This window comes from Xenopus laevis, chromosome 8L (assembly GCF_017654675.1).
Source record: "Xenopus laevis strain J_2021 chromosome 8L, Xenopus_laevis_v10.1, whole genome shotgun sequence".
NCBI lineage: Eukaryota > Metazoa > Chordata > Amphibia > Anura > Pipidae > Xenopus > Xenopus laevis.
Window position 1 is genome coordinate 56,038,267 of NC_054385.1, and position 72,089 is coordinate 56,110,355.

The 72,089-nt window shown below is 37.0% G+C and overlaps 1 protein-coding gene across 1 annotated transcript; it reads right to left on the reverse strand.

Moving 5' to 3' along the window:
* Positions 1-25,791: 25,791 nt before the first annotated feature.
* Positions 25,792-54,862, reverse strand: tmem182.L (transmembrane protein 182 L homeolog). The gene is made up of 7 exons (XM_018229949.2): positions 54,799-54,862; positions 45,218-45,291; positions 41,512-41,668; positions 40,939-41,050; positions 38,305-38,403; positions 31,583-31,720; positions 25,792-28,021 (listed from the first exon to the last, which is right to left on the reverse strand). Exons 2-7 carry the CDS (start codon positions 45,229-45,231, stop codon positions 27,792-27,794), a joined length of 750 nt encoding a protein of 249 aa, XP_018085438.2. The 5' UTR covers positions 45,232-45,291; positions 54,799-54,862; the 3' UTR covers positions 25,792-27,791.
* Positions 54,863-72,089: the final 17,227 nt, after the last annotated feature.

A 72,089-nucleotide genomic window follows, 5' to 3' on the forward strand; every position in this document is an offset into this window, starting at 1 on the left:
TTCTATATATGAACTATCAGTTTTAGTTAACTTGCAGTATATTTATATAATACACAAAAGCCTTGAATATCCTGTAAATTATATCCTTATAAACGGTGAGTTCTGATGTCATCAGTTATAAACGGTGAGTTCTGATGTCATTTCTGTCACATGACTCACTTAAATTTGTGTATTATAATAAATAAAGTACCCCCAGTTGCAAAATATGAGGATATTATGTTACCTCGGAGTTCCATGACCTGTATAAAAACACTCGGCCTTCGGCCTCGTGTTTTTATATGGTCATGAAACTCCTCGGTAACTTATAATATCCTTATATTTTACAAGAGGGAGTACTTTATTCACTATATATTATTTCAGTATATTTATATTTTAGATGTATAAATAAGCTTGGATGGAGATCCTTCCCAAAACAGTATTTGTGCATCTTAGACCGGAGCTTACTAGTCAATGTAATTTATTGTAAAAAACAAATTTAGCATACATTGGGCCAGATTCAGTTCAGTGAGAAAAAGTTATCACGTGAAAATGGCTTATCACTTGAAAACTCATGGATGAGATTCAATTCGAGGAGAAAAAACTTTTCTCCCAATTCAGTTCCAATTTTTTCCCATAGACTTCAATAGAGTTTTCACATTATAAACCATGAGATAAGTTTTTCTTAACTGAATTGCATCTCAAACTGAATCTCGTCGATGGGTTTTCATGTGATAACATTTTTTCTTCAGCCATTAACATCTTTTTTCAATGAATTTAATATGGGCCATTGTTTGCTATTAGTAAACATGAACATGCTTGCATCTTCCAATAACTAGCTTCTAATGTCCTGGTTTTTTAATTGTCCAGTAGCCTGTTTCTAAAACCTTCTGCTTTGTTGAATGTGTTCTGCATCTATACCCCAAAATGATTTTGATACACATAGCTCTATACTTAGCATCTACTTCTTCAAAATAGCTGGGAGCTGTAGAGAAATGTCCTACAAATGTAGCCTTTGCCATAACCATACATATATAAATAACATGTACTTATAACAGTGTTATAACAATAAATATCAACAGTGATTTAACAATAGGCAATACTTAGCACCTGCAAGATCCCTGGCAATGGTCCCAAATTGGGTGCATGTCAATCACCAGCCAGTCTTGTCTTCCATGGTGGGTACACCAGATTTTATGCTTCAACAACCTCCCAAAGACCAACTATCTTAGAAAGGAAAACAACTAACCAAGTCCCCCTTCAAACTCAGGACTTGGTGACTTAACCTTTATCCCACTAACACCGGCCACAATTGTGACAACTAGTACAAAGGGTTGATCCAGGGGAGGACGGGTGCGATGTCTTTTACACTTTTCAAAATGGATGCCCTCCATAACTGCTGCTGCTTCAAATTAACTAAGCTCCACCCCCCAGAACTACATAACTAAGCCCACTACTAACCCCCTACTTGATAGTATTGTCCTGCCCAGTTATGAGCCATTATTCAGCAATTCGCTGTTCCCTTTCTTGCTAGAAAGACATTGTAATGCATCCAAGAAACTTCCTATAACCACCACAATTTAATTAACTACCAAAATTCTGATTGTAAAACCTACTTTCTCCAGCCCTAATGGCCATTATACACTTATGTTAATGTCTTGTGATTGCTTGTGTGATTACCTTCTAAAGTACGTTTATCTCTAATATGAGTAGTGAGCAAATTTACTGGATGTTTCCTGCTAAATAAAACTGAAAATTGTTGATAATACTAATTATTTTTTACCTTGGACACCTTGCCATACTCTCTGATAGATTCTTATTATAGCCCTGGAGGAAAGCTAGGGGTTGTGATAAATTATAGACAAAAGCAGGCAGAGAAAGAGAGCTTCCGCTGCCCATACATGCTGAGATCTGTTCATTTGGTGACATCTCTCCCTAATTTGGTTACCCATGTACTTGGACAAATTTGGCTTATCAAATCTTTAGCCCAGGGGACAGTGATAGACTTATGCAGTGAGACCCATTGGATAAGAATAGAATCAACACACCAATACAATCTTCCCTAATGGAATTTTGATAGCTACCTGATAGATATGTGAGTCATTCATACCTTTAAACAAGTGGGTCCAGTAACTCTGACTACTCTACTATATACAGTGAGTAAAAAAAATAACGATTTCCTCCTTGCTTTTAGATGTCTTTCCAAGTAAATTAAATTTCGAACAGTAATGGTTTAATATTATTTTAAAACAATCATTTCTGTAACAATGTCCTGTTTAAGCTGAAAACCTAGTCTACACACATGTCCCAGTCTACACACTGAAGTAATATTTTTTTTAAGGTTTTAAGGTATATTTTCCGGAAATTTTTTGGTAACCCAATGTCACTAATGGTCACTATTACACAGGTATTTATAATATGTTCTAGGTTGTTAGAGATGACTAGATCCATAATATCATAATTTCTGGTACGGTCACCAACAATCTGTGAAATAACATTGTCATGTAGCAAATTTATTACACAGTTCGTCCTCTTCACTTACATGAGGGGGTCTATAGCATACTCCTACAATTAACTTGCACATTACAATCTGTGAAAAACTGTAGGGCTTTAGCTCTTTCATCTTCCTCCACAGTTTCTTCTTATAAACTGGGTTTCAACTTCAAGTTATTTTTCCATTAACCTTACCCCCCCCCCAGAAACAAGTAATAGCTCTCGTTATTGCCCAGTTGTGTCACATTCAGCCATGTTTCAGCAGTTCCAATTAAATCATATTTCTCATTGTGTGCATTAACTCCCATTTTAGCAGCTTAGCTACCTCCCACAAAATTTCTCACCACTACCTGCCTAGTCTCCACTAACATTCTAGCCATCCTCTTTGTCAGTACAGCCATGAATCTGTGACTGGCAGGTAGGAACAATGTGCTGGATACCTCCTGCAAACATGTTAAAATGCTTTTTAAATAACCAGAAGACAGTATCTGTGCAGTGAGAAAACAAATAAACAGCAAAAGTAATAACAGGCTGCAGGCAAGTCCATATAATAGAATTAAGGTCAAGACTGGCAACAAGCTGGGAATAGGTCAGGTCAGGCATCAAACAAGTCTGTATAAACAGGCCAGGGCTCAAAAAAAGGTCGAGAATGCAGGAAAAGGATAAGGAACACAAGAATCATGGAACTCAGGAGCAAAGGACCAGACCAAGGAATTGACTCAATGATACAGGAATGAACAGGAGGAGAAGGAGTCTGGCATAAATAGGCCCTTGATAATGGGATAACAGGCATCTGGCCTTAACTCGTTTAAAGATGGAAGTTGTGGAGATGGAGGAGGTTGGATATGGTTGTCAGGATGAACATCAGTTATAATGTCAAAAAGCCTCCATCATCACTGAAGTGAAGGCCATCCTTGGCAAAGAGTCTGTTGCCATCAAAAGCATCAGCTCAGTTTTGTAAAAACCGAAAGCTCTCCTTTATCCTGTTTTCAAGGTTTTCAGTTTTCCCTTTCTTCCCTTCCCATTTCCTTCCTTCCCTCCATCTTTCCTTCCTAATTGCTTGTTTTTTTGTATTTATAAAAAAATGATTTTAGGTTTTGAATATTAATAGTATTTTTTAAATAAAAAAAGGTAGTACACTGATAAACAAGCAACACACTTAGTTAAAGTTAAATCAATGATGCACAATTTTTACCTGATTTACTTTGCTTTTATTTTAATACAATAACATTAAGTAAGAAGATGTTTGTGTTTTTGGGATGAGCTTTTAGCTATGGGTAAAGAATAAAGCCAAGGAGATGCATTCATCATTATATCATGAAAATTGCCTTGGTGGGAATCATATTGTAAATTCTTTTTCGATTGACTCAATCAAAGATAATAGTGGTCGTTTAATAAAAAAGTAAAATTTTAAACCATTTCTTTGGATTTTGCTTTTAAAGAAACCATGTTGTGCTGACTTTGTTATTCTGCATGTAATGTAATATTGCAGGTATGGCTTGTTATTTAAGTTACAATGAACCCTTTGAAAGGCTTCTAGCTGAGCGAAGTCAGTGTGTGCTGTAAATATCCCTGCTATAATTCTAATAATTGCAGCCCAGTATTAGAGCCAGGCCAATCACAACAGAGCATACAATAGAGGAGGTGAGATTAAAAAGAGATAACACAGACTACAGTTTACCTCCCTCTCTAGGGAGCAGACAGCTCTGTTCTTGATAGAAGTTGTATGCAGTGAAAGGTTATATTAATTGAAATCATGGTCACAATGTCCTTGAGGAAAAAAATGTGATAAAAACTGGCATATTATTTTAACTAATGGTCTAACCTCCAAGGTCTTGATTGCAAAAGTACTATTGGAAAAGAGGAAATGCTGATTATTACAATTTTGTTCACTGTGTCAGCTTTTGAATTCTAAACTTGGACACGTTTTCTGATTTACTTTAATCAATATGTATTATGTTTAATAGCCTGCAAACTATTTTATTGTGTTATGGTTCTGTTTTCCAAATTGATTTTGGGCTTGACAATTATAAAATGCAATGTAACTAAAACGCCATACATTCATATTTATGGTTATGTCTTTATCATAACCATTCCAAGTTAAGCAATAGTTCACATGAAAGCAACCTCTAGAACACACGGGCTAGATTTTCCACAAACACTTTGAATTAGTATCTGAATATCTCTGAAGAAAAGCCAATTTGTACTAGGTTCAGTCCACATAGGGATTCAGTATAAAATGTTTTTATCTCCATACTGGAGTTTTAATGCAATCTTATCACAAACTAATCTCTATCGAAATAATATTGTTGTATAATAATATAATAATAAGTTGTTACGGATATCCAACAAGTTCTGCACTAAGGAGCTGATTTATTAAGCCTTGACTTTTTCAGATCAAGCTTTTTTGATGCCAAAAATTAAAAAATACTGCTGAAAAAACTTTTTCAGGATTTATTATGCAACAAAACTACGACAATTCCGAATAAGAAAATACTCCAGCTAAAACCTTTTGAAAACATGTAGATGTCCCTTTTACAACTGGAAGATCTTTCTTTGATTTGTGGTTTTAGAGGTTTTCGAGCATTTTTGATGCTGACGTTTGTGTTACAATATGAAAAAGTCATAGTTATTGTGTGATAACTTGAAAAAGTCACGGTTTTCTGCAATTTTTCCCATTAATGCTTTTTCAGTTTGGGTTTTTTCAATAAATTTCATGACATTTGTGATTTTAGAGAAAGTGGGGCTCATTTATCAACACTGGGCAAATTTGCCCATGGGCAATAACCCATGACAACCAATCAGATTGCTGCATTCATTGTTCTACTTGCAGATGGTTTCAAATAGCTTATCATTGATTGGTTGCTATAGGTAACTATGCTCAGTATTGATAAATGAACCCCAGTGAGTTTAGTCATATGTTCAAAAACCTCTAAAACGAGGCAGTTAATAAATAGGTATCCACGATCATGTGTTTTCCACTTTTGACCCAGAAGTATTCTTTGGCACAACCACATTGACAACACCATAATTTGTAGTCAAGTAAAGTGGGCACAGGTTTTGCTCCTGTGTTGACTAATCAGATATATATTGCATGAAATGCAGCAAGTGTGATTATGCTGGAACGCTGTGAAGAACATTGCATTGTGGGAAATAGCACTGATATTTTGCATACACCACCAGCTTAATTGATAAGTCCTCCTATCTTGTGTTACATACTGCTGGGTATTTGTTAATATTGCATTTTTTAATATTAAAACCAATAACATTTCTAGTAATGAACACAGTTTAATAATTAGCTCTGGCTTGTTCTTGGACTGTTTTAAAGCAAAGCTTACTGATTGTTCCAGTTTAAATCGTAAACTGGCAAGAACAACAAGGCAAGGCTGTAAAATAGAAGTTCTCAGAGGACCAAATGCAATATACTCATCACGGGATCTAATTAAATGTTCTAGGTAAAGAGCATTATATTCTAAGTCGTATATTTTCTGTAAATTAAATAAAGCCCCCTAAAGGAAAACTATATTATTTATTATTGTAATGCTATTTATTTTGTAAGAATTGAAAACAGGCAATGGTCAATTCATTTTAATTTCATATAACTAAAAATGCTAAAGGAGATATCTACCTTCACAATTAGAAGACTAGCATATTGCCTGCAAGGAAAATCTACTGTGCAGTTAATTATTTATCCCCAGTACAAGACATATATTACAAACCAAGTTCAAGGAGATATCTGCAATAACAATTATGAAGAAGAGATCCACAAGTGCCCTCTCCTGGCTACAGCTTACAAAATGAATATTACAGTTTTTTGGCACTTCTTTTTATGTATATGTTTTGTGCCCAAAAAATGTTAGCCTTTGAATTTATACTAATAATTATGCAACTGTAATACTATACAGTGCGCTAATCATTTATATTTAGGAAGTTGTGATGATGAATTGCAATTTATAAAGCACACTTGACAAGGATAGTCCCTTGCGAAGGTTATTTAAGCTTGCAGATGAGAACATTCCTTCTATAAATGTAAAGCATTGTGGGTAGTGTCAATTTAGTGTGACAAATACTTGCTATACATTTTACATTTACAGGTTCATTTCAGCCTATGGGGAAAGCTCAATAGTTTTGGCTGTGACCTCTGCTGCCAAATAAACATTCAGTGTAATGCATTTCCCACTAGTCCCCAAACAACTACTACACTCCAAAAGCAGGGTTGAATACAAATTGGACAGGTGTGCTATAGAACAACTCACTGGATTGCTATAATTATATAATATCACAGAGTTCATTAGCACAGCAAGAGTAAGGAGCTGTATACAATATACCACTGAACAGGTTCTTACCTTTTTGCCAGTACAGGTATAGGATCTGTTATCCAGAAACACATTATCCAGAAAGCTCTGAATTATAGGAAAGCCATCTCTCATAGACGCCTTTATAATCAAATAATTCACATTTTTAAAATGATCTCCTTTTTCTCTGTAATAATAAAATGGTAGCTTGTACTTGATCCTAACTAAGATATAATTGATCCTTATTGGAAGCAAAACAATCCTATTTGGGTTTATTTAATGTTTACAATATTTTTAGTAAATTTAAGATATGAAGATCCAAATTACAGATGGGTGCTTCTAGCAGCTGGTAAGTGCCATTTTTTTTCCATATTTTGTCTACAAAGTGTAGCCTAATATTGCATCTACCTTCAATTCAGCCTTTGGAACAAGGATCTACTTACAGTTGTAGGTAAATTGGCTAGGGCTTAAAAGCTCCCTGCTCTCTCACTAGAGCTGCTGAGTTAAGGGTAAGTGCAACATGGTCCTACTACTACTACTAGTCACACTGTTTTACTGGGGGGCTAATTTTAAATGCACTATAGATTAAAGGAGAAGGAAAGCTACGGAGGCATTTTATTGCCAATAGATTAGCGGCAACATTGCAAGCTAGAATGCTATTTATTCTGTAGAATGTTTTACCATACATGAGTAAAAAGCTCTAGAAACTCTCTGTTTGTTTAGTATAGGAGCTGCAGTATTAATGTGGTGTGACATCACTTCCTGCCTGAGTGTCTCCCTGCTCTGGGCTCAGATTACAGTAGAGAAGTGAGGGGGGTGGGGAAGAGGAGCAAACTGAGCATGCTCTTGCCCAGGGCAAGGAGGTTTAAGCTGAAGGCAGGAAGTCTGATACAGAAGCCCATGTGTACACAATAGAAGGAAAGAAATGCTGTGTTTCTTTTGACAGGGGACTCAGAGCAGCACTACTTTGGGTGTTTACTGGTATATTTAGATGGACCTTTCTGATAAGGCTTACTTAGTTTTAACCTTTCCTTCTCCTTTAAGTATACCAGTGGGCAGTGTAGGACTCCTACACAATGAGGGGCCTTGTTGTGACATGATAGCTTACATATTTTGTGACTTTGGGAAAGTCAGAACTAAGGGAAGGCTACATATAACCTTAGCACCTGTACCAAATCATCTGGTTTTATAGCATGTGTTGTGTAAGAAATAACGGGACTTCTATGTATTTTAGCTTAGAGTTAAGGTTTCTTTATTTCATTAGAGAAAAGTGTATGAAAAGATAGGTCTACTTGATATGTTGATCCCATAGTTGAGCGAGAAGGTTGTTTGAGGCCTTTATTATTGTCTCTAGAAGTAATATTCCAGTTTAATAATTTAATTAATTTATATAATATAATAGATTTATGTTTACACGCGATAATTGCACCTACATTACCTAGATTAGTGAGACAACATAGGGCTGGTTTATCATGAATGGGATGATGTGAAAGATATGGGCACAGGTAACACTCTTTTTTTTGTGCTTTATAAATTGTCCCATAGGTTGAAGCCTGGGAGCTCCAAGTCTGATTTACTAAAGAGGTGTGCCGTGTCCTGAAAGCATTTGGAGGTATTCAGAGGAGGCAGGTGTTGTCCGCCAAGTAGCACCCCTCTAGAATGTCCCCAAGCTTGAGATTCCTTTAGTGCAGCCTAGGGAGTGCCAGGAGTCACAAGGTACAGGAGTTCTCTGTGCTTAATGCTTGCTGCCCATGGCAGCCATTAGATGCAGGGATGCATCAGATTTTATGTCCCTTCTTAATTGCATCTTGGGCAGTAGTGAATGAGATCTCAAGTATGTTAAGTAATATACATATTTTATATGATGCACAGCCTCAATAACAATGTTCACTAGTTTTAAGTCAGTTGCGACACTGTAAGTACCATTTCCTCAAGGCAGGTATTACTTTAGGACTCCTGAAGTGTCCATGCACCCTGTACTTTGCACTTTGTACTTGCCACTTGCTCGTTCTTGCATGCAATTTATCAGTAGTGATGGGCGAAATGGCGCCGATGCCCGTTTTTTGACGCCGGCGCCCGAATTTTTGCCGCGAATTTTCACGGGCGTTTTGCGAATTTATTCGCTAGCGGCGAATCGCGCAAATTCGCCGCAAATTCGTGCCTGGCGAATAAATTCGCCCATCACTATTTATCAAAACAGGTGAAACTGGTAGAACTTTTAAGATACATGTTCAGTACCTTGCACTTGTGTTAATAAATACTTTAAAACTATAAATATAAATATATAGCATTCTATTCTGTCTGTCAGTAAATTGCATTGTGACAGATTCCCTAAAGTAAGGGGGGGACTGGCTTTAAACTTATTATTATTATTTACCCTATAGAGTCACATGTCCTATTATTAATTATCTAAACATAGAAAGGCTTCATGCATCGACATTGAATATGAACTATAACTGGGCTGTTGGGGCAATGAATGAATTATATACGTATATATGTCCAATTACTTCATTTTTATCAAAACAGTCAAACCCATTTCTCACTCTATCCTGTTTTTCCCAAGGTCTTAATTGACGCAATTTCTTCTAGTTAGGTTCTTAGGAATACCAGCATTGGGATATACAGGCTACGGGGTAGTACTGTAATGTACCATTATAAAGTTGGTGAAGCTTGTGATGTTCAGCTTTGTGGTGGGCACCTGTCAGTCAGCGAGTAAAGATTTTGGCACACTATGTTAGAGTTTCTTATTCTGTATTTGTTACTGTTGAAAGATGTGCATGTTATTTGGACTATGAGTGCTGAGCTATGCACTACTATTTTTGTCTAAATCTACTACTTTTGTGCATAGCAAAGTACTGTGCATTTGGGTGGTGTGTACCACATTACAATATTTTTGTATGTGTCTGGAAAAAAGTGAATGCAGGCTGGCACCTCAACAAGCAAATGACAACATATGGGATTACAGTCCAGCTAGTATGGATATGTGCCACCCAACAATGTACAGGTATGAAGAACTGCAGCAGCTGTCGGGGCTGGGTTTAAAAATGGTGCACTCCTAGGCCATTTGCACCCACTGACCCACTAGCATCCCCCTGCACACCCTGACCCCTACGCTCACACAGCATTCAAATGTCAACATCTCCTGCCCAGTCTCCAGCCAACTGCACCCCAGCTCTTTAACATCATTTGTGGCCTGCCCACAAATCCGGGCCTGGCAACTGTGATACAATGTATTGCACACCATTATTTATCTGCATGACAATGTTTATATGAATTCACTAGAGTCTTATTGGTTTTCACAGTATTCTTACTTCATATTACGTGTAACATGTGGCTAGCTGTAATCTTTGCTACTGACTCACAGACTTTTATGTTTTGGCCATCTCCTTGACATTTATGGGCATTTGCTTGTGTGCCAGGTAACCTAGACTGACACCTGCCTGCGGCCGGCACTGAAACATAACAATGGCTGGATTACAGATGGTTTATAAGAAATGTGTCATATTTGCTTGATGGAGTGAAATATTCTTATAAGTCCCCTGTATACTCTGCATGCTTTTTTATTGACAATATATGCTCTGAATGACTATAGCCATACGTGGTACTTATTTGTGTGTTTATATACAGACACGCATACACATATATATGCCAGTTACATAAACCAAATAACTACATTTTAAGATGGCTATGGAACATGTGGCAAAATCTGCCGGTGAGAGGAACCACTTCTATGTATTTTCTTGAAGAATCCTCTTTTGCTGTTTTGTTAGTTTTTATGGATTAGAATAGCTGTCAAGAATTTAACAACAGTTATCAAACCTTCCCCCGCAGCAGACTGACTGTCAAGGATATGATGGTCAAATGTTTCACATATTGCAATCAAATCATTTGTGTTTGGTTTGAAGAATTCCAAAAAAATCTGTCAGCTGAGAAATGAAGTAGAGGTAGCCTGCAGCCTTCAGAGCATGTTGATTCAATTACGATGATCCGCTCATATCCTTCAGCTTTTTTTTTTTTTCAAAATCAATTTTCATTCTAGCTCAAGGGATGTTTTTGGGTAATGTACAGAAACATCTGTAAGGGTGTTTCAGGAGTGTTGTTGAGGAAATTTCTTTCTTTTGTTTTTGTTTCCTTTTTTTTTTATTGCAAACATTTAAATGATGTACATATTTTCCAACTGTCTGCTTTGTATGCTCGCTGCAAACACGCAGAGAATGCACAATAGCATGATACACTCAAGCTAAGCCATGAGAGACATTTAAATTGCTTTGCTCATGGATATCCATATGGAAAATGATGACCTCCTTTTAGGGATATATTTGTATTTGATTATTTTCTCCTTGTTAATAAAATGTGCCTCATTTTTTAACATAGGTGCCAAGAAAAGACACAACCTTTGCCGTTGACCTGGTCACACATTAAGGGGCCGATTCACTAAGGGTCGAATATCGAGGGTTAATTAACCCTCGATATTCGATTAGGAATTAAAATCCTTCGACTTCGAATATCGAAGTCGAAGGATTTAGCGCAGATAGTTCGATCGAAGGATAATTCCTTCGATCGAACGATAAAATCCTTCGAATCGAACGATTCGAAGGATTTTAATCCAACGATCGAAGGAATATCCTTCGATCAAAAAAAATTAGCCAAGCCTATGGGGACCTTCCCCATAGGCTAACATTGACTTCGGTAGCTTTTAGATGGCGAACTAGGGGGTCGAAGTTTTTTATAAAGAGACAGTACTTCGACTATTGAATGGTCGAATAATCAAACGATTTTTACTACGAATCCTTCGATTCAAAGTCGAAGGTCGAAGTAGCCCAAAAAAAACTTCGAAATTCGAAGTTTTTTACCTTCGAATCCTTCACTCGAAGTTAGTGAATCGGCCCCAAATAGTTGCTGCAAAAAGACTCTCAGTCAATGATGCCACATTTTACATTTTTTTAACCAATTAACCATACCAGAAGTAAATGGTATACAATATGCAGTGCCATGACATAGTGTGGCTCATGCACTGTACCATGCCCAAAATATAATTACTATGTCATCTCTATCAGTGTACTGCAAATATCAGTATATGTTGTGTTGCAAGGGAACATTTTCTGCACTGGAACAGGTGGAATGTAAAAATTAATTTGTATTTGGTATTAGTGACTGCAAAATTAATATTAGAAGCTCTGTTCTATCTGTAGTAGGGATGTACCTAATCCAAACACCAAATCAGATTAATTCTGAATAGACTTGAAAATATATTCTATGGGGAATAATAATAATATGGTGCAGAATATCCAGATACATAAGTGCTCAATAAAAAGTATAAAAGCACATCCTCCTTGTCAGTATGGTAACCCCACTAATAAAGATAATAAGAAACCTCTCTGTAGAGATTGCCTAATCACCAGAATTAAGAGGTGTATAGGCCAAACACAGTTAGTTCAATCTTCACAATCTTGGATAAAACAAATATAAGAACGCCATATAGTGAAGTATAGCTTTTCAATTGTTAATAAAATAGCCCCCAACTGAGTATAATGACAACATACTAAATTAAAACAGCATTGAACAAATGTTCCGTCCAATTCCACAACATTAATCCCTCTAAGCGTTTGGTGCACCACGTGTCCTCAGAAGGCTATCAGGAGGAAGCATGACGCACCACGTGAAACATGTAGAGGGATTAATGTTGTGGACTTGGACTGAACATTTGTTCAATGCTGTTTTAATTTAGAATCTTGTGAGTATACTCGGTTGGGGGCTTTTTTATTAACAATTGAAAAGCTATACTTCAATATATGGCGTTCCTATCTTTGTTTTATGCAAGGTTGTGAATATTGAATTACCTGCTGAAGACACGAAAGCTTTATACACATAGGGGCTGATTCACTAACTTCGAGTGAAGGATTCGAAGTAAAAAAACGTCGAATTTCGAAGTGTTTTTTGGGCTACTTCGACCATCGAATGGGCTTCTACGACCTTCGACTACGACTTCGAAACAAAGGATTCGTACTAAAAATCGTTCGACTATTCGACCATTCGATAGTTGAAGTACTGTCTCTTTAAGAAAAAACTTCGACCCCCTAGTTCGCCATCTAAAAGCTACCGAACTCAATGTTAGCCTATGGGGACCTTCCCCATAGGCTTTCCTAATTTTTTTTGATCGAAGGATATTCCTTCGATCGTTGGATTAAAATCCTTCGAATCGTTCGATTCGAAGGATTTTATCGTTTGATCGAAGGAGTAATCCTTCGAACTATTTTCGCTAAAATCATTCGACTTCGATATTCGAAGTCGAAGGATTTTAATTCCCAGTCGAATATCGAGGGTTAATTAACCCTCGATATTCGACCCTTTGTGAATCGGCCCCTTAATTTACATCTAAACTCTGCTTTCTAGAACTACAACTTCATTGTCATGCATTGTCAAAATTCCAGTGCCCCCAAAACCATGTATACTCACAAGGCGCAAACAATAAAATTCACAATTTTTCTTCCACTGTTGGAAGAGGGCGCTAAACAGTTTCTGGGTTTGCAAAAGCTATATGAAATTTGGCAAAGGTAAATTTGTTCGCTCAAAGGCATAACTTTTCACATTGTGAATGTTTTTTCTGTTACCGATTTTTATTACATTCCCCCATATGTGAATTAATATGCCCAGTAAATATTCCTGAAAGCTGAATTGCTGAAATATTTTTCAGCAGTTTATTTGACTGAAATTGCATTCAAACCAAAATCCTTTATTAAACAACGCCTTGTATCTGTGAGGACAGATGCATTGTTATGCTGACAATGTTATGCAAATATTTTTTCATGGTTTGAATGACAATGTCTGTCTACATATTTAAAGAGGAATGTTTTAAAATGTTATAAAATTATCTTTAAAAAATAAATTGGTTTCCCTCAACTCTAGCTAGCTTTATTTCTTCTAAGAAAAGTTGCCCTACAAAAAAAAGTAATGGTTTCTTTACAGCAGTCCCAATTAAGATGGTTTATTTTAAAAGTTGTAAAAAAAAAACCATCATGTGGTGGTGGTATCACTACGTTGCTTTTGTAAAAGGAAGCAAATTGGATAAACTGCATAGTACCATGTGGCCTAAATGATGCATGAAGTATTACATGTTTTATTTATTTCTGCCCCCCTCCACAGATATAGATAAATCTGCCCTAGAGAACAATTGATAAGAATTTTTCCCTAGTAGTTATATCAGTAAGTAATGGACAGTGCATATGTCTATGTATATGAATGGGTCTTTGTAGGGCAGAACCCTTGTGGAAAACTCAATATGGGTAATTCCAGGGTCTTAAGTATTCAGTGTTGGTATAAGACATGTTGGGTCAATCTCTAAATGAGCCCTGAGTAGTGATGGGCGAAGTTTTTTGCCAGGTTTTGCCTCTAAAAAAACGCCCATAGACCAATAAATGAAAAAATTGTCAGGCGCCAAAAAAAATTGGTCGTTGTCATAAGTGAATGTCAGGTTCACATAAACCAGTGATTCTGTGACATCCTCTGTCCCCAAACATAACAAAGTACCCAAAATGAATTGGTGAAGATTAGAAAGAATGTACAAAGAGCTATATTGCACGTCCACTGCTGTTTGAAAAATGGACTGAAGCTTACAAAAAATTAGCCAGGCCCCTTCCTTACCACATCTAATTGCATCAGATAGGGCAAAACTTATATGTCTAGCCTAGAGAAAATGTGTTAGTGGACACAAAGTCATATTTCCCTGTGTTGGTTTGATTTACAGAAGGTACAGGAAACAACAAAAGTTTGTGTAAATGTAAATGGGTACCATGCCAATATACAAGTTCAGTATTAAATATTTCAGTGGAACAATTTGCCATTTTGTATCTAAAGCACAGTAGCTTTAATGGCAGTATTTTTAACTCAATCATACCGTCAGGGCTGGTCCTATCAAATGTGGGGCCCAATTGGGACCATGTTGGCGGGGCCCCTAGACAAAGTGTTGCTGGCTACTGACACACCAAGTATTTAGGAAAATAAGGGCATACAGGCACAAAATAGAAAGGAAAGGGGCAGACAAGGTAACATAATAGGGGCACACAGGGTAAGAGAGAGAGGGAGGAAATAGGAGAGTGGACTGGGCCAATTAGTTTGGGGCTGGGCCGATTCAGCTTGGGAGCAGGCTTGGTTGGATTGGGGGCAGGCAGGGCCTATCAAGGTTGGAGGAAAGCTGGGCCTATGAGAGTTGGGGGCAGGCTAGACCTATGGATTTGGGGATGGGCTGGACTCTCAAAGTTGGGGGCAGGCCAGGCAGCATCATGTGCTGAGGGAAATATTATCTGTGCTGCCCTGTGGTGCGGGGCCCCCCAGAGGTGCGGGGCCCAATTGGGCCCAATTGGTCCAATTGGCCTAAGGCCGGCCCTGCATACCGTGGATCCTTAGGTACTTCAAAATTTAAACTGAATCCATAGATTCACTGCTGACCCCTCCCACAAAGCCCAAGAATATTTGTTATGACATATATAAAAGTCAAGTTTTCTCATCAGATTATCGATAGTATTCGCACTTTAATTTTGCCAACGCATGACAATGAAGTTGTAGCCATAGAAAGCAGAGTTTTGATGTAAATTATTTGTATAAAGCTCTGTGTCTTCAGCAGTGGCGTAACTACTAGGGGTGCACCTGGGCCTGCACCCCTTTGGAGCCTGGCAGGGCCAAGTTGTGATATCGCAGGAGACAGGGCAGAGGGTTTATTTTGGTGCATGCTGGGAGCATACTGGCATTCTTTAGGCGGGGGCCCGGTTGCACATCCTGCCCTGTATAGAGAGGGAAGGATCCTGTGCATATTAGGTAGAGTTCAGATAAGCAGGTGTTAATTTTCTGTTTCCATTAGTGTAGGTGGGCACTTTCCAATGACAGATGGAAAAATCATGCGTATGCTGTTTAAAAAATAAATACATGCATGAACCTGGTACAGTATGTTAAGTAAATTGGGACTTTGAGTCCATGTCTCAGGACCTGTGGTGCAAACATGATTCCACCATACATACATACATACATACATGGGCGGTATCCTACTTTGTATAATAACTGGAGAGTCTTGTCAAAGAATGTGATTAGTCTTACAACTGAGAAATGGTACACTAGTCTTTTAAGCCAAAGCTAAATAGAAAATACATCCTACTCCTATTAGGAGGCTCACTAAACACTGGTTTCCATTTCCAGCACACTCAGTAGCTATTCTTTTTTCACTTTACAACAGCAATAAGAAAAAGATCTTTAACACATTAGCAACAACACCTTTTCACCTTTGTTCAGAGCAGTCAGATCCTCTCTCTAAGAGTACACAATGACCTGAGGGCAGGAATTATAACACAGCATTTTGCTAAATTAGCAGCAGTTTCACCTACCTGCCTTTCATTAACCTTAGTGACACTGTCAGAAAATTATGTATAATATACATATACACGTACATCTAATAGAGTTCTCCGTGCCTGGGTGCAGTGTCCAGAAATCAAAACGTAGCAGAGAAGAAGGGTCTGCACACACATGACTTAAAAAAAAAAATAAAAAAAATAAAATATATATATATATATATATATATATATATACTGTGTATATGTATATATGTATATATATGTATGTATGTGTATGTATGTGTATATATATATATATATATATATATATATATATATATATATATATATATATATATATATATATATATATATATATAATCCGAGACCCAAGGTGCACTCCGTATACTAGGAAAAGGGTTTATATTCTGGGGCATTATGGGTTTTCTGGATTTTTTTTGTACACTTCTGATGAAGATCCCTGTGGGGGGGATATATATATAGATATATATAGATATATATAGATATATATAAATAATAAGATAGCCACAAGATAGTGTGAGAGGAAATTTTAATTCTCTTTTGGATTCATAAAGGAGCCATTGGGGGGGGGGTGTTAACTGGAAGTGATTTCAGATATTTTAAAGCCACATTTTAGTTTGAAAAAACCAGGGTGGGCAAAACACCAAGAAACACTCCATGTGCTTAGCTGCCATATGCTGATATTTACCTGCCAGACATCTCAGATATTATCTCATGTAGAAGGAAAATACTGTGATTTCCAGCATCTTGTATGTGTGAGATGTATCTCAAAATGCCAGAGCAGGGAAAGAAGGCTGTTATATTACAGTATCACAACTTTTTTTACTATGAAACTCTATACTACCCAAATCTGTGATTTGAGCATACAGTATACCACCAGATAGGAGACCAGTTTATGGTGCTCCATGTGATTTAGAAGAACATCAGAACATATGACATAAAACAGTGTCGTTGTGTGAGTTTCTCTGGAAAATATTATGCATTTTCAACTCTTGTTTTTCCATTTGTGGAGTTGAATTGCTAACAATCACTTGTCAGGAGAAAAAGCGGAGTAAAGTCACTAATCAATGGCATTTCATTCTGTGACTCCATTCTGGAAGCAAAAGCCTTGATGATGTTCAAATGACCTGACGATATAATTAGCCCATGTTCCATTCGGTCTTGCAGCCCAATTCAAGCCGTAGCATTAAGACTTGTTGACCTTATGTTTTCTGGTTTATGCTTAACCAAGTTTTGAATTTTCTGTGTTTATGTAGTAATCAGTCCACATTGTGAGCTGAAACATTTGCTTGCCATTCAAGGACTTTGCCAATCAGTTCATTACCACTTACTTCAAGTGCTAATCAGAGCAGAGAAAAAAAAATCTTACTTAGAATTTTGTCTTGAAGAAACAAAAAAAAATTGTAGTTTCTTCCCCCCATTTTTTTAAAGACCCATCCAAAAGATCAAGTACAGACAATTTTCTAATCATCTCAAAACCTGCAGTGTCATGTGTGATTATAAATAAAAAGCAAAAGTTGGAAGATATGTAATTGCTTTATTTATAAAGGGATGTGTAAACTGATTTCAACTTCAAACTACAAGAATATTGGATTAAATCAAGAGATATTTAACTGCTACGTACTATTTCTTTAATCTGTTCCTTTATTAGAATGGCTTCTGGGCTTTAAAGGGTCACTATACTTTTTGATGTGTATTCTCATGAAAATGAGGGAACCCAAACCTGCCACCAACAAAGGAAGCCATATCTTTTCATCTCAATGTCTCACATAATAAAATAATCACATTTATTAAAAATCCTGTTTTCAAGCTAAAACAATAATAATAATAATAATAATAATAATAATGCCAACAAGCTGCAGTCGTGTTTTATTTTGATTTTCATAGTTATAATAAATCTCGAATAGTTTAATCACGACTACGTTTTGTTACGGTGCCAAAATATGATCCCAGGAAAAGAAAACTGTATCCAGGATAAAGACAAAACGCCAGCAGAAAAAAAAGAATGAATTTGTTTGAAAGTTGAAAATGCAATTCCCATTGAATTCAATGTCATTGCAACAACTATTCGGTTTCAGAGTTAGAGTATTAGAGTTATACTTTATAATTGCGATTTGATATAATGTGAAAAGTTGAGGCGAAGAAACATGATCATGTTGTATCACAACCAAACCTTTTGATGCTGCTTTTTGAGAAATGTCTCGATCTCTATTTTTTGCCCTGATTTTTCCAAATCTCAAAATAAATCAACCCTGCAATTTATCCACTGTTTGCAATGATATTTTTGCCAGGATGAGCATTTATCCAAATCTAGGATATTTTTGCATGATGGTTTGAGACCCCCAATGTCCCTTGAGCGATGTTTTTATTATATAGTAAGTAATGTACCCCTTACTGTGAAATATAATCACCGGGGAGTTCCATGTCCATATAAGGGCATGAGGCCGCAGGGCAAGCGACTTTATACAGGTGATGGAACTCTGAGTTGACTTTTGATATCCTTATATTTTACAGTAGGGGGTACATTATTTATTACAATACATAAGTTTCACTGAGCCATGTGATATAAATTACATCACACCAATTAGAACTGATGACATTATCACACACCATTTCTAAGGATATCTTTCACTAGTATATTATATAGATATGATAAAAGGGAAGTGATTGTGGAGTTTTTGCAGAAACAAATGTAAAACTAAACCCAAAACTCGCCCTGCATATGCCTAAACATTTAACCAGTGTGGTAAAAAGAATTGGAAAGGTATTCAAACTTTATAGCTTCACTTTATGCTGGGACAGTATAACATATAAACACAGCTTTAAGTGAGACCACTGGTCATTTTAGGAGCAGGATACAAATTATAATTGTCTTAAATTGTTGCTGTAAATCCAGCCATTATGCATACCCTTGCCAAGTTACAGGCACTATAGGGAGATGATTATACAAATGTATACAATGTGCACTTAATTAAGGTGAGGTTTCATTTAGTTCAGTAGAGCAGTGGATGTGCTTTTTTATGAGCAAGTTTATAGGAAATGTACACAAATGGCCATTAAATCGTTGTGTAGTTTACATTGCAATAGTTGTTTCTTAGAGCACTGTTGTTTTATTCCACAAATTAAAATGTACAAGATCTATTAGCAATGCAAATTGTTTTCATAATCCCTAACTGGTCAAATTGGAGAACCATTTATAATCGCAATGACAAGGCAGAAGTATGAATATTGTGTAATTATAAATTTTATTATCTGCATTTAATGACTAAACTATACCGTATAATAGCAACTCATGAGGTCTCATTCATGAATGCACCCACAAGTGGGGGTGCTCTAAATGTACAAAATGGAGAGCACATATTGACACAATTTATTTTGGTACTTGCATCAATATGCATTGCTGCACTTCTACATGGTTGCCAATGGGTCCATCCTGCCTCTTCTGATGAAAGGTGTCTAACTGCGCCTACTGACACTGGGGAACCCAGGAGCCAGGTCCGGACTGAGATTTAAAATAGGCCCTGGCATTTCATGTACACAGAGGCCCAATCAGCCCACATAGAGGCCCAATCAGCCCCCACCAGCCCACTAAATACTGACTTTCTATGGGACCTTATAGCAGCCCCTCTGGCATTGCCAGAACCCACAGATTGCCAGTCCGGGCCTGCCAGGAGCTACTGCTACCCTGGACCTGGCAGTAGCTTCATGGTCCCCACAATAGGTGCATCTTGTGCAAAATGATACAAATGCAAATGCCATTTTGAACACACACTCTGGAAGTGAAGCAATCCACTCTGAAAATGCTAGATGTAGCTTGCCTCCGATTTGTGTCAGAAAAAGCACAATGGCCTCCTTTAGAGACATCCTTCAGGACAATTGCAGGGGATGCAACTCAGAATGAGGCTGTAATTACATTAAAACTCTGGGGAAAAAGCTTCATTATGGGTATAAACCTGGTGGTTGCATATTTTGCACTTTGCAGTTGCACTCGGTGTTCATAGTAGTGCACTCATTTTATATAGTTTGCAATTGCGCACTTTTGACATTTGGGGGCTCATTTTTTTGATTTTTTTCTGGTCAGGGTTTTTAGGGGGAAAACTTAAATTTTTCGTGGAAAAATAAAAACTCCCATTTTTTATCATAATCCAAAACTGGTAAAAATCCAACCCGAAAATACTCCATCTCAAACCTGTTGAGGTCATGCGGAAGTCAATGGCAGATATCCCTGAAGTTGTTTCTTGACATCGTGATCTGCGCTGGATAATCCGATTAATTCAGGGTTTTCGTTTGATAATCTGAAAAAGTTGCGTTTTCACAGAGAAAGTTAAATAAAAATGAGTTTTCCTAGTGTCAATCTTACGATACGAATTGCCGCTTGATTTTGTAGCAGCGTTTTGACTGTCTCTCTCCATTTTTTTGAGAAACATTATTGATAAATTAGTTCAGTTCGTAAAAACTCATAAAAACTGAGATTAATTTGAGTTTTAGTAAATAACCCCCAAACTAATCATCTAGTGATCTATAGCAAAATTCAGAAATATGTAACAGTGCTAAAATACATAAATCACAAAGAGTTTTAAAAGAAAAAATCACCCAATGTATTATTTTCTAAATAGGTGAAACAAGAGAAATAGTACTATTCAAGTAAGAACCTCTCATTTTTTGTGAGTTTACAAACTTTGATAAATACAGCCCTTATTCCTCAGGCACACCGCTTCACAAGAACAGATGAGTCCTACATGTATTAGAATGCATGGTAGGGTATTCTCTTTAGGCACAGAACTGGTTTCATTCAGTAATGTGTTCAACTTTAGTAAAACCGCTGTCTAATCGCTATTGTTTCATGAAAAACCAAATTTCACTCATTTCATCCAAAACTGTCAAAGCTCCTCAGTAAACCTCTCGTTGTTGCTCGCACTTAGACTGCACCCTGCTTTGTACAACCTGCTCGGTGAAAAATGCTAGCAAACATCAGGCCCATTAGTTAAGAGACCTACCATTTTACTTTGACAGTTCACGATAATAGAATTTAATTGTGAAAAAAGCTGAATAATTCCAGCTGAATGTCATTTGGTTCATTCAAACTGGGAATCAGGGACATTTTTAACAAAGGTTTTGAAACTTCTTTTGAAATCTGGAAGCTGCTATGCACAGATAAGGGGAGAGGTTTGAGGATTCTCTATCAGAAATTTCAAGGTTTTTTTTTCCATCTGCTTTTGCACATTAACTGGTAATTATCCAGAAAGGCACATAATAGTGCAGAAATGACAGAAGCTGACAAAGGTTTCCTTAAGATATGTAAATTGTCAGTGATAGGCAAGGTGCAACAGAAAGCCTTTCTACACCACAATTATTTATGCTACTTTCATTCGCTTTTAGGTGGCTACGATGGCATTCTCCGCATATTGCCTTCTTATCATATGTACTGCACATTAGCTGCAGGACCAGTGCCTAACAGAGGATGGAGAATGATGCAGTTCGAGCATGGATTCCGAGCTATTTAACCCCATATTGATCACAATGAGAAACATGCTTCAGGACCACAACCACTTCTAGCTATGCATGTGTGTGTATGCAAAATGGGAAGAACATCTAACACATCCAGGTATGTTTATAATAAACAAGTGCACAAGAAACAATTGCAAACATCTAGCGAAATAGCTATAACCATCTATTTCTCAGGCTCTGATGTCAGATATGTATAACCAGACCATTCCTGATAAATCAAAACATGAATATATTAATGAAAATCAATGAAAAAATGGTTAAAATGTATAAACTATTAAATTATAACTATAACATAAACAGAGGCCTGATCTTATACACATCTACTACTTTGTACACATGAGGTCATGTAGAGTAAATGGAACAGCTGTAGAGGCTCTGCAGTGTTGGGCGAATGGCTCCTAAGTGATCTAGAAGCAGGGGCGTAATTACAGAGGAATTAGACCTTACGGTTGCAGCAGGGCGCTGGAGTGTAGAGGGCCCAGTGAGGCCCAAATTAAGGAGCAATTTTATTATATCTTGGAAAAATAGGCCAACTTAACAATATTTTGGGGCCCTAAATTGAATTTGTTGTGGGGCCCAGTAACATCTAGTTACACCCCACGGTCTAGAATGATTTTAACAAGCAGTTGTGATCTGTCATTTCCTTTCTTCTCTTAACTCAAAAGTAATTGTGCTGCATTTTCAATTATAACCATCTAGTTCATGGCCCTGCAGTATGCATTTGAGCACTTTTTATGAGTACATTAACTGCAGTATAATTTAATCAGCATGTATTCTGTGCTCTGCAACTGCAACTTTTTATGACTACCATAAATTCTAAATTTTGTGGACCAGACAAGCTGCTGTCTCATAGCCTGTTTAATTTATATTTTCTCTTATTCCGTAACCAATCAGGCGTTACTGAAGTTCTGTGTCCAGGAGTATCTATGATCTGTTCTCTATATATCTTATAAGTTCTATAGCAGACTTGTGTAGTGAACCCCTGGGGAGTTGTGAAGGCAGGAGCAAGAGGGTGCAATAATTACAGCTTTCTATGGGGGCAAGGGGCAACACGATCCAAATATAAAGAAGATGCATGTAATCAAACACTAAGCTGCCTCCTGCCATGTGGCAGCAATCCAGAAGTACTGCAGGATCTAGTGATGTGAATTCCACATATTGTTAAGGCTACTGTGTCATACATTGCTGGGGACATTGAAGGGGCCTTCTTTCCCACAAAATATTTCCCGCTACTCCTGTGGCGTGTCCAACACACAAGCTTCCCTTAGGCTGTCTCACTGCAGCTCCTGTAGGTTCCCTCTAACCTTCATTAACCTACATCCCCAACTGGCACACACTTGTCCAGGGGCTCTACCCCAAAATACTCACTCCTCGTTGGGACAAAAGGCTGTGCTTGCAAATTATCCTCTCTATCTATTACTCCTAGAGTGATCTCACACCCACTACTATCTACTTACTAGTTCTAAGGATCAGACCACCTGGTCTGGCCACAACTGCCTTCAATCCTGCCTGCTTAATGTTCCTAGACCAAAGAGGAAGTTCCCTGCTCCTTCACTCTCGTATATAGGCTCCTGAAAGGGAATAACCCTCTAGGCACTGTAAGGTGCCATCTGCTGGCTTAACTGTAATATAGCCCAATACTATAACTATAAACCGCCTCACATAGCTATAAACTAACTTTAACAGCTGTACAATTCAAATTTCAACAATTTGTTGTTCAAACTAGACACTGATAGTTTACTTTCTAAATGCTGTTATTTGGGGATACAGGTATATCAATTTTTCTAATATTTCATTCCTCATTCTTAAATGGAGAACAGAAAAGGCCCACTATAAAATGACAGATACATTCTTTGACTATTACAAGAAAATACGATGCTAACTCTTTTAAAATATAATTAAGACAATTATACTGATCTCAGCCCCTGAAATCAAAGTCCTCAGTTTTGTACAAATCCATTATATTACAATAACACTCTGGTATACTTGGAAATTCTATTTCTTGTACCTAGTTATATTTCTCAAGACTCATTACTTCCACTTTTTATAGCTATGTCAATTAATTGCAAGTATCCTGCAACACGTGTGAGAGTAGGAGAGCAGAGAAGAAATGGCCATATTATGGTAAGATCAGTGGGCCAACTTGAGCTTTAAGGTTTGAGTTGTAATAATAAACATGTAAATATTGACCCTGTTGTACTAGTTGAGGGAAACTACACATGTGTGGTGATGGTTGTATGACAAAAGACCATGTTTTATATGTGTGCTTTGTATATTTGGTCTGTAAGAAGTTTGCACTTTCAACCTCTCCATTTTGTAATAAAAGACACAGCGTTTGCCCAGTTTTAGGAAGCTATAACAACCAATACGATGCTTGCTTTTGAACAGGTGACCAGTAAATACTTTCTGATGATTGGCTACTATAGTTAAATAGACCTGTAGCAACAGAGTACTTTACATGTGTAAATGTTACACTTGCTAGTTTGACAATAACGACACATTGATATAGTGCTACGTGATAATTTACAGTGGGGCCACTATGACTCCCCAAGGATACTTCCTTAAAACCCACCAGAGCCATACTTATATATAAGCAGCCAAATAGCCTATACCTAGGGCAGCAGCTTTTGGGGGTGGCTTTCAGGCACCTATATAATTGAATACATTTTCTAAAGAAAACTCTTTCCCTCCCCATGCAAATGTTGTCACTTTCGTACGTTGGGGGTGCTGTTAAGTCTGGTGCCTAGGGTGGCACCGGATCTAAATACTGCCCTTGGGCCCACCTTGGTTGTTCCTCTGGGGTCCAACTGCTCTATTACCCCTATTGAATTCCCACCAAAGTGGTTTATGATGGTTCCACTATCTGTAGGCTACCACTATGGTTCCTGTGCTAATGGGGCTCCCTGCTAGGGTAAAGCAAGCTATTTAAGATTCTAGCTTGTCAGTAGTTAAGCCCAGTCCTGGGAGATAACATTGTAACCTTTGGGTTCTCCGCATACTGATGCACTTGCCCCAGCCTCCTTCTATCAAGCTTTCCACATCTTCTCACTAACCAAAGGAGCCAATGTGATTTAAATTCTACTATTGTTTTACTTTATAATATGGTAGTAAAAAGGTTTAACTAGGGAAACTCCTCCGTAATGCCCCCTACTGCCCACTCCTTCTTACTGCTGATAACATATCTTTTTATACAGTTCTCATAAATTATAACTACCCCTCTTATAGTGAGATTTGCTCTGTATGCAAAATAAATCAACACTTTGGAATTGGAGAGCTTCTAACAGCAAAAAAATCAGTTGCCCTAAGATCTTCCCTGAAAAAAATGTCCCGAGTAATTACTTTTGATAGGTTGCTATGGGTTACTAGATAAAGGCAATCTCGAGACTTTTAATTACATTACCCCATATAGTTTGTGAACAAATAATGTGCAGCAATAATGGTCAATAAGATATCATGGGTATAAATAAAATAATGCATTTGAATCAGGTCACGACTTACAAAACCTTATATTATTACATTTGCCTGCTAATCAACCAATCAGAACTTCCATTTTTCTTCTGAAGCTTAATATATAACTTTGGATAAGATGCAACCATTTTAAGACAAGTTTTTTTTAATCAGTTCTCATATATGATGTATTTATTGAACAGAAAGTGAGTTTTAAAGTCATAATATTTTACCACTGGGTTATTTAATTCAGTTAGTTGTGACATTGTTTTATAAAAAAAACGTATGTGATTTGATGAGAGATATATCTGGTATAATTAGCTATTATTATGTGATATATTTAATCTAGAACTTGACGTATTCTTTACAGCCGGCAATACATATAACTTCATTTTCTTTTTATGCACTTGGAGGTATATAATTTTCTCAGTAGACCACTTCTCGTATAAGGTACAGGCTGATAGTTACTGTATAGGATCTATTTTCCAGAAAGCTTGGTAGCTGGGGTTTTTCGGATAAGGGGTCAGGACATAAGTTTGTATCTCATACATTAATCCTGCCTAAAAACCATTTAATCATTAAATAAACCTAGTAGGATTGTTTCGCCTCCAACATGGATTCATGCAGCTTAGTTGGGATCAAGTACAATATACTTTTATTATTACAGAGAAAAGGAAATCATATTTAAAAATGAGAATTATTTGATTAAAATGTTTTTATATTTTAGCATTTATTTTATTCCAGCAAGTGACTGGGAAGCACTCTGTCACTCTGAACAGGTAACCACCACCTAAAAATGTCCACCCCATTAATTATCCATATATTATGACCCACACTGATTCACAATCATGCCAATGAATTAATGGGTAGTGGGCATTTGCCCCTTCCCAGCCAAAACAGAAGAGATTATTTATTATTTAGACAGTACATAAAAGAAAGAGCCAAAGCACAGCCCAATTATGAAACCCACCATTTCAAAAAATAACTATTTCACACATGTCAGTGATACTGTATGTTGGTTTTGTAAAACATAAAACTCTTTCCTTAGCCAAATTGAACAGTTTTTCCAACAGAAAGTGTGCAGCTTTTGTTTCCAGCTTTCTAAGGGTGAAGGCATTTACTGACTTTCCATAATATTTAGGATTGTACAAGATACAGATTTTAACTCATATCACGTTTGTGAAAAAAAGGGTTTGAAACACTTAAATCAATTACATATATAAGATGAATTTGAGAAAGATAACAGTATGTAGGGAGCTAAGAGCAGTGATCAGCTTCAAAGTCCTTACTCACAGTGTAGCTCATGAGTGTGCAATAATGTGATAGCACATGAGAATAGACCCATAAAGGAAGTGCTATCATTGCACTGGCTAAAACAGTTCACCCAATCAAATCATGAGAATCGTTGATTTATTGCAAGTGCAATGCATGTGTCTGTAAGTTTATGAAAACAAAATAAGTCCTTATAATAAAGCGCAGCCCCCATATCCCCATGTGGAAAGCTCTCTGCTACTTAGAAAAGTTCTCTCTCTTAGCAAAGACTTACTGTATCTCCATATTAATTCCAGATTTCTCCATAGAACCAGATTTAATTCAATGAGCAAACTGTTTATCACAGGAAAACTCCAATGAAGTCTATGGGGATAAAAAAACTGGAAAAGTTTTTTCTCCTGGGACTGAATAAGTTTTCATGTGATAACCATAAAATTAACTTTACTCATTGTTTTGAAGTTGGCCCAATGGGCCATTGTTATTACAGTGAGTCAGGGTCGGACTGGATTGGCGGGACACTGGGAAAAAAACCCATATCCGCTCTCTGCTCTTCTTCCTGCAGCAACCAGCTGGTTGTGGGAAAAACATAGCACACGTGTGCGTGCTTTTGCGGCAGGGGGCCAGAGGGGGGCCCTGAGGCAGCAGCCTAGATGGGCCCTGGGTCCCCCAGTCGACCCTGCAGTGAGTAAAAGGTTTATCACGTGAAAAGTCATGGATGAGATTCAATTTGAGATGCAATGAATTCAGAAAAATTATCTCACAGGGAAAAACTGGAAGTGAATTAGGAGAATTTTTTTTCCCTCTAATTGAATTTTTTCCATGGCTTTTCATGTGATAAACCATGAGATAACTTTCTTTCAATGAATTGAATCTGGCCCAATATATGATAATAGTTTGAAATTGTAACCTAATCTCTAGTGGTACATTACTTTAACACATTAGCAACTTGATTGACAATCGAGAAATTTCTAGCCTAGGCATTATTTAAATGACCTCTCTGCTCTTCTTAGAAGCCCTTAAAAATATTTTTGCAAAAACCATCATGGTTGTTGAGGAAGCTCAATCCTTTTAGAGCCAGGGATTTTGGCTTTTGTAGTTCAGCATCACCTGAAAAATGTGAAGTGAGAGAAATCTTCTTCTTCTTATGTTGTTTCACTTAAGAAAAAGTACATCTAGAAGGCTGAACGTATCTAAAATATTTATACAGTATGAATACTGAAAAAAGTGCATATATCTCTACACTATTTCAAACATCCGATTGAATGTTTATTTACCGTTGTTATATTGTTCATTGAGAGCAGGATTTTACTTAATATTGTAATTATAAGCTTTGCAGCTGGTTGCTGAAGAATATAAACATAAAAAGTTCTTCAACTGGATTGCTTTGTGCCCACATCTACAATGAGGAATAGTCTTTAATGTGATTGCAGTTCTTTATCATTTATTTCTCTTCTACACATATGCTTCTTCCAATAAAAAGGAACAGCAGACCAGAGAGGAGGACAAGTGGGGTACCAGCAGCAGCAAACATAAAGGACCATCCATAATAAACATGAAAATGGGTTTCAGGCAAACATGCCTGGCTTCTTTCAAGAAGAATGTACCTCTGAAGGTCAGCAGCAAACTCCTTCCACAAGACGAAGAGCACGATCAGTAACACAAGTAATACTCCTGCAAACAAAATTATTTGTGGATTAGTTTACAGCACATGTTCCTATACTGGTCGTGCAGCAGAAAGCTACTGTCAAACAGTACATTTACAACATAAACTGCAACATGAAATCATATTTTAGATCTGTCAGCAGGACCAAACTGTTCATATGGATGACAGAAAAAAGCATAGAGCGAGAAGAAGATATATGGCAATAGTCAGAGACTATTTTTGGGGCACATTTCATACATCATTCTAGTTGCTAAGTGCACACATACCAGTACGTAAACTTTGAGCAAGGTGTTGTTGCTCTGCACAAAGAATTGTGGATGTACTTGATTAACCATTTCTGTGTAAATTGAAATACCATAGATTTATGCTAATATAGGTTTCCCACTCTGCTAAAGCCAGTTCTGACAAAACATGTGTTATAATAGCCTTAACATACAGGATATATCCTAATGATATGCATATGTTCAGTAAATAGAAACTCAGTCTGCTCTTTGGAAAAAATATTAAATAAATAGTACAAGTATGAGAAGCACAACAGACTTCAACAGACCTTTTAGTCCATTTTAAGCAAATAATTTTTTTAAACAATTTTATTTTTCTCCATAATATTAAAACAGTACCTTGTACGTGATTCTATTCACTCATTCACCCATAACCATTTTGGTGACAAAATAAGCCTATTGGGTTTTGTTGTTTAATAGACTTAAGGCAGTGATCCCCAACCAGTAGCTCATGAGCAACATCTTGCTCTCCAACCCCTTGGATGTTGCTCTCCGTGTCCTTAAGGCAGGTGCTTATTTTTGGATTCCAGGCGTGGTGTAAGGGTACCTGTACGGCGGGGTCGTCCGCCGCACCATCCTTCTTCTTAGCCGAGCCAGCGTGTTTTCGCTGGCGCCGGCTCCTCTATAGGGCGTGTGCCACGCGCCTCCTTTCCATTTAAAGGCGCAGGCACGCTGGCGTATGACGTCAGCGCGCAAAGGCGTGAAATTCAAACACTATTTAAGCCCATTCTGTCTGCTGACAAGTTGCCTGTGATAGGATTTGTTCCTGGTGCTTCTGAGCTTAAGATATTTCTGTCTGAACCTTTTTGTGATTCCTGTTGTGACCCCTGCCTGGCTTTTGACTATTCTGACTTCTGGATCCTGACCCTTGCCTGATTACCGACTACCTCTTTTGATTAACCCTCTGATTGACTTCCTGGTTTGACCCTTGCCTGCCTGACTACGTTTATTCTCCGCCTGCCTCGACCCGGCCTGTCTGACCATCCTTCTGCCTAATCCTTTGTACCGTGACCTTCAGCCCAAAAGACTTTGCTACCAGCCGTGCCCCTTTGCCAGCCAGAACATCTCCCCTTGCACCCCTCGTTAAGTCCAGGTGGCACCCAAGTAAGCTGAGGGCTCCTCCCAAAGCCCAATGGTGGTCACACTACTGGTGAAGCCAAGCCGAGACCAGGGTGCTTGGCACTTGTTCTGGTATTAGGTGCCGGTCGTGACATTTGGAAGCATATTTTAATTCCATAAAAACTAAGCATAGTGTTAAGTAGAGCCTCTTGTAGGCTGCCAGTCAACAAAGGAGCTACCAAATGGCCATTCACAGCCCTTATTGCCACCCCAAGGGAATTTTTCATGCTTGTGTTGCTCCCCAACTATTTTTACATTTGAATGTGGCTCATGGGTAAAAAAGGTTGGGGACCCCTGACTTAAGGTTTGATCCAAATGATGGAAATATCCCACATGTTTGAACTGTAAAAATGACTGCAATATAACAAATGCAACAAAAGGTAATAGGTAGCACCTCCCATTGATAGAGAGATAGCAAATTAATGGTGTGCAGGGTCACATGATCTCGGACAAAATAATGGGATGGTGCAATGACATGGGACACACTTTTCCTTCTCCTGCTTCAACTGCAATATAACAAATCCTGCCATTGTCATTTTTACAGTTAAAACTAATGTATATACAAGTATTGGTACTTACTTATTTAGTGCTTACATTTTTCCAAATATGATGGCATCACGCTATTATCTTTTAACTAGAAGGGTTGCCCAGCGTATGTGCATCTATCTTCTTTTAATAAATGCATTGTCTGCTGAGCGGAAAATTAGCAAGTGATCAAGCATGGCCTAAATCCAGCAGGACACTGCCAAATGAAATAATGTCCTTCTGTGTTAAGGGGCGTTTAATACATTAAGATTCTCTGCATTTGGTTTCAGCAGAGAAAGGGTTAATGCCTACACTGCCAAGATTTTACTTCAAGAACATGTTCCAGGCTCCTCTGGGGCTTTTCCTGTTTATCTGCTGCACAAATGAACTGGCCTTTTCTGCGTTGAGCAGATCAAACAGAATACAAACTGAGGGAGGATTACTTTGTATATTGCCATGCACTGGGTACAAATAATTTGGTTATCACTTTGCCAGCCATAAAATTGATCATTGCCTCATTTTCTAACGCTAAATTTGTAAAAAGGTTTGTGATTTTACAGGGAGTGGAGCTTGCTAGAAAGACCTCATTGCTGTGTAAAGCATCACAAGAGGTATAAGCCTTTTAAGCAATAGAGTAGATAGGAGTTCCTCAAAAAAAAGTTGAACATTTTTCTAAGTCCCAAAAAACGCTGGCGTCTTTTCCTTTTTACAGGGTGATAGGCTGAAAAAGATCGAAAAAATTTTTGGGGATACCCTCCTTCCCTTCTACAGTTGATAACATATGGCTCCCTGGCCTTGTGTAGTGTAATGTGTTTGCTGCAACATATACGTCCATTGTACTTTAACTGCACGCCGTAAACAAATTAGCCAACGCTAGCATAACTTCGAACTGCTGAGCGTATTATTGGTAGCACAAATTCGCCAGCGTTTGGTACCCTGTGCGCAACTTCGGATCTTCGTGAATTAGCGTTGTCCAGGCGAATTTACGCCTGGCAAAGTGTTGTGATGTGCGTGAAGCTAGTGATGGTGAATTTTCGCCGGTTAGTGAATTTGCCCCATGGAGTTATGTAATAAAAGAAACTATGGGGCAAATTTGCTTACCTCCGAATATGCGCCAGCACTTCGCCAGGTGTAGATTAGCCAGGGCTGCGCAAATTCACGAAGATCCAAAGTTGCGCACAAGTTACGAATCCAGCGTTTTTTGGCACAAAATTTTCAAACTAAAGTCTGGCTGTAGGTTCTACAGGATCTAAATAGCAATTTGACATGTGTTTTCTTAAAATACTTGTAAAAAAAGAATTTCTCAATGATGATATCTGGTTGATTAAAGGGATGGGCAGTCATTCATTTAACAAAATGTTCTGTTATTGGTTGGAATAAAAAGGTTTTAGTATGAAAGCTCTGATTGCTTGAGGAAAAGCACGTTCCATATTAAATGGAGCCTGATGGTAAAACAAGCAAAAGTAAGCTATAAATAAACAGACACCTATACATAAATAACTCTTTGCTTTACAGAGTATGCTGAAGTGATTTTCATAAATCAGATTTGCTCTTACAAAGCTCTTCCCCTTCAGATACTAACACAAGAACTGGCATTCAGAGCATCCGTGTATCTAATTACTGAGTCTTGGAATCTTATCTTACCAGAAGTGATCAGGAATCCGCCTCCTACTTTATAGAGTCGAGCAGCCACAAAGGGAACGGCACACACCAACAGCAATCCTCCCACAAGACTGGCAGCAACAGCTAGGATGATGAACGCAGTCCAGAATCCTCTGTACACTGGCAATTAAAATAGAAATATACTGAAGAGTTGTTTGAGCAGTGCAAATCTGTGCTTGCGCAGGCTGATGTTTACTTGAGATGTGTCTTCTTCAAGCTAGGCATTTGCTGTCAAACACTTAAAACTCTCATGTCTTATTTTACATATCTTTCAAAATGCCATTTGCTTTTAATTCAGCCGTTAAGAGTTGTGTTTGGTTTTCTGCATAAAGTGACACTGTCATTACATCGTTATGCTTTCTTATATTCACATTACAGGTACTGGGATACTTAGCACTGTGATGGTTTTCATACTTTCTTTTTATTATTTTAAAGGTTTATTATTATTTAAAAAATGTGTATATGCAAAATAGCACCAGGAAGGGTTAAAGAGAACCATGCACTGTTTGTGTGGCAAACATTTGGCCAAATCAGTATCCTGCTAAAAAAGGCCGAATCCTGGCCAAATCCAGAACCAAAGTCTGGATTCTGCATCTCTAACATGTTCACTATACAAGCAGTAATGTTTTAACAGTAATTGAAAACAAAGAAAAAGAAAGCTAACCCCACCTCCCCATCACAGGATCCGATGATTCAAAGAACAAATTAAAACTTAACTTTTACTAATAATTTACATAAAAATCGTAAGTCCAGGAAACCATTAAAATAATTGTTAAGATCAGGGGGATAAACGGACTGCAATTAAGTTATGCGATATATACAGGCCATGAAGCAGAAATTAGACCAACCAATTAGGGGGTAATTAACCAGTTACCTAGAAAAGAGTGGGTATCAAGCCCAATCCTCGCTGGTTTACTTCCTCAATTCAACATCCACACCTTCACCCTCAGTTTAACCCTCCCAGTTGAATGGAAACAAGTGAGTAAAGTGCCAATAAACCACGTATGTACACCAATAAGGGTCACAGACCCACACACACAGTCCACCTGCGGTTGAATTACAACGAGTGTGATCAACTTAATGACTATGTAGACCTCAATCTTTATACTACCTTCTTCCAACTGAGGCCAAAACTAGTGCTTTAACCAGGCTGAAACAGAACTTAATTCATATAATTAGTGATAGGCAAATCTGTCCCATTTTGCTTCGATGAATAATTAGTGAAACAGTGAAAAAAAATTGTGAAACAACAAAAATTTGCGAAACGTATTGAAGTCAATGGGCGTCAAAATAATTAAATTTTTTTTTTTTGGTCGTGGTGGATTTGAATATTTTGTCCAAACGCATTAAAGTCAATTGTCATAATTTTGACAGGCGACAATCTTTATGTGCGCGAGAATTTTGACGCGCAACAACTTTTTTTTGTTGTGGCAGATTTTCTCCGGCGAATTTCATTGAAAAGTTGAAAATATCATAGAAAAGATGTGGAAGTAAACAGTCCATGTGAAAGTATTTATTTGCCATTTAAAAAAAACATTTATCTAGACATCTAACTCTTTATTTTTATTATGAATGTAAAGTCAATATCCCTTCCCCCTAAATATGTTATTGGGACACATTTCTTACATTTACTGCAGCATTGCTATTTTTGAAGTTTATAGACACTGTCTTATATGAAGCAAGCTGCATTGTTTGATTTATATCTGCAAATACAACTTTGTAAGTCACTGAATTAATGCAAACTACCTTAAAAGAGATTTTAAGAAGGTCACAATTTGCACAATTCTCTCATGGCATCAAAATAGGCTAGACTATGAGCCATAGGTGTTTTTGACAAATAATGAAACGTTTTCAGAAATGTGCATTTAAGACATACAGATATATTGTATTAGAAAGCTTATCTCCCCTGTGACGTTTTTCCAAACAACTTCCACATTTGACATATTATATTCTTAGGCCCAAACATACATATCTTCTAATACACTTTAAACATGACAGAGTAAGGTCAAATATCAAAAGTCAGGGTCTGGAAGTGGGCTGCCCCTTGGCTTGTACATGTAGTAATCTTTACAGCCAATGTAAAGAATGTGTTTAGGGAAATTATATTTTCATAAGACATTATTGTAAAAGTAAGATGCACTTGTTTGGCGAGGTGGTCAAAATCCAATCAGTTGGGCCTGGGGCCATTGATCAGATCATAACTGAGACCTACAGAGACCTGTTAAGTGAGGACTGCATCAATGGGCTTATGTGGTCCCCACCCAATGGCAAAGCTACTATATTAATAGCTGGCAATATCAATATTGCTCCCATCGATCAAGCAGGTCTTGTAGAGTTCCTTATTCACAAGCTTATAAAAACTGCCAGCTCAGTCTGGAATCATGAGCTTTTATCGGCCCATGTATGTCAAGCTCAGTACTAAAAATCTATGCTAGATGGCAGCATAATCGAAATAGACATGGCTTAGGGGGTATAATAGCTAAATCCTTCCCTACCTGCTGGGTAATTATTTTTATTTAAGCATTTTGCAGGTTATTTCCTCATCTAACCACATCTCACTGAATACTTCTCATAATGGTCCAATGTTAGAAGTTTAGGCTAAATATATTTGTTGGCCTGAGTCCATGAATAAAAACATCTCGGTGTTTTTTTAGAATATATTCATGGTGTTTGGACATTTTTTTGCATACATGAACACAAGCAAGAACATATCACCACAGTAAAGTAGTGCACTTAACAGTTCAATTATAAAACAAGCTGGCAATACACATCTAGATATTCCCAGCGGGTAAATAAAAGGGCCAGTCTGTGTAGCAAACAGGGTTAACCCAAGGTCAGAACGGAGCCACAGAAGAAATAGGAGCAGATGGCGTAATTTCCAGAAAAGGGATACACAGATGAGGCTGAGATTTACATATGGACAAAGCAATTTTGTATGTAGGTAAAGAGAAATATGTGAATGTGGTCAATTTGCCAAATAAAGGGCTATACAAAAATTCGCTTAAACATGGCACCAAACAGGAAATGGAAGGTTGGTTTTGGATATTTCTATGATAAGATCATGTATTCATTCCTTCACTGCTGCTAAAATCAGCAAACAGTGTTACTTATTATTCCTTGTCTGCGGAGGACGCTTTTCTTGCTTAAATATTTCCAAGTGTGGCAGTTACACAAAGTGAATCAAATAGTCCTTCAGCAAGTATCTTCTGTTTATGTCTTCTACATGGTATCTTTGCAAAACAAGCCGGGTTGGAGAGTATTTTTTTAAGCTCTTTGATAACTAGTGCAATATTCTCATTAATATAATGTCAGAATTGTGATGATGCTCTATCAGGTTTAAATCTATGAGAGGCTTTTGTGCATGTTCTGAAGATAAGAACAACATGACTAATGCAAAACAGAAGTATTGTCGTCCTGTACTTGATAAAATACCAAACGTTGAAGATTTGTGTAATTGTATTTAATTATGTGTCAAACAGCAAAGCCTTTTATCATTATTTTGTTACCCATAAAGATAATGTTTCTTCAAGAAAGAAAAAGAAGCCTTTGAATAAAAGCTCTGTGTTGTCAGTATTGGAAGAAGTCCTGACAGACAGAGAGATCTGTCACATACCAAAGATTGATGTACGGAGGCAGATGGTACATGTTCTCTATGTGAGCACTGGATAAGAATAGTCCTTTATCCCTAGTGAACAGATATTTCAAAATGCAACAAAAGCAAGTGAGATCCATGGCAAGCCTGCCTCAAACGAAAGGGGTTAATAAATCTGGACAGGCATTTTACTCAAAGATTAACCTAGGCTTAAGGTGGCAGCAACATAAAAAAATAACCAGATTAATATATATCCCTAAATAATACTCAGGGGCCGATTCACTAAATTCGAGTGAAGGATTCGAAGTAAAAAAACTTCGAATTTCGAAGGTTTTTTTGGCTACTTCGACCATCGAATGGGCTACTTCGACCTTCGACTACGACCTTCGACTTCGAATCGAACGATTCGAACTAAAAATCATTCGACTATTCGACCATTCGATAGTCGAAGTACTGTCTCTTTAAAAAAAACTTCGACCCCCTAGTTCGGCAGATAAAAGCTACCGAAGTCAAGGTTAGCCTATGGGGAAGGTCCCCATAGGCTTGCCTAAGTTTTTTTGATCGAAGGATATTCCTTCGATCGTTGGATTAAAATCCTTCGAATCATTCGATTCGAAGGATTTAATCGTTCGATCGAAGGAATTATCCTTAGATCGTTCGATCGCAGCATTTGCGCTAAATCCTTCGACTTCGAATATCGAATATATTTTAGTTCCTAGTCGAATATCGAGGGTTAATTAACCCTCGATATTCGAATCTTGATGAATCGGCCCCTCAGTGTCATAGAGTTTTTCTTAAAATGATTTCACTTAAACACAGAATATAGGGTATAGTTTTATATATATATATATATATATATATATATATATATATATATATATATATATATATATATATATATATATATATATATATATACCAAACCTAACAATAATTTGGGTTGCAAAGTCTCATAAATTCTGTACTGATACAGACTGCAGGGCTTATTCACAAAGATACTAGCAATCACATATGATTCTAAGTAACTTACAACAAGCATCAAGGAATACAAGGAAACTTTATTAATAATACTATACATTGCAGAGTATTGAAAACATGTCTCATCTAGGCTCTTCAAGGTGTAAAATAATATAAAAACATTATAAACAGGATTGCAATTAAAAATATAAAAACATCTCAATGATGAAGTGCATAACAATATATCATAGTGATTGCAAACGTTTCGAGAACTTGCCAAAATGTATAAACCTCCTGGTTTTCACTGTAAATTATTACATGTTGAAGAGACAAAAACTAAACTCTATAAAAACTAGAAATCTATAACCCATAATTCAATGTCATTTTTGGCAAAATGAACGCTAAATTGTGTCTGTATTGCTGCATAGCTGCATAGCATGCAAGTTGATTTGGAAGATATTTCCCCAGCACCCACTATTGACAAAACTTGACAAAAGGCCATAGAGGCCTGAAACCTTGTTTGTTTGAGATCCAAGCCAGAAAATCCAATAAAGGCTTTTTAAGATTATACACGATTTGCATGGTGCTGTGATTTCGTTTTGCATTGCTTATCCGGTTGGAGTGGACAACCTCGCACGTGCACCTACTTGACAAATTTGTGGTTTGGGTGAGTGTTGACCAATTGTTCCAGTTGCCCAGCACCCACTATTATCTTGGAATTCAGAGTAAAAAAAAAGTATTGCAAGTACCAATAAATTGCACTTTTGAACTTTGTAACTGAACCCCTCTGAGTAACTATTACATATACTTAAGTGCATTGTAACAGACAGTGGGCCTTATATATGTATAAACACAATACAATTAGTGTTCATTAAGAAAGTATACCTGCACTCTACATATTAAAAATACAGCTCGTAGTGTAGAGCACAATGCCGGCAGGTGCAAGGCAGAACTATTGTTATCACCAGCATCAACATATATGGCAGACAGTAGGAACGGACCTATTTTGCACCCTGTGGCAGACTGAATGTATATTTCAATATAATGGGCATTTCAGCTGTTTCAACCACTAACATTCCCTAAATAGTGAATAAAGGAACAATAGTAATATTTGCTGAGCTAAATAAGCCTTGTCTGATCCATCCATAAATGCAATAAATACAAATTTATAAAAACAAAACAGAAAAAATACAGGCATCACCTGGGACAGAGGAACTCCAAGTTAAAAAAAAAAACAAGTGCATAAACCAGTCAGTCTTATCATTATCTGAACTTTGATGCTTATTTGTTTGTTAATCAATACACATCACAATTAGTGACGTCGGGAGAAGTTGTTTTTTATTTTAAGAAACAAAAATCAACAGTTTACTGGTATTTTATAGCACTAGGGACTTATATGTAAATATGATACTTTTGTGCAAAAGCCCGAACTTGCAGAGTGAGATGATCCTTCTTTAAAGACACATGAATTTTGTTCCACAACAATGAAAAAATGGAACACATTTGCATTTTCAGCATGTTAAACAAAATATGCAATTTACATTAGATATGGTATTTGCCTGCATGTATGCAGCTTTTTCATACATACATGGAACTAAAGGGGAAAGAACATGGTAACTATTGGGACCTAAATTCTGGAATGGAATATGTATCAATTCATTCCCACTACCTAAGGGAATTCCAACAAGCTCCTCATTTATCTAAGTTCTGGATTTTATGAGCAAGTCAAAAAAAGGGAGACTTTGCTGCAATGTAAAAGAGACATATTCTCACATGGAAGATTATTATCAAGCAATCTAAGAAAATGTTTCTAGATGATGGTACCTGGGACACTGATAATGATATCTTTGTATTTCTATCAGTGTGCTTGTTTGTATGCAAATGTGTGTGTATGAACAATGCAAGTGATGGTTTGTAAGGATTTGTACTGTGAAATTGTACCTACATACTGTATCCCAAAAGCAATTGCAGACCTGCATTGGTCTCTAGAATCTTTATTCAAGAACATAGTAATAGAAATTGAAAGTGAAGGCATAATAACAGTACATGCTTAATACCATCATGAACACATCCAGCTTTGTAGGGATAAAACAACAGGATTAAGTGCAGATTATGTGCAGTGCTTTAAGGGTATTACAAAGTGAATGTGCCATACCTGCAGTGGGATCATAAGATGGATGAGGAACAGGTCCTAGAGCGATGGGCATGGGAAACAGATATCCATGGATGCAGTGCTTGGGGTGAGCTTGGCTAGCTAAAGAATAATACAATAAAATTAAAAAAAAAATAATTAGTAACATAAAGGCATGAGAGATCAAATAAAAGATGCTCCTTATATAATCGATGTCTTCTCTTGATAGCAACCTGTTTCCTGTTTAGGGAAAAATGTGTTACCATACTTCACTTTCTAAAATCTATAACATAATTCTCGACTTCAAATATAGAGTGATTTTCAATGTGGTAAAGATTTATTGTAGCGCCTTTAAATTCACTTAAATTATATTTTTGAGGAGCATACCCAGAGCAAGCACAGAAACTTTGGCCAGTAGAGCTCTGTAATATTAAGCTGCTACCTGGTCATGGAGCACAATTCCCTGGGGTTCTCCAAGGAATACACAGCATCCAAAATAGGTCAACAGAAGATAACTGGTTAGAGGTAATGGAGATAAAGAAGAGAAGCACTAGAACAATGCACAGACTGAGGAAATGTATTAGGCAAACCTGTACTCTTGGCCATAGGCAAACAGATATTGGTTAAATAAAAATACATAACAAGGGTCAGGCTGGTTACTGGCCATAGACAGACTCAGTCAAAACCAGGAGCATACAAGCAACAGATTGTATCAGGTTTTAAAGAGGTGGGTCTTGCACCCAAAAAAAAACTACAGGTGGCACTTCATTACTCCCATGTTATATCTTCAGGTGCAGCAACACAATATTACATATTAATATGTAGAGTCTGATATTCACAGCACTTTATATTTGCAAAAGCCAACAATGCACGTTTATTGGGGTGCTGCTCTGTAAAGCAGGAGTATTGCCCAGGCACATGACAATGAATGCAGGGATCCCTACAAGATCCCTACACTCTGCATTCATCACAATAGAAGTTCAAATTATCAGAAAGTTTGTATACTCTCAGCAACTTATTACCTTAAAAAAGACACAGTGGGGTGTAATCACCAATTCACTGAATTTTATTTATTCAAAAGAAAGAAAGAAAAATACAACCCTGTATGTCTTTATATTCCACAATCACTAAAAACAGTTTATACTACTGCCAATAACTACTTAGGCACTTATAAAGTGCTTGTGCTTGTCACAAGTACTTTATAAGTTCCTAAGTAGTTATTGGTAGTAGTATAAACTGTTTTTAGTGATTTTGGAATATAAAGACATACAGGGTTTTATTTTTCTTTCTTTCTTTTGAATTAATAAAAAAAGAAGTTCAAATTAGTCATAAAGGTATAAGAACCACTTAAACATTATATGAATAAAAATATCTTGCCCATTAAAATACCTTTACCCTCCAGAAACTCTAATGCTCAGAAGGTCTAAGCAACAATTAAATATTTCTTGAATAAAGATATCTGGCCTAAGAGCCAGGTAAGCATTTATAATTTCTGACACTGGGCAAGGACATGATCTCCAACATGGAGTTCAGGGTAAAAGCGTTATAATTTAAAATAAGAACTAGGCCAATTTTGTGTGCAACCCAAGGCAACAGGCATAGCTTTAGCAATAGGAGCCTGGGTGAGACAAATGTCTTTTTGTAAGCCAGGGCAACAGTTATGCCTTCTGCCTTAATAACCAGACATGAGTTCTTAGCAACCAGAAAAATATACTGGAATACAAATATAGGCAGCTGGACTGCAGACAGGATGTTTAGACTTGCAGGCATAGAAGTTTGGGCAACTGGCGTTGCTAATAGCATGGCCGTTTCCATGAAGACATATGGAGCTATAAATATCCATGTTGTGGCTTTTATCACACACAACAATCTGCAGTGAACTTCTGGGTGGAGGCCCAACTACCAACTTTATTGTCAAAAGACTTTGGGTGGAATATAGGGGGAATCACAGCAAATTATTCATTAAAAAGAACAAAGCTATTTGAAAAGAAAGCCTTCCATGCAGAGCATTATTTTGTCTGTATTACTATATGTTTAAATGTTTAAATAACATTTAAATAATGTTTTTAAATAACGTATAAATAATGTTTAAATAATATTATAACTTTTAGAATCATTGCCTTATTCACTCTTCGATCTTTTTTTTATTAGTAAGTGATTTTTTCTCAATAATTAACCTAGAACTTTTTAAAAACTGCTATAAAACCTGCAGATAATGGAAAAAGTGCAAACTAACTAAGATTTAATTAATTCTTATAGGAGGCAAACCATCCTATTGAGTTTATTTAATGTTTAAATATTTTTTAGTAGACTTGAGCTATGGAGATCCAAATTCCAGAAATACCCCTTATCTGGAAAACCTCAGGTCCCAAGCATTCTGGATAACAGGTCCCATACCTGTTATATAAACTATTCTCCAAATTCATTTCCAGATTTTTTCCCATAGACTTCAATAGAGTTTTCAAGTGATAAACATTGAGATGTTTTTCAGAATTGAAATGCATCTCAAATTGAATCTCATCCTTGAGTTTTCACATTATAAACCTTTTTCTCACTGAATCTGGCCTAGTATGTGAAAAATAAACACTTTAAATATATTTAATGCACAGCAGTTCATCTAAAACACAAAAGATGTGCCTATCAGTAAATGATACTCACTAAACCAGAAGTTCCAAATTGTCTCTTGATATTCATCCCCATTAAACCAGCACCTCCAAAAGAAGCCCTCGTGGTGAAAAAACAAGGTGGGCTTTGGAGAATCTGTTGTATTCTAAGGTAAAGGAAAAAAATTTAACTACTAATCACAAAGCATGGCACTTCCGGGTGTATATCCCGACCAAAGCAGTTTTTGTTGTTTGTTAATAATTAATATTATTATTTACTAGATGCTAAATTGCTATTACTATGATGTAAATCTAATATTGTATTAGTCTACAGCATTCTATATTTCTAAAATAAATACATTTCTTATAAGTTAGATTGCTATAGAACAAAACAAAATGCCTCAGAATTGGGTTACATCTATAACCAATGCCAACCAGCAGGCAATGACAGAAACCACATATGTGAAGACTGACTGTAACTGATCTATATTCAAAGTGAACAAATATCCACTGCTTTATACAGTATTTGGTGTATGGAAATCACTAGGAGTAAACCATATTGTCCAGCCTCAATTTCGATCAAATTCCATCACACAAATGGCAGCAGTGCTTGAGATCATTTGATTACCTCGGCAGCAGGAGAGCGCTCTCTGGAAACATTACAATTTTCTGTTGCCAACAACCAGTAGTCTGTTCCAAATGCAATGAGGAATAAGAGAACTCCAATCCCACCAATAATACCAGCAGCCAAAGCAGCGATTCCAACTTTCATCTTGGTGGACGCTCTGTTCAGAAAGAGACAGACAAAAACAGAGTGGCAGGGCTTGGTAAATGAAAGGAAGGGTGCTATTTTGGGACACTGGTTTAATAGCTGGTGTAGGGTTCTCAGAGGAGTGCTGGAAGGGAACTATTAAAAGCAGATGACCTTCTGCCTCTGAACAGTTGTGGTATGAAAAAAAATCACCACAACTTGTGAGGCGAATGCAAAGTAAACACATGCAGATCATTAAGGATTGTGTGCATGATTATAGCCCTGGTCTGTTGTGTTCCTTGAATATATGCAGATAACATGTGATTTTCTAGCTCTGGAATTTCCTACAGAAAAGACTTTGCTTCTCTTCCTATATCTAATCAAATAACTGAGGTAATTACTGCACACAGGAATGCATTAAAAAAGTTGCTTGAAAGTTGTGATGCCTTATTTATCATAGTGTGAAAACTAGAACTAAAGAACATAGCCGAAATAAAACAAATCCCTCTTTTCTAAGATCTCTTTTGCCTACTTCATATTATACCTAGGTGCAGATTTATCAAAATGTGAGTTTAAAGCTTAATTAACAAAAGAACCCATGTTCTATTGATTCTTATGTGATTTTTAAGATTGTATGGGTGAAAGTAAAGGTGAAATTATGGGTAAAAGTTAGAACTTGCCATAAATATGGTTATGATAAATATGGTCTAAAAATCTCATGGGAATGAACAGAAGATGAGTGCGTTTTTGTTTATTAAACTAAACCTACATAAGTCTGCCCCCTAGAGATCAATAATAATGACAATAATAATTCTCTAATTCAAGACTGTGTCCATTCAAGAGATTATTATGTCTTTGCAATGACATTTGTTTTATAACAATCCTGCTCCCAAACATATGAAATAGTGGATAATTAGTCTATGACATGGACAGCACTTGTGTATGGGATGGGAGTTGCAAGATGTGGTAATTATCATACACAGGGGTCCGTTTACTAAAGTGCGGTAAAAATATTCGCACAATATATAGACAGAATTTTCGCGAAATATGTTATCGGCAGTTTACTAACCTGCGGTAAAAATTAATTTGCAAATTTTCTTGCGCAAGAATAATTGTTCGCCAGTTATTGCATTCACATTAATGGCCGGTTTACTAAACAGCGAAATGTGCTAAAGACAAAATTAACGCCAGAATATTTGCAAAATTTTACCGCCACCTATGTAGTGGCGTAAAAGTATTTTTTTTGCCAGAAAGTTCTCAAGGGGCAAGAAATATCCCATAATACTGTTTTTTACCCATCATTCTTTGCTGACAGGAGAGAGATCTGTAGCTATTGATTCTATTGGCAGAAGGTTTATATGATGCATACATGTTTGATTGGTGTTATTTTGGTAATGTTGTTGGATGGTATAATCATCAGTCAATAAAGTTTATGAGTTTTGAATATGCATTTCTGGCCATAAATGTCACAGTAAAAATTGCTATAATAACCGCCACAAAACAAGACTATTTTATAGCATAAATATTCGCAAAAACATAATTTGTCACCAGAAAATTCACAACTCGCTAAAATTACCGCTAACGTAAGCTGGTTCGTTAACGTAGTTACCGCAAGTGATCGCAATGACTGCGAATATTCTAGCGTAAAAATATTCTCAGCGATAACATGAGGAAACTTAAAGTCAGATTTACCGCACTTTAGTAAACGGACCCCTGCAGAGCAAAGCAGGTGTGTAGGTATTCAGTAACATCAGCAACTTCAACTTTACTGAAGAAGTCGGCTATTTCGTTCTACTGCACATGAATCTGCCCTGGAAAATTTGAAGAACAGGGCCGAAACTAGGGGTAGTCAGAGTAGGCTCCTGCCTAGGGCGCAATTATTAGGGCGCAATTATTAGGGCGCAATTATTCCCCCAAATACACTTTTAAGGCGAATTTTTTTTGTTTTTAAAAAATGTTTTAAAACCCTGGTAGGCCTTTAATTATATATGGTGTAAGGCCTACCACACTTGGTGTGTGATTTGTATGGGTTAGTGTGGGTAGCAGTGCTCCCCAGCTCCCTCTTATTTGGCAGCATCAGCATGTACCTTTGTTTAAAGTACTCCAAGTCTCAGGTGCTTTTTAACGTGCTGTGGCACATGCACTGTAGGAAACACGTGCAGACATCAATGTCACACAGAGAACTGGTTGCCTGGTGCATTGGTGTGGTGCGCACTGAAGAGAGCTGCTGCTGCACAGACAGAGAAAACCCAAAGACTGGCCTTGTTTTCTGATACTTCATTCTGGCTGCTGGACGAGATTTGGGGGCAATATTTTGGCTGCTGCTGGCACAGATACAGATTTGGGGGCAATATTTTGGCTGCAGTTGGCACAGATGTGGGGGCAATATTTTGGCTGCTGCTCATAAAATTATCCTACTGAAAATGTTGTTTTGGTTTTTCTGACATTTTTAGTGTTCCTTATTTTTGTTCATATCATTACATATTTCTATAAATGAAAAGTGTCATTCATTAATGTGTTGTAACAATTCTTTATTAAAAAAACATAATGGTAAGGTGAGAAGTGGTAATGTGGGGGGGGGGGCTGATTGAAGCCCTTGTCTAGGGTGCCAAACTACCTTGACCCAGAAGAAAAAAAAGAAGAAGGAAGCCGATCACTCCAGCACCTGCCCGGGGTGTGAACTACTGTAAGTATATATTATCAATTGGGGGTACCTAACTTTTGGCACCCCCAATTAAATATGCCTTTCCTTCTCCTTTAAGAGCTTCAAAGTTACAGTTAGGGTTCCGATTTGGTTAGGCTGAATACTAAGGATTTAATCTAGTGTGTGAATTCTGCAAATAATGCCAGAAATCTGTCTCCTGTGCATTCATAATTGGTATAGGTTAAAGTACTTAACAATATTACAGTATAGGATCTATTAAGGGAGATGGAAATTGTATATTTATAACTTTTTTGGATTGCTGTTTTTTGCGTAATAAATCCCATTCTATCAATATTGGGTGTCAGACTCCATCATAAATTCATTTTGTTAATTAATACAGTAAAAATTGTATTTGTCTTTTTAAAATGCCATCATATTTTCTTTATGGAAGTAAAGCTCTTTTCTTTATTGAGGGGTAATTTACAAAGTGCAAGCGCAAAATTGCAACCCTTAGTGCTCATTTAGGGAACACTTTTGTCCAGGGTCTAGAAACATAAAATCAAGGTTTGACTATAGGACTGGTGTGGGACTGCAAAGAAATTACTTAAAATGTGTCCTTATTAGTATCATTCACAGTGGTCAAACAAAATTATGCCATCAAATGTGGGAAACCATGGCTTAAAATTCAGGAAATGCACCCACTGAAATTTAACAGTAGGGGACTGCAAAAAAACCCACATAAAATACAGCAAACTGTACGACGCATCAGTGTAATATTGGAGTTTGACTATAATTAAATAAATTATAGTTATGTTTCAAATATAGTTATTTATCATTTTACTGTAAGGTACTCATCCATACATGCTTTTCTATACATTGCACTGTGTGTGGCTCCTAATCCCAGTGTTTTATTGCCTACTTTATTGCTTTTTTTATTACCTTGATAATATCATTTTTTATTTTTCCTTTTCGTTAGTCTTCCCAGTGCCCTTGAGGTCTCTAAATAAAGAAGCCTATAAAAGAAAATAACAAATAATATTATTGTACGGCTGAAAGGGCCTCTGCATTAAACAAAGGAGCATTACTAATCATTAATTGGCACCCTGGTGTATTACGTTAGTATTCCTTAACTTGCAATGAATAATGTTCTCATAAAATTCACTCACAGTTTGGGGTTTTCACTGTCTTCTTTTTCTGGCACAGTTTAACAGAACTTTTTTTAAGGGAAAAAAGGGCAAGAAAGCAGAAAATTGTACTTGAGAACAGAAAGTGAGAGACATAAATATATCAGTGTGTATTATACATGCTAAAAATAAAAATAGTACAGACATGGGATCAGTTATCCAAAGTGTATAGAATGTGGCATTTTCAAGATCAGGGATCTTTCTAATTTGGGGCACCATTCCTTACAGCTACGAAACATCTAACTGTTTTTAAAAATTGCAACTGTTTCACATGGGTTTATGCTGGTTAGTTAGGATCAAGTACAGGTCACTGTTTTATCTGCCAAAAATAAAGAACTATCTGTTGAACTAGGACACTATCAGGAAATGGCATTGCCATATTTTAAAGATACAGGTATGAGATCCGTTATCCAAAATTACTGGTACCTGGGGTTTCAGAAGAAGTCTTTCCATAATTTGGATTCCCATATTTAAGGTTTGCTAAAAATCATTGAAATATTAAATAAACGAATTTGAATTGTTTCACGACAAGCTTCTTCATGGTAACTGAGCAGCTTAGTTACCATCAGTACATTGTATTATTTTATTATTACAGAGAATAAAAACAATAAAACATTTGCTTAATGCTATTAGGAGTTTACTTGATCATGGGTTTTCAAATAATAGATCTCATCACAATTATGTTGGATTGGGGTGTCCAGGGTCCAACCAGGGGACTGCCACCTTAAGGGCCCACCACCCAATCTGCAGAAGCCCCAACTCCAGGCCCGAACCACTCAATCCCTGCATTCTGCCCATCTGCATACCTCTGAAAACTTGGACCACAAATAAACCCCCATGTTGGACAGGCAGTGGGCCTGTGGTGGCAAGGCCCATCAGGTTTTCTCCTTCTTCACTGACCCAGTCCAACCCTGGTCCCTTACATTTTCTTCAGAAGTGTGCAAGGAATATTCATAGCAGCCAATCAGATGTTTGGTTTGCACCCTGCTTAGAACCCAACAGGAAGGCTATAGGTGGTGAAATGTAAGGTTGGCTAGCCAGGTGCTTAATAAATAGATCTAAGATTTTTTGCATTTCTTTGTTCTTGTACTTTGCCTCTTTTGCATAAAGCAGTGTTTAGCTTTGATCCATCAATATAATTTTGTCTCTGATGTCTACACACTGTGCAGCTGAATCAGGAAACAGATGCTGAATATTTTCAAACCAGCACACACAAAAATTATATAAAAAAAAAACTAGTTAAAAACTGGAGAACCAAGTAATCATATTAGTTTCCACCAAAGTTGTATATTTATGCCATTTTGAAGGCTAAAGCTCCCAACTGGGGAAATGTCATAAATTCATAAATGGAAAACAATTAATAGGAAGAAAAAATATTGCATTTCACAATGTATTATTCTTAACTATATTTTAGAAATAAAATAGATTAGGGGATTTTGTCTATGTACTACAATTCTATTTATTCATTCCTTTTATTTCAGCCACCAGTTTTTACATTGCCCCAAAAGTCTCTTATTATTATATTTCAGTGACTATAGTGAATTACTTAGGAAATAATCCTCCCATATTTTAAATCCATGGGTAATTTGCAGAGAATATATTTAGTTCTCTAGTATTTGTGTTTATTTATAAAACTTTACAGAAAAGCACAGCGTCTAAAACTGATTCTGAACTGGAAACTGTTTAAGTAATCTTCAAATCCTTTAAATAGAGTGAATCTTTTATCCACAGAACTGCAATATACAATTATAAAGTGAAACCACTGCCGACTGGCTATGTTTGAAGCTATAATTATCCAAACAATAAAAGCAGATATATTTGTACTTTGAATCGCGTGGCATATTTTAGAGTAATAGAAACAGCTAAGCATTTATCTGTGTTACGCTATGTTCTTATATATTCTAAGAGAATAGAACACAACCCAACACTTGGGCTTTTTGGGCTATATAGCAACTGCTAAATGTAACTGTACCACTCAAATAATGTACAGACAAATGCATATGGTGTACTTTAGTTGTCAAATACCCAACTACAAGGGATGTTCTGTCTTTCCTGGACTTGTCTGTTGTCATTAGTCTAGTCCTGGACTCTTCTCCAATATGATCAGTGCATGCCCTTTTATCTCTTCACTTAGCCTTTGATTTTCCATTTGTAAAACGATTCCCAAACTTTAAGAAGAAGATTTTCAAAGATTATAAGGATGATTTTGGTTCCAAAGTAAAAGAGAAATTTAGTTGATAAGCTAGTTACTATCAATGCTATATTACTAACTTTTGGGTAGCAGACATATCATTGCACCAAAGTTTCTTGTTCATTTTACTGTGGTTCTTACTACAGATAATCATAAACACTGCCTTTCCAGAATGCATTTACTATATCCACTGTGCAGGTCTGTTCCAGTGCTTTTTCTGAATTCTTGCTGCTACAATAAAGCCCTAAATCAGTGATAAATAGCATAAGCCTCTCCAGCTGTTGTTGAGCTACAGGTAAATGCATGACAGGAAATTCTGGAATGTGCAGCAAAGCAACAGCTGGAGAGAATCTGAATGGTCAAAAATTTGCTTTTAAGTTTTCCAAATATTGTCCTCTTACACATTCTGCTGCCACAGATGTGGCCCTGTCTGTTCCCCTTAATGCAAACAGAATGTGCAGAACAGGCCCACATGGCAGCAAAGTGCACCAAAACACCTATTGTGCCTTGATCTGACTTAAGAAAGTGGTTCCAGAAGATTTGTTGGGACAGTTCAGACAAGATTAGTGCAGAGAATAATTAAATATTAAACTAGCAAACTACTTGGTAACTGTTTTAAACAGCAATAGGCCTCCCATTGAAACAAGATGTTGTCATACCACAGCTTCCAGCATGTGTAAATCATTACAATCTATGTAGGCTCTTGTAGTCCTGCAACATTTGGAGCAATTAAGGTTGAGGATACATCCAGTAGCTAAAATCCTAACTTATATATACCAATTGTATTCCAATTTAAAAAAAAGTCCCTGGAAGGCAAATGTGAATTACACAGCATTTTAGAAATTAAGTAATGTACACTGCCCTTTTTCACTGAACAAGTTTTCTGTGTTGTTAAGTTCTATATGATATATACAGCGGTACTGGCTCTGTAGTTTGCTCACTTACTCACTCTTTACAAGTACATTAGAGGGCATTATAGACAGATAATGGGGGGACCTATTTCCCTGTAAAGAGGATCACCGCACCAGAAGCCATCCCTTCAGACTAGAAGATAACTTTTATTTGATGCAGCGTAGGTGGTTTTTCACAGTGCAGACAGTGAGGTTGTGGAATGCACTGCCGGGTGATGTTGTGATGGCTGATTCTGTTAATGCTTGGACAAGCATAATATCCAAGGCTATTGATGTACTAAAATCTACAATAATTATAGATATTGGTATATATAGTTTGTGCATGTATGGAGGGGTCAGTGTGAGTGTGTGTATGTATGTATGGATGATGGGTTTTTATTTGGAGGGGGTGAACTTGATGTACTTTAGTCTTTTTTCAACCCAACTATGTATACATTTATCTGCTGTATCCTTGTAAAAGTTTAGTTAGAGACTCATACATTTTGAGTTTTTTGGCATTTGTTTGCAAAGTGTGGCTGTTCCTTAGGTTCCTTAATGTACTGTATGAGCAAGACGTCCATGGCATTAGATGAATTTAGCACAGAGCTCTTCTTTCTTTACTATCTACATGGGATAAAACACCAAGTTAATAAACACAGTTAAAATATACTTTATTTTCTCTTTAAAGGGATTACAAACAAATCTATAGAGGAATCATAGAAGAAATGCTAATGGGAGCCTTTTTTAAGGCACTACTGCAGCTGTGGGCACGCACACTTTGTCACAATTGTTGTGAGAATATATAGCATTTGTTAAAAGGTCACTCATTGCACTTCTGCATAGTTGCACTATGGTTCCATCCCAACTCCACTCCCCCAATGAGCTTATTGGAGCTACTGCCATCTCAAAGGCAGGTGGTTTAATTATTGAAATTTAATTCATATATCCAGATGTATCAGGGTGAAAGTGGTACTAGAGAGCAGATTCTGTCATCACCTAAAACATTTCTGACTAGAGTTACACACAAGAGACTATATGAATAGTCAGGAGGGAGAATGTGTCTCATGTAACAAAACTCCAGGCTTTTTATACATACTAAATATCCACATGCTAACCAAATATTTCATCATTTGGCCTTCGCCATCCTATATCTACCTGCTTTTTAAATGTCAGTTAAGGTGGCCATAGACACACAGATCCTATCGTACGAATCGAGGATTTGTACGATTTCGTGTGTGCCGACATCTTTCGTCCAGCGGAGATCGGTCGTTTGGTCGATCAGTCAGGTTTGATTTTGACCCGGCCGATCCCGCCGGAGCCCACGGCACATCGTAATCGGATTGTTCGGCCATACGGCCGAACAATCAGATTACCCCCGATATAGCCATGTTTGTTAATGGCATTTCGGGGAAAGATCCGCTCGTTTGGCGATGTGGCCAAACGAGCGGATCTTTGCATCTATGGCCACCTTTAGACTGCTTTCTTCTAAATCCTTTGGATCCTAATGCTGATTAATCGTGTTGGCAGAGGATCAGTATTTAGAATCCCCCATTGTAGAGTTCAGTGGCAGACCTTAATGACTTAAAGAAAAACCTAATCTGAAACTACAAGCAATTTCTACTTTGAAATACACACAAATATACACATAATACCTTCATAAAGCCAAAAAGCAAATTTACATTTTATTTACACATTTCCCTTTATTCTTATCACGTTGTACTCTGCAGAACAGGAAGTTGCCTCTGGTCTCGAATTGTAAGTAAAAATGCAAAACAACTAAGGACATTGCTGTACGCAGATTTTTTTATATCCTACTGTATGTATATTAAAAGGTATCTCTGAGTTACCATTGAAGAACACTGACTTTAAACAACACGTGACTTTCAAACATATATGAAAGTAGAAGTTTGTGAAGGGTACAGAACACATTTGCTTATAGGAACAACAAATAGTATAACTTAACCTAATAACCAAATCTGAATTCATACTCTTTTGTATGTGTGCCATGGCATTGCAACTTGTTGCTTTGAAACAGATTTGTTGTTTCAAATATAAAAAAAACAAAAATGCTCAAAATGAGATGCAGTCTGGGTGGGTAAATGCAGAAAAGGTCCATATTTCCCCTTACTATTTCCTATTATTCACATGTACTTCATTAGTAGAGTACATTCCCCAGTGACTGGTGGAACGCAGTATTTAAATGTTTTCCATTCAAAAGTCAAAGATAAAGCATTCTTTTTTTTGCCCAGAATTGATTAGTTTCCCCTTTTGTTCTATTGCTGCCAACAACAAAAAATATGTTACCATTAGCAAGAACATACAAGGCAACATGATGATCCAATTTCGAACAACACTTCTTAATCCGAATTGTGCATTTTTAAAATATTTCCCTCCAGTGAGTTCACTTCTAAGAATCTAACAGAACAAAAGTAGGTTTTCTGCCCTGCAAGATGTCACAACTAGTCTATTTTTGGTAATGGTTCATGAGGCTGTTGTTGGCAAGACAGCAATCATAAAATCAAAAACCTATTTTGTAAATGGCTTGACAGTTCTATTCAATGGAAAATCCATTCCTAGTCCCACAATGCTCGGAATGTAAATGTTTTTTCCAATACAATCTGTTTTGAGAATCATTCAACTTGTCATTACAGAATAAAATTTGGAGGAAATCGCTATTTCATATCGACATGACAGTATCAGCTCTGCAGTGCAATCTGTTAAATGTGGCAGTCTATACGGAGATTAAAAAAGCAGGTAGATATAGTCTGGCAGTGAACTTATTTTGTCGCTTAGAGCTGGATGGTACTGATGGGTAGCTGAGCAAACTAGTCTCCATGTCTGGCCAAATTATAAGTCTATGGGGTGCTCTGCTAGATATAGCAAAGATCAACTGCACATGCTCAGCTGTAGTGTAATACTAACCAGCAATTAATGGCAGTGATCATTTTTGGAGAGCATTAGTGGGATGGAAGGGCAGCTGTTTAAACACCTCTGCTATAAAGTGATCCTCACTTCTGCAGTTACTACTGTTCTAACAACCAAAAAAACATCTCTGGTATAAGACTTAGGTTTCCATACTCTTCTATCCTACAAGTCTCCATATCTGGCCAAATTATAATTCAATGGGGTGCTCTAATAGCAGTGATCCTTTGAGAATATCATTAGTGGAATGGAAGGGCAGCTATTTGATGATCTCTGCAGTATTTATTCTATAGTATAGTATCCTATTAGGGATGCACCGGATCCACTATTTTGGATTTGGCTGAATCCCCGAATCCTTTGTGAAAGATTCGCCGAATACGAATACTGCTGAAAAAGGCTGGATCTGAACCAAATCCTGGATTTGGTGCATCGCTATATCCTATGCTTTTTACTTCTTCAGTTGCTACTTTTCTGCCAACCAAATAGAAGGACATCTCTGGCATTAGACTTAGGTTTTCCCTACTCTTCTATCCTACAGCTTCTGTTTTGAATGGTCTTTTAATAACCAACCATTATGGGGCTTTTACCCCTGCCTGTAACCCCTTATATCAATTACATAACCACAACCACAGGAAGCCAAAGCCTGGAGTAGGGATGTAGCGAACTGTTCGCCGGCGAACTAGTTCGCGCGAACTTCGACTGTTCGCGTCCGCCGCAAGTTCGCGAACGTCGCGCGACGTTCGCCAATAGGCGTTCGCGTCAAAATCGGTCGCCCATTCGACCATTCGATCGCTAAAATCGAACGATTTTCGTTCGATTCGAACGAAAATCGTTCGATCGCACGATTAAAATCCTTCGATCGTTCGAATCGAACGATTTTCGGATGATCGAAGTTCGCGAACAGTTCGCGAACAGTTCGCAAATTTTGCCGGTGTTCGCGAACGGCGTTCGCGAACACATCGGCGGCGGTTCGCTACATCCCTAGCCTGGAGAAAGCAGTGCTGTAAGTTCCCAAGAGTGGAAAAGCCAATGAATAAACTGCATTGCTTTTTTATTTGCAAACTGAAAAGAAATTGCCTTTAACAAAGAATTATATGGTACTATATATGGTACTATTTATGTTAAATAAAACACTAATAAACCATAAAAGTTGAACGTCCCCATATCTACTAAATATCTAGAAATCCCTGAGATGTGATATAAATTCACGATGCAGAGCTGGGCCTGAGCTCAAGATCTTCTCTCTCTTATATTTCTGGTGTTTCAGGACTGTCAACTGCAGTTTCAAAGCTAAAGAAATAAAATATTCATCTTCTGAAAGCCAAGTATGACTGCCCTCCTGGCCTGCACATGTACAAAATGTAATACAACTGATGTTTATTGCACCAACAACCAACCAATTGAAACAAAGAATTGCAAGATAGTCTCTGATATACAAACAACCCAAATGAAAAAATGATGAAACTATGGGAGTTCTGTGTTCTTGATTTTCTTTATATTTCTAAAAAAAAATCTTTAACATGTTTTATTTCGTAATAATAAAGCTGCTTCCTAATCAACAACAACCTCTAATACTAGTTTGCAGCATCCAACACTAATCTGAACAACGGTTGGGGGCGTCCAACCATGTTTTGCATTTACTTGTAATCCTGATTTCATAAATCATACATTTGAAAACTTCTGCGGTTTTGTTTTTTCTTCCTTTTCTTGCTTTATAATCAGTTATCAAGCTGTAGTGATTACCAGTGGGACCTTCATGTTTTAAACATAATTTGACTCACAACAAGGTCATATAGCCTCAAGGGTTACAGGGAATCGTATTCAATGCACATTTTGATAATAGCGTCCATTGTAAATGTAGGGAAATAGCAAAAGTTGCTGGAAGAGTAGGAATCATTTAAGTGGCTAGTGCAAGAAGCAAGCAAGAACAGTAGGGAGAGGGCAATAGTGGTCTGAGAGTGGTTATTAATTAAAAGAATCTTACTCAAGCTCAACATTTGTTTGGTCAGAATTAATATGCCCTTGTGTTTTCACCAAATCTGCACATTTTCTTTAGTAACTTTCCATTATAAACACTATTCCTATCTCTATATAACTTGCTGGGGCAGTGTTCCGCACACTGTTTAAGTCCCTGACTTTATAAAATGTTATATATACACTGACTAGTACAAACACTCAAGTGTCAAAATGAAACAATGCCCATAATAGAGTACCTTTCTGGGCAGTCTGATGACTGACGTTGCAGCAAATTGAAAAATATACATTTCAGGGAATAGTGTTTCTACTAACAGCTGCCCCTGTAGTGTGAATATCTTGAATGACTTTATGCCATTGTGTAACATGCAGCTTCCAGCAGTTTGGATGAGTATAGAAAAACAAGGAACAAAAAAAGGGACATGTTGGTAGTACAATATTCTCAATATGAGATGAATCAGGGTACCATTCACTACTGATATATATTCACTATACTGCATATTATTTGTTGTGGTGGTTTTGCAATTTTTTCCCATCAGTACAAATGTATTAATAAACATATGCAACAAGTACTAATGTGCAATGCATTTTCTGGACAGACATAATATCAAAGGCTATTGTGATACTAAGCTCTATAGTTAGTATAGGTATGGGTATATAGAATTTAATTAAAAGTAGGGAGGGGTGTGTGTATGGATGCTGGGTTTTCATTTGGAGGGGTTGAACTTGATGGACTTTGTCTTTTTTCAACCCAATTTAACTATGTAACTATGTAACTATGCAGATAATGCCCTTACTTGAAATATCTGTTAACCCCAGGTCTCGAGCATTCTGGATATCAGGTCCCATAACTGTGGTATGGTATCATACAGTATATAGTGGGTGTGACACATGTCACCATTTAAGTGTACAATTCTGTAAAGCACAAAAAAACAACAATAGTGTCCCATTAAATTATAGTTCCAGAGGGACTGATTAAACATTTCCTTTGATGGAGTTGGGGGGGATTTTTTAGGGAAGAGGGGAAATTATTGGAGGTATCAGTATGACTGTTTTTTTAGTTTAAAGATATCAATGCATTACCAGTAAACAAGAAATAAAACAAAGTAGCAATTGTACTAGCATCTACTATATGAGATATGTCACTTATACAGGGTTAAAATAAACGACTGGCTTTATAAGATGCAACAGCTCCATAGTCAGGGACTCTAACACCAAATTCTTATAAATGAGGGAAAAAATACAGAAAGCATACTTTTAATATGGAAAAGGTCCCACAAATGTCCATTCTGTATTGTTGTTCTAATTACATCTATGACACTGTAATACTGAACATTTGGATCTATTGTTATAACTTACCAACTTAGGTCTCCTCTGCTATCCACTGTATAGTGAAACCGACTCAACCCCCTGTAGTGAGAAAAGCACTTTTGTTTTTATCTACAAACATGATGAAATACTGCAGCCCAGCAGCAATACAGTTACAGAACAGTTTAGCTTTGGAAAAATACTGGGAGTTGCAGTTCTACACAGCTGGAATGCCAGAGGTCACCAGTTACTGCTACAGGAATAGCCAAACAGAAACTCAGCTGCAGTTTATGTATTCCCACTAAACACATTTTGCCAGGACTATTCTCGCCTGTTTTAGCAAAACATGTATAAATCATTGATATTTGCCTTTTCTAAGCTGAGAAATATGCTGCTGTGCTGCCATCTAGTGGTTAAAACAATAGACATTTTTTCTCTAACCTCTCTAACATTAGGTTAGTGATTTCGCCAAATAATTTGTAAAAGTTTTGTGGTTATAAAACAATGCCAGTTAATAAAATCTTAACTTTCTGGGATATATCTTATAAATAAACATGATTTGAAATAATACAATATATTTATTTCTATATTTTTATGTATTGAGAGCGGCTATTTGCATTAGTTCATGCAAAAAATAAGAAAAAATATAAATACCCGGTTTCCATTAGTGCCCTCCTGCTTGTTCAGATTAACATGAAGGCTCTGGTGTCTTATAATGAGAATTTCTTTGGCCTGTTCTGCCCCAGTATCTCCAGATAAAGTGTGCTTGCTGTATGCTGGGGTCTGAACAAAATACAACACAGAGTTAGAACCCCTTTAAGCACTAGTCGGCCCAGGACAGATGCTATTAGAGGCTTACTGCAGCCCGGAACAATGTGACATACACACATATTTGTATTGCTACAGTAGGATGCATATATAAGGGATCTTTACTAGAACATTTTGATAAAGAATAAACTGCCTATTAAACATCTCAAGTTATTTTAATTAAAAAAAGATATCCCCAGGCACTATGTTCTTAAAAAGAAGTAAAGTTAAAGGGAAATATATTTTATTTGGTTCTTCATACAGTGCCCTGTGTATCTGCTTTTCTAAGGATATATTAACTCTACCTGGCCTGTAAGCACAGTGAGCTCAAAAGGGAAATTAAGCAGGGGAACCAGAACAGTAAGGGCTTCCTGCTTAAAGTTTGCACCATGTGGTGATTGTGATCCTGCAAGGATAGACTGCCCTGCAGTATAAAAAGTCTAAAAAATAAATAAGCAATATAGAACTCATTCAAGTGATTAATAGGAGGGGTCTGTCATTCTGATAATACATCTAACTTAAAATTCATTGCAGCTGAAAATACTAACGGTGGTCCCCTTGTTTCCTGGTGGGGTCCATGGAAGTGCCCATCTCCCCGATTTATTAGCGACCCTTTTAAAACTATTGTTGTAACCAAATATCACGTACTGTGCCATTTAAACAGCAATAGTTGCTGACTTGTAATAGCAGAAATTACAAAAATATGATTTTACTGATTAGCAGCTTTATTATATTGATTTAGTTTTATAGTGTCCCTGGCTAAAAGAGAAATAACCAGCCTACATGATCCAGTATGCAAATTACTTGTAGAGTGCCTTTCTGGGTGATCTCTTATGCATATAACCACACATATGAAGAAGTCATATTCTATTCTAGTTATCTATGCAAGCTTTTAGCTCACATTCACACTGTACCCCCTATTTTTCAGTCAGCATTCTACAACTTTCTTAAACAAAATCAAGAAAATGATTATTCGGTGGAGAGTAATGCCAAATTAAAAGTCTTCAGTGACTGTCCCAAATCCCACTTTCCAGGTTTCAGTGTGTAACCATATGAAACCAGTGTCGGACTGGGACACCAGGGGCCCACCCTAAAACCTTTGACCAGGGGCCCACCAAAGGACCAGGGGCCCACTCTCAGTACTATTATTATTCTTCTCCTCACTCAACCTCTATTCTCCTAGTCTCTATTCTTTACATACTATAATCTATTATTCCATATATTTAACCTATTTGTTCTCAAAGAAATAGGAAATAGCCATGAAATGGGCCAAATGTTTAGCAGCTCAAGGGCCCCCTGACACCTGGGCCCACCGGGAGTTTTCCTGGTATCCCGGTGGGCCAGTCCGACACTGTATGGCACTATTTTCCAGCCAGTAAATATGTGAATTTTCATAAAAACATTTGAATGGGTTTATTGATGCAGAAATCATCTTATTAGAGCTTCTCCAAAATCATAAAATTTTCATAAATATGTCTCTGTTAACCATATAATACATTCATTTAATACCACCATCTCACTTTAACCATAATAACCTCAACAAACTGAGGCAGGAACTTTACTTTGTATTAGAGTTTCAATTTCTTAAATGATCATAATGTCTCAGATCACACACCAGCCGCCCAGTAACCCATAACCTCTATAAACACCAAAGTTTCCTTGATAGAATCTTAAAGGTGTAAATTAATTTACAACTACGCAAAGAGTCAGTGCCAGGCCAGGTCTGTCAGTTGCCGTTGGCAACTTCGGTCCCCGCCGCAGCTGTGCGCCAAACGTGGACTCGCGTGCGTAACCGTGCGTAACCGAGGACGCACATGCGTAATCGTGCGTATCCGAGGGCGCATGTGCGTAATTGTGCGCAACCGAGGGCGCGCGTGCTTACCAGCGCGCAGTTGTGCGCAAAACACTTGGCCTTCACAGAGCGCACCCATTTTTCAGTGTGGTAACACTTGCCGGACTAGGGGTAGGCTGCATATAAGGTAAGTGCCTGGCACCCCCAAGCTTTGCTCCCATTGCATGTGCCTCTTGTGCCTACCCCTAGTTCCGGCCCTGCAAAGAGTTAACTGTCATATTAATCCTTAAAAGAAAAACCCTGCACCTTAGTTAATGGTGTATTTTAATTGGCTGCCAATATTCATGGACTTGATTAGATATTGCCAAACATTACTGAGTGCGCTCTTTATTCATTACACTAAGCATAATGCATTTGCTATGATTATTTTTTTGGAGTGGGGGAGACTATGTAACTTGGATTCCAACATTTAATTTAAAAAAAAATGAAGATAGTATGCTGTTTTAAGTGGAAATCAGCCATATCTTTAAGGATATGAAAGTGAAAACAGAAAAATACAGGCACAATGGGCTATGTTTTTACCCAAAATGGGCCTGAAACAGGACAACACATGTGCAGGATTTTGAAATCCTTACATATTACCTTTCTAACTGTGCTTCAGGAGGCACAAGGCAGGAGTGACAAGGGGTGCAAGGCTTTCTAGAACTTTGTGCCACAGCAGGTATTACATACAGGACACCCCTAGGGTTGCCACCTTTTCTGCAAAGAAATACCGGCCTTCCTATATATTTCTCTTTTTTCCCTATTAATAACATTGGGATCAGCCATAATTTTTACCGGCCAGGCCGGTAAGATACCGGCCAGGTGGCAACCCTAGACACCCCTGCTTGACATTAAGCCCTATGGCTATTACAGTGCATACAATAAAAGTTGGCGCGCGTAGCTCTGCAAATATGTTTTGACCACGCCCATTTGTGTGGCCACACCACCTAATTACCATGTTTATTTTACAAAATTTGACAGGTTATGAAAGTTTGAACATATTTCTGTGTTTTTTCTTTTCAGTTATTACAGTTTTGCTAAAGAATGTGAATTGCCCTTTAAGCTGTGAGTCCAACTTCTTCTATAGAGCTGTTATCCTATATTGTTACAATTACATATTTGCTTATCTAGAAATTGTTACAAAAGTATCTTATCTGCAGCTGTGGCTTTTCTGGGCTTTTTGCCAAAAGCCAATTAAGTTGTAACTAAAAACAAAATTCAAAAAACTTTTTCCAAAGTATATTCAGGGTTTTTTATATCACTAAAACTCTAGGCTTTATTTTCTCTCCACCAACATTACACAATACCCTCATTTAGATTCTTAGCCTTTTTCTCCTATTTTCCAGCTGATTTTGGTTCCTCAATGAATTTTTGTTAACCTGCTTGTAAAAAAACTTTTAGTATTTTTCTCCCCTCCAGCTTACTGTGCATAGAGAACTCACGGTTTGATAAAAAAAATTAAAAAAACAAAGGTTTATTAGGTGCATGCAATGTTCTGATGGAATGTCACATATGTATACTAGCCACAGGCAGATTATATAAAGCAAGATTCAGTTATAACCGTCTTTTTTATGAATTTAGAATTTCAAAGTAATTTTTGGGTACTTCGACCATCGTATAGGCCAAAATTTGATTTGTATTGAAAAAACTTTGAATATTCGACCATTCGAAAAACTTCGACACTTCGCCACCTTAAACCTGCCAAATTGCTATGTTAGCCTTAGTAAATGTGCCCCTTAGTATATATCCAGATTTTAAAAAAAATCTGCATATTTATTTTTGTTTTTTGTTACATTTTCTTGATTTGCTCATAAACAATAATACATTGCTATATTTCTATATCTATGATCTGGAATGCTTGGGACCAGGGATATTCCAGATAAGGGATCTTCTGTAATTTGGATCACCACAGCTTGTCTGTTTAAAAGCATTAAATAATTAAATAATTATATTAGTATTGTTTTGTCACAAAGATTGGTTCATGCAGCTTAGTTAAAATCATATACAAGATACTGTACTGCCTTATTATTACAGAGAAAAAGGAAATGTTGCTTCTGTGGACGATGGTTTTCTCGTAATTCACAGCTTTATGGATAATGGGTTTCTGGATAAGGGACCCCATAACTAGTATCCATTTGTGTATTTCAGATTAATTACATGATGTTCTATTGTGTTGTTTAATAATTAAATTTTTATTGTGGGCTCTTTTTAAAAATAGGCACTAAGCAGGAATTCCTACATTTCTAAAGTCTCTCTCAATGCAATACCTTTACTAAATAAGATTTCATATAAAAACAATATATTTAGTAAAAGCTACCAATTTTAAAAACAGGAGCTGACTTCTGGGCAGTTGATTTTTATTAATTATCTGAATTATAATTATTTTATAAAAAGGGGGTTGTAAGTCTGAGTCTTGCTAGTATTGGGGCACCAATTGCAGTAAACAAATAAAAAATGGCACAATGCAAATGGCAGACTTGTATCTGTGTTACATCAGTTCACACTGCTGGCATTTCATAAATAACCCTTTTCTTATAGAGGGTTATACAGATCCATAATAATTTTTATATTATTGATATATATATGATATTTATATTATACTTTAACAGTACTTTCAGTTCTCCACAGTGTGATATACAGTAGGTAGTTGTGTGTTCTATAATACCTACCCCCTAGCAGAGATTTTGGAGATATCAGATAGCTGCCCGGACTCTGCTAGCTCAATAGCATGCTAGATTTTGTTTGATTGTCTCAAAGTAGAATCTTTCTGAGGTATTTAGTGTTGAAGTATTCAAACCTGGAGAGGGATAGAAAACAAATAGTATACTAAGTATACTATAGTATACTTAGTATACTAAATATAATGATAAAATAATGTTCTTCTTTTTCATTCAGGGCTAAGCTAGTTGTACAAATATATGTATAAATGAGGTCCAAAGACATATTTGTAAAATTGTGCCATGTATTATTTTTTGGTAAACTGTTAAATTACTTTACTCAAGAAAAATTGTCCATGACAATCATCACAATTTCTAAACAGTATTCATCAGAAATAATCATCTTTAATTTCTTAGCTCCCCAAAATCAGAAGCAAAAATACTTTCCTCAATGTTTGTATCCAGCAGGGTAACAATGGGAGCAACTGTGACTGGATGTGCCCTATAAGAACCCTGAAGAACTTGGTCTCATTGGTAAAGGGGCAATTTGTTTCTCTGTTCCCTACAAAGGCATAACACTAAATATAGCTTATTCTAGCATACCAATCTCAGTTTTAAAAAAAAGAAACTAAAACAAAAGAAAAAACTGCAACAAAATGATAAATAAAGACAAACATAAAAACGGATAGTTAAAAAAGAAAAGGTAGAAAAGAAAATATGTAGGAAAAAAATGGTGGATGGTGGAAAAATTAGAGTCCAACCCATTAAACAAATAATCCAGGAAAAGGATAGGCAGAAACAGGAATAAAAAAAACAAAAACAAAGGCAAGTACCCAGATAAACAGTGAGCAGTGATGGGAGTACTAAAACAATAATAGTACAGTGTTTGAATTACAGTGCTGTGGAATATGTTGGCACTTTATAAATATGTGATGATTATAATAATAATAATAAACTACAATAAACAAGGACCCTACAATTAACTAGGACCATAATTTTTTATTAAAAAAAAAATAAACAATTCACAGAAAATTCCTTTGCAGTTTACTGGGAAATTTGGAACTGGATTCAGTATAAGATTAAAAACTTTCATCACTTGACAACAGTACTGTATGTTGTGGGGCAGATGGCAAAAATGAAAAGATTGCTCTGTCACACACACATTGAGTCGTCTCACCTGCATTGCCATACATTTCGGGGGTTTGCTATTTCTTTGTTTCGATTCCTTGTCATTCATGGTTATACACTGCCAGGAAATCCTTTTCTATACAGGGCTGCTATGTGATCTGTTAGTTTGTCCCAAGGCCAGATGATTGGTTCAGTCCAATTGACCACCACCACATGAGTTAGATTTTACTTTGTGCTTCTGTTATCAACAGCCGTGAAAAATGCTATAAATTATGTTTTTTTATTGAATAATTAGTGAGGGAAACACAATACTCCTTTATCAGTCCCATGTAATTTTGCAATACCTTGTGACTCTGGTTATGGTCCCATTAAACAGGAATGCAAAAATTTAGGATAGGGTGGTACAAGGGTGTGATCCACTTAAGCAAAAGCTTCTGTAAACCTCAGACCTAATTATACATTTAGTGTGTCACTTCCTAGGCTGCCCAGAGCACCCAAAACACAGAATGTAGTCTTTTTATTCTTCCAGAATACAGATTGTATGCCTTCACTATTTCAATTCAAACCTTTATTGTGCCTTTTCTTGTACTGATTGCAACATCCTATTTGTATTGTAATGTTGGAACATAATACTGTAAATAATTGATATGGAAATCATATTTTTCCAAGCATCAAAATGAGTTGGCTGTCCAGCTAAAGCTAAATAACTCCAGTTTTAAAAAGCTGCCGCCACTTAATATTGTTCCTAGACTGAGATGACTCACAGTCCTTCAATATATTTTAGAAGAAAAAAATACTTATCTTTCCAGTAATACTGCCCCCAGTGACCACAAACATCTTCTATACCAGCCACAAGATGATCCAAAAACTGCAACAAAGGGATGAGTGACGCCCTTAATGAATACTCCTTTTCTCAAAGAAAAATACAGTGTTGAAAAATATAGTTTTGTTTCAATGTTTTTGTATACTTATTAATGATGCAGCTGTTATTATTATATATTAAGATAATTAACAGGGTACCAAATGGGGTTGCAATAACTTTTACTGTAATATGAACAAATTAGCCCTTTAGCTCAGGCCACCTGAATACTTTAGTGATGAATAAACTGGAGGTGCTCACAGGTCCTGCAGAAACAGGATTTGTAGACACATTTTTTGTTCGGGTTATAGTCATTCGTGCAGATTTAAAAACCAATTCTTAAATAGTCCAAAGACAAAAATATGTCCTTGTTTCACATGACCTCTAACATTCTTATATTTTACTATAGAAGCAACACTATTCCATATATATATGTGTGAGAGGGGGTTAAAGAGGCATTATACTGCCATTTACGGAATAGGGCTTGGGCTGAACATACTATTTGCTAAATATAGATATTTTTTGTTATTTCTTCATCAAAACAGGGCAAATTGGGAAAAGCTACTCCATGTTTGTTCCAGTGCACAGATAAAGAGAGATCCGTTATAAAGGAGTTTATCTGTGTTCTGGTAATCTAATTATCTATCTTGGAAGAACCAAACATGGAGTAGCTTCAATCTCTCTGACTGCCCTGTTTAGCTCAAGAAATAACTACCGTATATACTCGAGTATAAGCCGAGTTTTTCAGCACCCAAAATGTGCTGAAAAAGTCTGCCTCGGCTTATACTCGAGTCAGTACCAGACCAGACCCTGCAGACAAGCGAGCGATAAAGCCAATGCGCACCAGAGATATCCGCGGGCAGGTTCGGGTTCACTATTGGGGGTCCGTGGCAGGTACTAAAATAGTGAATAGGACAATGTCTATGCTCGCTTTCCCTGCAGAACAACACACAGTACCTGGGATTCTGTTACGGCTGCTCCTGCAGGCAGCGCTCACAGACCAGCGCCTCTTCTCTCGCCACTGTCCGCAAACACAACTGCGACGGTCTTCGCCAGATCCTCCCGGACTCCGTATTAATCTTGCACAAGTTACCGGTACAAGTTACTCCCCGTCCGCTCTCGCTCAGCCTCTGCAACTCTCACGAGACTTTCAGTGGACAAGATCGCAGTGGCCATTAGAGAGTGCGGTACGGGTTACCATGGTAACATTGCAGTTTAGTACCGGAAATAGAAGCTAGCCAGGGGTGATGATTAACCCCTTCCCTGCTAAGGTTGAGTGTGACTGCTCTGAAACAGGGTACGATGGAGACAGCAGTTCTTCCGAAGAAGGTATTTTGCCATACATTTATCACATACATTCTAAACAGTTTTATTATCACCATCCTATTGTTATATGGTACCCGAGAGCACTGGAACTGCCAGGCTGCTTTGAACCTCAAGTGATATTAGGTGATGCTTGACAGAGAGCTTTGCCACTTGGGTGATCCTGGCCTATTTGCTTGCTGCTGCCCCCCCTCATCTTTTTGGCTCTGGAGGAGGTTGTGGGTACCACAATGCTAGCCCAGAGAGGCACAATTGTGCTCTCTGAGCTAGAAGAGCCACATTTAGGGAAACTTAGCTGCTGCATTTCTCACCCTCGGCTTATACGCGAGTCAATAAGTTTTCCCAGTTTTTGTAGGTAAAATTAGGTACCTCGGCTTATACTCGGGTCGGCTTATACACGAGTATATACGGTATACATTTTTTGTGATTAAAGCAATAAGCAAAAGGTATGTTCAGTCTAGTGATGTGCGGGCTGACCCGATACCCGCGGGTCGGACGGGTTCAGGTCAACCTCGCAGACTCCCCGCCTTCAAATGCCGGCATCCTACTTCCGGGTTCCTGTTTTATACTCTTGCGTCTGCTCGCCCCGCCAATTTTGTGACGTCATCGGCAGGGCGGGTCGACACGGGTCTATAAAAGGACCCCCTGATGCGGGTGCGGGTCGTTGCGGGGCAGGTTAGGGTTGGGTGCGGGTCAGGGAAACCCTGACCCGCACATCACTAGTTCAGTCCTAGCCCTATTCAGTGAATTCATGCTGACCCCGCCTTTTTAACCCCTCTCACAGATATAATGGAATAATGTTGCTCCTTTTGTAAAATATAAGGATATTAGAGTTCGTGTAAAAATGTTAGAAACTGGAAGTTTCAGAGTTATTGTTGGGATGTTATAATCTTCACATCCCAATCAATGTCTGGAAAGAAAAAAACCCCATTAAATTCAACCTCTTTACAAGCTGATCCAAAGAACAAGAGAAATCATATCATGCAAGCTGCCAATTTAGTCTCTTGTGGACAATATTTTGTGGCTCCCAAATGGCTATAAGGCAGTTCTTTGGAATGATTTACCAATATATAATTAACTCACTGTCCAAATACTGCAGAATGTGTTGGTGAACATTTTTTTACTATACATTAGAGTCTATTGGTTTGCTGCAAAAGTTTATATACCAGTAGGTGAACAGACATTGTGAAATAGATCTTACTGTTATTGATTTGGAATGTACAAATGTATTGAGAACTGTCAATTGAAGTAAAACATATGTATGCCTTTTTTCTCAAGGTTACTGAATAATGAATAGATATCAGAACATTCTGAGTGCTGAAACTACCTTCTGCACAAAGTAAGCAGTCACAGAATGAAACACAGAATACAATGTGCATACAAGGTAAAGTTAAAGCGTCTCAGATCCTCTGAATGTAATGATATTGTTTTTATACTTTATTTCTCTTTTTAAGCAATTGCTTTTTATCACTGGAGATGGTTACAAAATTACAGGGACACTGATGGGAAAGAAACTTTGTAACTCTTTTTTGGACATTATCACAGATATGGACACTGTGGAGTTTTGATGTATTAAATGTGTGATTTTAAGTGGATATAATTATACTATAACTATATTGTGATAATTGTTAAACAATTAGGGATCACTAATGAACACGGATGTTCCCGCCCACTATTTTCAAGGTTCCCCCACCCATTTTTACCCTATTTAACACAGAACAGTATGTGATTTCACAGGCTTGAGAAAGGGTCCTGCGAGGCCCGAAACGTTGCCACATGTCTGCTCACATTTGAGCCAAATAAAGTACACCTTCAAATTTTACACAAGTTATAGTGTGCTGCAGTATATTGGATTTCTATTCCCCAAATGGCTATAAGGCAGTTCTTTGGAATGATTTACCAATATATAATTAACTCACTGTCCAAATACTGCAGAATGTGTTGGTGAACATTTTTTTACTATACATTAGAGTCTATTGGTTTGCTGCAAAAGTAGCAAAATATTGCACTTATCCCTACCCTCTACCAGCATTACCAACATTATTGATCCTCCACGGCAATACAAACTGTGTGTATAAAGTTTAAAGGAACAGTAAGACCAAAAAATAAAAGTAAATCAAAGTAATTAAACTATAATGTACTGTTACTCAGCACTGGTAAAACTGGTTCAGAAACTCTACTATAATTTATATAACAATACTCCTTATATAACAAGCTGTCGTGTAGCCATGGGGGCAGCCATTCAAGCTGGAAAAGGAGAAAAGGCACAGGATACACAGCAGTTAACAGATATGGCTGCCCCCATGGCTCCACAGCAGCTTAAGCTATAGTAGTGTTTCTGAAGCAAACACATCAGTTTTACCAGTGCAGGGCAACAGTACATTATATTTATATGCCTTTCAAACACTTTTATTCTTTGGTGTTACTGTTCCTTTTTAAGTGACAGTATACAGCCCTTTTCAACATGAGTTCAAAGAAAGGCTTGTGCTGGACATACTTGTCGCCAGAAGCGTAACTAGAGGGTGACGGGCCCTAGCGCAGGATGCGCAGCCGGGCCCCCGCCCCCCTCCGTACACCCGTAAACTGTCCGGGAATTTGCGGCGCACGGACTGCCGGGGGGCCCTGAGGGGGTGCGGGCCCTGGCCCGCTCGCACCCCCTGCTCCCCCGGTAGTTCCGCCACTGCTTGTCACCTATTTTTTAATTAAGAAATAATTAAGAATATATGGGTTGTTTTGTTATTTCTGACAACTATATGAAACTTTTTCACTTCCTGTTTACTTCCTGATACCGCAGAGCAATTGAGGATCTCATAAAACTAATCAAGTACCCTCTAAGAAGCCTCTGATAATGAGCTGCTCAAAAGGCTGTTGCATACAGAAGGGAGGGGTTTGTTTGTTTAAAGCTCTATGGAGTCAGTTTTATGTCTAATCTATTCTATAACAGTGCCCTTTTATTCTCTTTATCCCCAGTTGCTATTCATGCAACTGTATTCCTGTCAATTTCCCTACAAATGTATATACACATGCAATAATGTTTCCACCACTGTGCATTGATGACACTATATGGAGGTACACAACACTTCATTTTTTTATGGCTTCATGGTCTCTACACCAACCACACACACATATGAATTCATTCATAAGTGCATGCTAGTGTGTATAAATCTTTTTCTGTATCAGATCATGGGATATGACAAGTTGAAAGAACCAATGAGTGTGAAAGATAATAAATAAATGAATCCAATTAAACATAAGATGTGGGTCAGTAGTTTAATGGCTAGAATTTCATTTCACACCTGAAAAACTTGCCTGTTTTATTTCATCTGACTTCATCTGAACCATGCACAGATGCAGCATAAGAAGGCAGTGTCTCTGCTTTGTGAAGTGTAGCATTCATACACATGTACTTGCCACATAATGAAATATTCCCTACTAGGTGCCAAACAGATCTTACAGTTATGTTCTGTAGATCTGATAAACAAAGAGATGTTACATCCACACTCACATATAATACTTGTCATATGTAAACAAGGCAGCTTACCCTTATATGCACCTGCTCCCTCACAGTATTTCTTTTTTACATTTAGTAACTCCACCAAAGGGCGAATTTTCATTCCCTGAAATGAGTGCACACAAATAGAAAGGAACCTTCAGGATAAGGGGAAGCACAGACATTGGATGCTTATGATCAACCCCCCAAAAACCCAGCTTAACATAAAATTCATATAGCAGACATCATCTCTTTGGTTTTCATGAAAATGTAAAACATAAATAAATATCAGTTATTCTTTTTAAAGGAGAGAATTCTTGAAAAGGAAAATGTCATTATATAATACTGTTCGTACAATATATATATATATATATATATATATATATATTTTTAAAGATAGCAATATATACAATTGAAAGTAACTGGAAACATTCATGTCCGGAGAAAGGATAAGAAAGATAAAAATGTACATTATATCCGAATAAAAATTTTTTATGTTTTAAACAAAATTACAGTTGCCAAAAAGTGAAACTTTCTTGTAAAAATCATTTGTAAAATATGTATTCAGTACCTATTTCAGCTCAAGTATTACTGCATATTTTATTAATGCAGCAATGGCTACATTTTTGCATGATGTTCTACTTTTGTACATATAGGTGCATGTTTATTATTCTGTGTAAAAACAGCAGGATAATATACCATACATCAAAAAATACATAAAACTTTTACGTGTTGTTTTTAAGAATGACTTCCGGCAGAAGCAATATAGAATAATGGTGGCAAATCTGGTGTTCGCATGTCCTTTTATTTTACACAGCTTTTTATACCATTTTGTTCTGCGAATTTCATTTTACACAGAATAATAAATATGCCCCATATTGTACTATATATACATCATTATGATGATCTGGCCCTATGGCATTATGCAAATACATTTTTGATTACATCCACTTAAAGTTTGTGCGACACTGAAAACTTTGCAACCTCCTACATAAAATGTTGGCTAATCATAGGCTCATAGTAGTGGAGAAGAAGGCATAAAGCCCTTCTCTGGTAATTTTGGTTTCTCTGTAAAAGCTTCTGGTTTAGGTGTTCAGAAGAGATGTATTCTGACAACTAATAATTAAGATAGGATTGACTCCTGGGTCATGGTGTATTTTTGGGTTAATGTTGCTTCCAGGGCCCACTACGATACAAATAAACCCCACCTCCTTTAATATTTCCCTGCAGCAACTGGGTTGTCTGATTTTATAGAAGCAATAAAAGTAAAGTACGGGTAAGCAAACTGAAAGATGTAGATACAGTAGATGGATGGTTGGATAGTTAGACCAGATCTTAGACGAAATAAATTAATTTTGCTTAATTTGCTATAATTTAAACAAATGATGGGCAGAAAACATTTGAATAGCCTCGCTCAGAGAAGTATTTTTTTTCAGTGCATTCAAACATTTGTTTTTATTGAAGTATAGCAATGAAAATGGCTGGTACATGCCCAAAGGATTTTTTTCCTGCTTGTGAATGACATCATCATTTAGTTGTGTGGCTGCACAAAAAGCCTGCTTCAGTCCTAAAAATGCCCTTTATGTAGCTGAAACAGAAGGCAGCCACTCACTCACAGAAACTTTTGTTGAAATTATTCTGACTCAGCATGACCACACCTGCCATGTGGACTGGCCTTTTCAATTCCTAACCATATTTGCATCTTAAAACATGCAAGTCTGAAACTTCACAGTGCCCAAAAGCCTCTCTGACACAGTCAAAGATGCAGTATTTGCTAAATTATTGTCCTGAATTTTGAAGCATAACATTCATTTTCCCCTGAAAGTAAAAAGTACATTCGGATTAGACCAGGTCATTTTCTAAATAATAAGGTTTTGTGTAACTGCTGAAACAGTTTTTCTTTAAATGATCTTCAATGTCAAATGACTGTACTTTCCGGTGGTCATCATGAGCCATTGATTTACATAATGTTTGGTTCAGCAGAATACCTTATCTCCCGCAAATGGAGATACCAAATGGTATGCAAACTCTACTGAATATGAAAATCCACCCAAAATGGAAGCATTTGAAAAAAACATAGTTCCTTCAGTTTTTCATTGATTTTGTTCTAAATCCAAATCCAAAGTGCCGATTCCTAAAATCAAATTCTGGATTTGGTGCATCCCTATGATGAACTAATAGAAATAAAAACACGGTTCATCTTTGACAAACAGCTGCCAGAATAATTTTTCTTAAAGGGAAAGATAGAGTTACTTCTCCCAGCTTTCTATAGATTGCACTATAATCATTTAGTAGCCCTAAGATACCTGGATAAAAGGGGGTTTACTAAAAGGGGGAACCAATGGTAATAAGTGCCTACCCTGTATGTCACATTCCTGATTTGCAAGTAAGATTGCAAGCAGTAAAACGCAATATCGAAAACTGGAATCACATAGGAAGTTTCTTAAATAAATCAAAAAGTGATAGATAACTTTGCTTTTCTGGTGAATAAGGACAATACCAAATACACTTGCAGCATCGCAATAAGATCTTCTAACCTGAACAAACACTGTGAAGAGGATGACGACTGTAGTTGCTGTGATAAAGAGGCGCTTTTTAGGAAATTCCAGAAGTAAAACGACAAGGCAGAAGCATATGGCACCTCTAAGACACTCCGTATGCAATAATAAACTGGTCTGGTTTGACCATATTAACTAATAAGGCTTAAGTTAAAGCAGTAGATCAGGTATTATGTAGGCAGTGATATTTTGCAGTTGGAATTCATGTTTTATTTTTTTAAGTTTTTTCAGTGTTTTAGTTTTTTGTTCGGCAGTCATCTGGTTGCTATGGTCTTATTTAACCTAGAAATGAGGCAGGGTTGTCAATAAGAGACTGGAATATGAAAAGGTGAGAAAGAAAAGTAACAAATAGTAATAATAACTGTAAAATTGTACCATCACAGAGCATTAGAGTGCCAGTGACCCCATTTTAAAAGCTGGAAAGAGGCAGAAGGGAAGACAACTAATTACAAAACTATTAAAAATAAATAATGAAGACCAATTACAAATTTGGTAAGAATAGGGCATTCTATAACATACTAACAGTTAGGGGCTGATTCACTAAGGGTCGAATATCGAGGGTTAATTAACCCTCGATAATCGACTGGGAATTGAAATCCTTCGACTTCGAATATCGAAGTCGAAGGATTTAGCTCAAATAGTGCGATCGTACGATCGAAGGATTATTCCTTCGATCGAACGATTAAATCCTTCGAATCGAACGATTCGAAGGATTTAAATCCAACGATCGAAGGAATATCATTCGATCAAAAAAAGTTAGCCAAGCCTATGGGGACCTTCCCTATAGGCTAACATTGACTTCGGTAAATTTTAGATGGCGAACTAGGGGGTTGAAGTTTTTTTTAAAGAGACAGCACTTCGACTATCGAATAGTCGAACGATTTTTACTTCTAATCCTTCGATTCGTAGTCGAAGGTCGAAGTAGCCCATTCGATGGTCGAAGTAGCCCCAAAAAAAAAGTTTTTTTACCTTCGAATCCATCACTCGAAGTTAGTGAATCGGCCCCTACATGTAAAGATGAACCACCCCTTTAAAGAGAATTTTAAAATATTCCACAGGCATGCAGTCAAAATATGTCAATTAATAACATTAATATTAATGTTAAGTAATATCAGTTAATGTCACTAGCTATCATATAAACTAGGGGTAAATTATCCACTGGCCAGATTCATACAGTTCTAAACTGGTATCAACATACATGCACCCCTCTGTTCTTGTACCTTGGTTTTGGAAACTAAAGCTCAGTCATACTTCCCAGATTTCATCAACAAATCTACTTTACTACCATCTTTATTCATGCAAATATTTGTGAAGACAAATGTTAACAGGCACTGTATTAATCAGTTAATATTTGTCACCTTAATATGTATTTCATTCATTTGTGTCACTCCACATGAAGTCTGTTTGTGAATATTTATAAACCTTAATATTTCTGTGAGACTGAATCCAGCAAGCAGAGCTCTTGTTAAAATGAGCCCAGCCCTGTTTCAGCAGGGAACGCCACTTTCTACAAGTGTAAGACACAACATGACACTAATTCTTTTGTCATGTAAATTATAGACAAGCTTGATTTTAGAGTTTACTCCGCTTTCAAAACTTATTATTAAGTCCTTTAAATTTATATCAGATCATTATTTTAGCATTTATAAATTCGAAATGAACTATGTTATAATTTATTAATAGAAAAATAGTTCCGTAATTGTAACACTGGCCACAGGGGGCATGTTTCCTGCAATCACTTTCATTTTCTGAAGACAAATCTACTAGAAAAGAATGCACTCAGTGGAATGGATTATGCAGAGCTTGATTCAAATACAATTTATTAATCAGATCATTTTTTTATTCATAAAATGCTCCCTGTGAACTGAGTTATGATGTTTTTACCTTAAACTGAATATGTAAAACAGTAACTGAAATTTATTTCCAAACTCCAAAAAGATCTGAAAGAAGTTTGTATTATATGCACTTATATGCACTTATATGCACTTACCATTCTGTCTTTATACAGTATCTGTCTGTCTATCTAGGCCTACGTTTACAGATGTTAAACGGTATTTTTTAAAAACTGTCATACAGTATATATGTTTTATATAGACATCAACAAGGTTTTTTTCTTTTTTAATTATAACTTTTCTGCAAGTGCAATTTTAAACGCAATACACAATACAGTGTTTTTTTTCCAGAATTCAAGGCTCAGTTATTGCGGGTGCAAATGGGTATTGAATCTGGCACGCGTGCTGCACCTACAATTGCAGTGGATTTGTCAAAATGAATGCAATTGCAGGCACTTTGCCACAAATTCATTGCAGTTGTGTTGAAGTTACTAACTGTTAATACCATAATTTTGTCTCTTAAATTTTCAGTCTTGTTAAATTTCTTGTGCCCTTTCTTTTTTCCAAATTGATGACAAAGCTCCTGCACAATACTCATCACAAACAAATGCCAGAGTAAAAGGCAAGGTATAAAGATGCGGTTAGAAAGAGACAGGGTAATATCTTGAATTTGTTTGTTTTTCTTTATGCATTTAATGATTATAAGTGGCAGAAGTCAATGGACTCCTATACACTAAGGCAGTGATCTCCAACCAACATGTTACTCGCCAACCCCTTATATGTTGCTCCCAGTGGCCTTAAACCAAGTGCTTATTTTTGAGTTCTTGGCTTGGATGCAAGTTTTGGTTGCATAA

Coding starts and splice junctions, on each gene's coding strand:
- tmem182.L (XM_018229949.2), bottom strand. Junction 41,051..41,511: donor AGCGCTCTCCTGCTGCCGAG/GTAATCAAATGA, acceptor CCTTTACCTTAG/AATACAACAGATTCTCCAAA. Junction 38,404..40,938: donor AATTTGGAACTTCTGGTTTA/GTGAGTATCATT, acceptor ATTATTCTTTAG/CTAGCCAAGCTCACCCCAAG.